This window comes from Oncorhynchus tshawytscha, linkage group LG11 (assembly GCF_018296145.1).
Source record: "Oncorhynchus tshawytscha isolate Ot180627B linkage group LG11, Otsh_v2.0, whole genome shotgun sequence".
Classification (NCBI taxonomy): Eukaryota; Metazoa; Chordata; class Actinopteri; order Salmoniformes; family Salmonidae; genus Oncorhynchus; species Oncorhynchus tshawytscha.
The window spans coordinates 26,275,491-26,347,579 of NC_056439.1; the positions used below are offsets into that span (position 1 = coordinate 26,275,491).

A 72,089-nucleotide genomic window follows, 5' to 3' on the forward strand; every position below is an offset into this window, starting at 1 on the left:
TCTAAAGCAGTCTTATTTACAGGATAAATTCTGTCCTCTGCCCTGCCTTACTACTAAGAAATATTACTAAAATGTACACATTATACTGTAGCAAACACTATCCAGTATCCAGATATCCTGGCATGGAGGACTTGCCTTTGGGGAGTCATTAATGCCCATAAATAAATCAATAAAACAGTGCAGTTTAGCAGCTTTCAAAAGGTATATGAAATATGACCCTGTCGTGCTGCAATTTATTTTAAGTCTCTCTTTTAGGTGTTGGTGCTGCTTGGTGAACATGTACATTAAGACATCGTCATCAAAGGTTAGTGGTTCCACAAAAAAAAATAAAACTTTCAATCCGTCTCTGGCTAAGGTGGTGGCCTAATTTTTAAGTGCCTAGATTCTCTGCATGTGTTCGTTGGAGGTCGATGTTGTCTGTGGCACACAATCTAAAAAGTATTTCTCGCTATTACAATTAATTAGCCCTGCTGCAAAGTCATTCCTAATGCAGCAAAATGTAAATTAAGTCCAGGTGTGTGCTGCAGGCTAAAATGATCAAATGTTCAAGTTTACTAATGTGGTGCTTCCATTTTCCAACTGTCCTTTTGCTGGTGTGGAAACAAAAGCAGTGTGAAGAAGAAGAAGGAGAAAAAGAAATGGCCTGATGCCTGAATATAAAATATTTAAAAAAAACAGGTGAGGGGTCCATGGGGAAATCTAGTGAGAAAAGTAGAGTGAGCCTCAGCCCCCTCATTCCCTTGTCATCAGGTGCCTGAGTACATCCTCTCCTCCCTCCCATACAAACCCATGTAATCTCTGCTGTTTGAGCCAGAGGCTTCGTGATTGAAACCTTGATTTTCTACTGTCTATGTGAGGTTAACAGAGGCCAAAAGCGGATAACCTACTCTCACTGATATCACAGCAGTTTGACATCAGTTACTGCAAGCAGTTACATTTGACACTAACTGCAAAAAGTTGTGATCACACAAGCATTAGATAAAGGTTATTAGATGATTGCATCCTTTTATGAACCTCTATGATTTTGCTGTTTCAGTGGTATTGACAAACTCCTGAAAACTTCAAAAGCAGAGCTACAAGAACACCAGGAAAAGGCCATTTCCTTGAGAAGGGCGCTTCACCGGTCATATCCACCTCCAAGATGCTTGATAGATGTCCTGTGACATTCTGCTTTGCATCTCTCTCCATGCAAAGTCATATCTTAATGTCATGGTGTAAAATTTGCCATGCATTGCACACATTTGTGGCAGTAAGCAGTTATGACCTCTTTTTTAAACTAGGCAAATCAGTTAAGAACAAATTCTTATTTTCAATGACAGCCTAGGAACAGTGGATTAACTGCCTTGTTCAGGGGCAGAACAGATTTTTACCTTGTCAGGTCAGGGATTTGATCTTGCTGTAACGGCTCTCTTCGATCTCCTCCTCTGACGAAGAGGTAGAACAAGGATCGGACCAAAATGCAGCGTGATGATGATTCATGATATATTTTAATGAAGGAAAACCTATACATGCAGAAACTACAAAACTAACAAAATGAAATAATGAAAACCGAAACAGCCTATCTGGTGAAATACAAAACACTAAGACAGGAACAATCACCCACAAACACACAGTGAAACCCAGGCTACCTAAATATGGTTCCCAATCAGAGACAACGAGAATCACCTGACTCTGATTGAGAACCTCAGGCAGCCATAGACTATGCTAGACACCCCTACTCAGCCACAATCCCAATACCTACTAAAACCCCCAATACCACAACACAACACAAAATAACCCCATGTCACACCCTGGCCTGACCAAATAAATATATAAACACAAAATACTAAGACCAGGGTGTGACACTTGCAACCTTTCGGTTACCAGTCCAACGCTCTAACCACTAGGCTACCTGCCACCACGTCCCATCTTGAAGATGGGATGTGGATGCATTTTGGCAGGTACATGTTACAGACAGGCCTGCTTATGCTTCATGGCAGCTACTCCAGCCAAAGTGGTCTCTCATCATGTGGTGTACAGAACATCTATAGCAGGGATAAGCAACTAGATTCAGCCATGGGCCAATTTTTGTTGGAGCGAATGTTTGTGGGGGTGGAAAAAATTATAATAATTTGTACACTGCAAATTCACAACAACTAAAAAAGTTCAAAAATTGTATTTGAAAATAACAATAATTTCATACTGTACCTTGAGACACGATCACCCTTTTATTTGTGGGAATAATTGGGAACAGATTTCCTAAATTGATTGAATTTTTTGCTGAATTCCTGTTGATTTGTCTTTTGGACAGATGAATAGACTTTTTATTTAAACACAGGGGACAAGCTGCTACTCTGGGGATCAGCTCACTGCATCTCGCTAGTGACCATTGCTGTGGATAGATTGAGGTATGATAAAGTGAGGTATTGTGACTTTTAGCAGCTTTCCCAGTGTTTATGGGGACTTTAAGGGATGTTTCAAAGTAACTGTTGCATGCTAAACAAACACAATTAAAGAAATGCAAGTTACCTTGACTAGCCTAAATGTAAACCCCAAGGCATTTCTAACTCAAAAAAATATAGTAAGTTGAACTCAAAGTCAATGAAAAGTCCCTATTACTTCACATGTTTGTGGTACCAACTCAAAACTAAATTAGAAGTCACATCGACTAAAACAATTTAAGTTATGATAACAAATTAACTTTTTACCCAGCATGCTCTACTGCAGGTTAAAACAAATTAGTTGTTTTTAATATCTCTGTTTTTGCATGTAAAATGATTGATTGATTATTTAATATTATGCTACACAAAGATAAATAACATACATTTTTCTAAACAAATCCAATAATTTTGTTAGATTTTATGCACCTGTTACTGAAATGGTTGTTTCAGTTTAAATGGCTTAGGTAATCACCTCACACTGTTCCTAACCCTGGCAGTCATTATAAATACAGGTTACAGGTGAATAAAACATTCAAACTGTTGGATCTCCTCACTCTGTCTGGATTCCAATAGGAATTACATATCACTTTGCAAGCCAGCATAATGACTTTCAGGAAGGGTTGCAAAATTATCATGCCTCATGAGATATGCAATGTATTGTCATAAAGAGCTTAAAATTATATTATAATGATAATAATAATAATCACCAAGGAACTCATTGCTCAATGTCTCCATCACCAACAAATACAGTCATGGGTGGTAACGCTACAATTCACTCAAAGGCAAGGCACACTGGGAAATTATATTGGAGGTGTGGCTTAGTGGGGGCATTACTCAAAACTTTAAAGCTGATACAACTCAAAGCTGGACCACCTACAGGGTCACAGTGACTCCATCGGTTTGAGTAATGACAACAAATTCATTTTAAGTAGCAGTACTTAGATATATTAAGTGCAACGGGTTGTCTGAGGCTGAAACATTGATGACACTTGATGCAATATCAATACAGAACAATATTAGCTGTTCACTCCTAGTCCCCAACAGTGGCCTACATGCTCTGTCTGAAAGGTTTGGTCCCTATATTATGGAAGACTGACAGTATTACAAATGCTCATTCAGATGATTTCATTATAGAAAATTATCCTAAAGCTATTCAATAAACCTTCCAATACATATATATTCAACAAGCTGTACATGAAAAACTATTCTATTTGAAATACATTATTATTTTACATCGAGGAGGAAATGAATATAAACAGGCTTCCATGAAATATTAATCCAATAAGGCATCCCAATTAACCCATAAATTAGTCACGTGAGAGGGTTGGAATGAACTGACTTCATAATGTAAGTGTCGTACTACACTTTACTTGTTCTTTGTGCAAAGACAGGTTGGATCTTCTTATTTTTTTACATGAAAAACGATTATTTTTCTTTCACATACTCATGGATTTGGAGCTTACTTTAGTAAGTGTATTGTCAAACTGATTAAGAGAGTGCAGCTAATCCCTTCAGGTCATTTGAGAGAAAAGAAGAAACAGATAGGTTAGCCCTGACCTGAGGCAACAGCAGTGGTATAACTTAAGATCATTTGTGGCACTTAATGGCGAAACCTAAAGGGCAAATAATGTGTCAAGCTATTACTGTCCCTTGTCAAAACATGAGGGAATACACCATAGCAGATTCTAACCTACTTGTGATGGTAGATCATTTCTATGATAACTTTTAAATATTCATATTTTGTTTTCAATAGGAAATAGTAAAGGATTAGATTGTTCCTCTTACCGGGCCAAACACACTGCAGTGCTATTCTCATTCACACAACTCAAATGGAATATAATTTGTAAAGATGTTTCCTCCCTAAGAGGAAATACATTCGCATGTTGTCATGAAGGGTATAGGGTTGGAAAAGGTTAGACATGCAATTCCAAGGAATGTTGTTACATATGCAATGGCTTGATGGTTCACACGGTAAATTCAAAGACGTGACCAAAAAAAACTCTGAACATCAAATCTTCAACAAGAGCTTGTTTAACCATTTTGGTCTTTGAAAGAATTCAAAGACACTCTTCAGATAATATATCATTTCAAAATGTATTCGCTATGTTAGCGTATACACACAGGGAAGAGTAAACACATATGAAAACGTGTGCATTTCAGCTTGGTAGCCAGGTTGTTGATTCCATAGCCAATGACATGTTCTATATACAGTACTGAGAAAACATTAGATATACTCACACAGATGTACACACATCCGCTATACAAAACAAATAAACACACTCATTATTTATATTTTAAGGTGTGTGTCTTCTTAATGTAAGTGACTCAATATATTGTCTTACAGAGTATGCTATTGTGCTCACTGTTTAACTTCTTAAACTGTCCTTGGACTGTATAGTAGGTGTTGTGGTAAATAATTCAAATAAAGTCCCAAAGGGAGTTGAGGAGTTGCTGAAAATGCTTGTAGTGTTTTATTAAAATGCACATCAATTACTGCAAAACATTTTCAGCAGATCTACTTTGCATTCCAACAAAGTTGATGTACAGTATGATGTGCTTTCATAACTGCTAAGCCGTGTGCCAAAGACAACATCAAAGCTTTTAACAAACCCTATATAGCTTACATGAATTCATAACATGCGTCTTTAGATATTAAGCTTCAATATACAGTAATTTCATACAGTAGACATCATCTGCAGCTTAAACAATTGAAGCCAAACTGTGTTTCTGGGTAAAAAATTACTATATGTGCACTTGAAAGAGGTCTCTTAAATACAAAATGTTATGAATGTTGTGTAGAACTAAATCCCGCTAGGTTTCTCATGGACAAACACATACATGATTAATTTCAATATATTCAGCTGAGCATTAATAATTAATTATGTACCTCTTTGGGTATGCATCAATTGAAATGAAGCAAACAAAGAGAGAGTAGGCACGGGCCAAAAGCAGTGATGTATGTTTTTGTGCACCAGTACGTGTGTCTATGTCTGTGTCTAGGTACTGTGTATCTAGGTTTGTATGCATGTGGCAAGAGGACCATACATTTTCCAATCCCTCCATCTGCTTTGTCAAATACTAAGCCAAGGTGGCTGTGTGTTCCCATAAAACCTCATCTCCCTCATGGTTTTGGTCCAACATTCCTGTCTGGCTGCTTCATATTGCATTTTGATTAATTAGTCTTCAATTTCGATACTAATGCTATTCATATGGTTCCTACCCACAGAGCTACATCAGTCAAATTAAGGCACAACAAATGTCCCCCAAGATCGAGGATGTTTAGTAGTACTCAGAGTGTGACCTCACACTGAGAGAGAGAGACACAGGTATATAAAAACAATGGCTGTGCACTGGATCTCTTATCGCTGCTCTGTGACAGCAATAACAGAATCAGTCAGCCACAGGCAGCAGGCATTCATAAATGTTTATCAGGTGGCATCCCAGCTCATTAAAATGCTCAAGCTGAAACAACATGGGTTGATGCCGTTTGTTAAGTAGTCTAGTCTATCTTACATTATTTTGGTGTTATATATTTCTTTCTTTTTTGAGTTAGGGCAGATTACCACCCATTGTTTTCAGTATTCTACGAGATGCTGACAGTAATAATTTACAGCTTGTCTATAATAACCCCAGCTTTGACCTCTCTTCTGTAAGTCAGATATGAACATCTTCAGTGCAGTACTGCCTGCACAAGAGTGGGTTACTAAAAGTGTTTATCCTCCCTACAACAGGATGTCTGTGGTTCATGTTACGCCTGAAACTCCTGGTGTGGTCATTTTCGCAACCAGCTCTCACAGTCTCGCGTCAGAGTTCATCCATGTTTCTCAAACATCACATTTCAAAGTTGTTCCAAACGTCAAATTTCGAAGTGTTTAAGGTTTAGGGATTAACTCAGCATTTTTAAGGTTTGGGATAGGCTTAAAACAAAAATATGAAAAGCTTTCTATCGCTGGATTCGAACTTGCATCCTTTGGAATCAAAGGCAGATGCTTACCTTCTTGAAGGTAACAGAGCTCACTGCTGCCCCTACTGGCGGATTTCCATGTAATCTCTCGGTGCCCTCAGACATGGATGGACGTCAAATACGGAGTTTTATAACGGGTGACCTGTCTGAATTTTCAAACCAAACTGTACATTCAAAACAACAACTGGGACCAGAACGTATGAGTAAAAAGTCTAATCAACAGCTGGGTCTGAGTTCTACTGTGAGAGCTGAACGGAAGCTAAATCCCACTCACTCACTGAGGGACTGGATGTGTGCTCAGCAAAAAGAGAAACAAAGAGACTGAGAAGGAGCCTAACTGCTGATCCGGTATGTCATCCGGTATGCCTCATCTCCTCCATGGCAAAACTCAACTAAAATGATCAAAAACACAATGTAAGATAGAATCAAGGCCATAAAGGTCCCCAGCAGGTCCATTCCTTCACTTTCATCTCACTCCTTTAACATAATTTATCTTCCTACCTTTAATTTAATGCCTTCAAAAGGTATCCCTCCCTCCTCTCCATTGAAAGTAATAGGCCAAAGAATGCTTGATGTTTCAAAACATTTAGCATTTCGTCAGTGTGACAACCCTCCCACTCTGTCTGCCGTATTCTCTCTTTGTTCTTGTTTCCTTATTAGGATGCTGGTGGGCGGAGTTGGGAGGGTCGTCAGCTAAATACACCACTTCCCCATTCATGAAGGAGACTCTCTCCATGCAGACACCTTTATAGATTTTGTTGTGTATCTTGATGGTTTTTGGTTGTTTGCTTTGGCACCTTTCAACACCCTGCATTATCACAGTCATGCATGCAAAACACTCACTTACACTACTGATTACTGATTACACACACACCATTGTATATTGTACTTAGTTTGCTTTATTTAATAAATATATGTTTTGTTACTCCTTATCTCCACGTTGTCTCCCTTTAGTTACGGGCTTTGAGCCGGTTTGTGACAGTCAGCCATTTGTATAAGGCCATTTTTATGAAATTTACAGCTCTAACTAGCTATATCTGGGTTTTTTATGTATCTCTCCCTACATATTCAACAATAGAACTTGGGTCAAAGGGTGAACTACCTGAGTAGTACCCCTTTGGGGTCATGGTTACAGAAGGTATTACTCTTTTCTGATTATTGTCTGACCAGCTCAAACCTGTAATTTAGTGAACCCAAAGGTACTGTGAAACGTGCCGTATCAAAGCCAGTGGAGATCAGCTATGTAATGTGTGAAAGAGGAAATCATGTGTACACTTAGACTGAGTATGGAACCTAGTCCCAATCCAAGGTACACTAGTTCCATTTATTTTACTCCCAGGTTACCAGGTAGCATTCAAGTGTTCTGATGGATTACACTTGAATTCCATTGAGAGTTATTCTCCAAAACTAAGGAGCCTAATCAATGAGTATTTGAAGACAGTGGTGCTCGGTGCCGTTGAGGGAGGATTATTTTTTTGAGGGAGCATGGCCTTATTTCTATTACAGAATATTGGATGACTGTCATTCAAATTCCATTCACCCAGCTCAATGGAACATCGATAGGTTTAGGCATTTACATCATACTCAAATCATGAGATTGCTACAACCTAGCCTATGAATGAAAGAATTTTGAGTAATCAAGGTAACAGACAGTGACACATTCAATACCGCCTTGCACACTCTTGCCTGCATCTAGCTGATCTAGGTGTAATCATTAGTCCAACAGTTGCAAATGAGAGTTTCTATTGGACAAATTCAGGTATGTCTATGCTGGTTTCGTCCTTTCACCTATTCCCTTCCCTTGTGGATTTATTTCAGTGCAAAACACATCAGCTTTCTGTGACCAGGCGCAAAAACCTTTCAGAGCCAAACCTTCATATCATGACCGCTAACCACTACACACAGCCCACATCATTGTCACTTCATAGTCAAGATACTAGAACTAACACGTTAGTATCCAACTACAATCATGCAGTACAGTGTACAGTCATAAAGCAGTTTAGCAGCTACACCAGTGGGCTCCAGTGGCAATAAATGAATAAAAACCAAAACCGTATCTTGACTTGGAAGAGTTCCAGTGTTGGATAACTATAGCCAGCTAGCTAACATAGCATCCCTCTCTGTTTGAGCCGGGTGTTTGAATAGGGTAAATATTTGTTTTTCAAAACTGTTCAACTTTTGTCTTTCTCTCATTTTGAGTCAACTACTCACCACATTATATGCACTGCAGTTCTAGCTAGCTAGATTATGCTTTCAGTACTAGATTAATTCTCTGATTCTTTGATTGGGTGAACAACATATCAATTCATGCTGCAAGCGCTCTGATAGGTTGGAGGACGTTCTCAGGAAGTTGTCATAATTACTGTGTAAGTCTATGGAAGGGGGTGAAAATCATGAGCCTCCTAGGTTTTGTATTGAAGTCAGTGTACCCATAGGGCGGCGCACAATGGCCCATCATCTCCGGGTTAGAGTTTGCAATTGAAACTGTATTAATAAATAATTTGGTGTCGTGAATATATTTAGTATTGTTTAATCTAAAAAGGATAACTTTTTTAATGTTTCACTTTTTATTAAATTAACTGAGGAGGATGGTCCTCCCCTTCCTCCTCTCAGGAGCCTCCACTGTTTGGAGATACAGGGGAGGCTGTTATGAATATCAATGTGACAGTAACTACTGTCCAAGTTTGTGTGGTCTACATTTGACTCAAGCATGTAGGCAGAGAGTATAGGCCAGGTCTTCTCTGTATCAATGTAATATGAACAGCATGGGAATATTGAAAAATAAAATTCAAATCATACTCCTTGATTACCTGTCCTTATCTTTGGTAGCCTAGTCTGTCACTGTAAAACGTCTGCCAGGACCCACATGGGGAACATACATTTGAGAATTAGGCTATTCCGACATGATTGACAGCTTAACATTATCTTTCAAGCAAGAAGTAGGGTACTCGATTCTAACTGGGTAAAAGTAGGAGTCTAATAGAGAAAGAGAGAGGGATAGAGAGCTTGTTGTTCACCCGCCTCCATCCCTAATGTGACTTCGAGAACACAGTACACAGAGCATCATTCACCGTGTCCCTTCTTCTCTCGTCTCCCACGCTCACATCGCATTCTCCCGCTCTATGCTCGCGCAGATGTGGACCTGAAAACTACTCAACCTCTCGTTACAAAATTGCCGTTTGTATGTAATTGCTCGACATGTTTTTCACATTAAATTAGACTGAACCTGAAGACTGCTTGTCACAAGTAGACCAATGCTGTTTTTGGGAATAAAATAAACTACAATTTTTCTTTTTGGGTGCGTAGGTTGGTTGTCTTGACTAGAGCAACAGTATGGATCTCTCATTTATAGCTGCACAGGTAAGAATATGTGCTGTGTTTGTGTTAGTAAGTGGTTTATTTAGCAAACAAGTGGTTACAAAGCGAACCCTGACTTAACTTTATTTTCTAAAATGTGAGGGCGTGGCATTGTTGTTTTTAGTGGTATGTGGTGGACACTGTAGACATTGACGTGATTTTCTGCAAATTATAGGCTATTTTATTTATCTGTAGAGCTGTTAGGGTAAGATGGATAGATATGTCACTCTTTTTGAGCAAGCTATACAGTATCTCTAAAATACTAAGGTTTTTGGACATTACGCTAGTTCTTCTGACAGATACTCCCCTATTAGAATACATGTTGAAAATCCTTGTTTAAGTCGGTTTCAATTTACCGCATGTTAAATTGACCATTACAAGGGTAGGCTGCCTACGTGTATTTGCATGTTGTCAACTACAGGTAAATGACAAAATGATGGAAAAACTTTAGTCAATGAAGGATACAAAGTATATTGGAAGCAAATGCTTCAACACAGGTGTTGTTCCAGAGTTAATTAAGCAACTAACATTCCATTATGCTTATTGTCATGTATAAAAATGCTGGGCATGCCATTATTTTGGCTACCATCCCAGCTAGCACATAACGTTCTGAGAACCATATGTTTTTTAGAGCTTGGTCAGAGCGTGATTGTCCTATGGTAATTTTGCATACAACCTTCCCAAAACTTTTTGGGAATGGTGTAGGATAGTTGCTTGACTTTGGAACATTCTCAGCACATTTAAGGAACTTGACAAAACATTATTTTCTTGGCATTTCATTACATTAACAGAACGTTTTCAAAAATGTCAAACATGGTTACATTTAAATTTTGGTAGTGTTCTAGAAATCTTCTTCTACTGGTTTGACATTGGGAATAGTTCAAAGAATGTTAAGAAACAATGTTCTTCTCTGGGAATGTCAGTACTTCAGCATAACATTTCCTTCGTGGTTCTATTTAAAGTCATGTTCTCATTGTTCAGAGAATGTCCTCTTGATTCTAGCCATCCCGGATCCGGGATCGTGAATACAGCCTCAAGCTCATTACCATAACGCAACGTTAACTATTCATGAAAATCGCAAGTGAAATGAAATAAATATGCTAGCTCTCAAGCTTAGCCTTTTGTTAACAACACTGTCATCTCAGATTTTCAAAATATGCTTCTCAACCATAGCAAAACAAGCATTTGTGTAAGATTATTGATAGCTAGCGTAGCATTTAGCGTAGCATTCAGCATGCAACATTTTCACAAAAACAAGAAAAGCATTCAAATAAAATCATTTACCTTTGAAGAACTTCAGATGTTTTCAATGAGGAGACTCTCAGTTAGATAGCAAATGTTCAGTTTTTCCAAAAAGATTATTTGTTTAGGACAAATCGCTCTGTTTTGTTCATCACGTTTAGCTACGAAAAAAACCTGTATCCAGGAGTGTAATTATCCCCGCAGCTCATTAGCATAACACAACGTTAACTATTCATGAAAATCGCAAATGAAATGAAATTAATATGCTAGCTCTCAAGCTTAGCCTTTTGTTAACAACACTGTCATCTCAGATTTTCAAAATATGCTTCTCAACCATAGCAAAACAAGCATTTGTGTAACAACTAGCGTAGCATTTAGCGTTAGCATCAGCAGGCAACATTTTCACAAAAACCAGAAAAGCATTCAAATAAATAATTTACCTTTGAAGAACTTCGGATGTTTTCAATGAGGAGACTCTCAGCTAGATAGCAAATGTTCAGTTTTTCCTGAAAGATTATTTGTTTAGGAGAAATCGCTCCGTTTGGTGCGTCACGTTTGGCTACCAAAACAAAATGATAATTCAGTCATCAAAACGCCGAACTTTTTTCCAAATTAACTCCAAAATATCGACTGAAACATGGTAAACGTTGTTTAGAATCAATCCTCAAGGTGTTTTTCACATATCTCTTCGATGATATATCGTTCATGGAAGTGTGCGTTCTCCTCTGAATCTCATGGGAAAATGCCTCCAGTTGAAGATTACACACCAATTTAGACAAAGGACACCGGGTGGACCCCTGGTAAATGTAGTCTCTTATGGCCAATCTTCCAATGATATGCCTACAAATACGTCACAATGCTGCAGACAACTTGGGGAAACGACAGAAATGGCAGGCTCATTCCTGGCGCACTCACAGCCATATAAGGAGACAATGGAAAACAGAGCCTCAAAAATTCTGCTCATTTCCTGTTTGAAGTTTCATCTTGGTTTCGCGAGTTCTGTGGCACTCACAGATAATATCTTTGCAGTTTTGGAAACGTCAGAGTGTTTTCTTTCCAAAGCTGTCAATTATATGCATAGTCGAGCATCTTTTCGTGACAAAATATTGCGCTTAAAACGGGCACGTTTTTTTATCCATAAATTAAAATAGCGCCCCCTATATCCAAGAAGTTAAGAAAACTCCATTAAAAACCACAAACACTTTAGTAACGTTCAGAGAACGTTCTAAGAATGTAATTTGAAAATATACGTTCAGCTTCAACAAAACTTTATCCACTATCTTGTTAAGTGTGTTCAGGTGTGTTGGCTGTGCCCACTAACAGCTTTGTAAGTGTAAAAAAAAAACATGGCATGCTAGCTCCATCCTGTTGGTGCAGTGGACTAATTCCATGGATAAAGAACAGAAGATTATAGGTTTGAATATCACTGATGCCATGTCACTATATATATATATTTGCATGATTAATACCTAAGGAAATTAATTTCCAGGTGTCCTATCTGTGCTTGGAGTTTTATAAAAAGTCAACCCAAAATAAGTTTGCAGTGCTATTGAAAGGAAGTTAAAAAAAAAACTCCAAATAACCTATCATTTTCATCCTCAGTGTTAATAACACCTCCCAGGAAAACTTTAAAGGAAACAGAGTAAAATGTTCTCAGAACCTCGCTGAAAAGTAAAGATTAAAAGTTCCCTGAACAGGCAAAATGTTCACTTCTGTTCTCAGAACGTTTAAAAAAACATTCAGTTTTACCAGTCAGGAAATGTATGGCTTTCTCCCCACAACCAAAGTGAAACCAAAAACAAATTTTCCCACTACTTCCAAGGAACCAAATGTACTAGGTGGGATGGCTTTGCCCCCATAGGATGACAATGCCCCCATCCACAGGGCATGAGTGGTCACTGAATGGTTTGATGATCATGAAAATGATGTAAACCATATGCCATAGCCTTCTCAGTCACTTGATCTCAACTTAACACCATTCTCATTTATGGGAGATTATTGAGCGGTGCCTGAGACAGCGTTTTTCACCACCATCAACAAAACACCAAATGATGGAATTTCTCATGGAAGAATGGTGTCGGATCCCTCCAATAGAGTTCCAGACACTTGTTTAATCTATGGTGTATTCAGTCTGTTCTGGCTCGTGTTGGCCTAACACCCTATTTAAGAAACCTTTTATGTCAGTGTTTCCTTTATTTTGGCAGTTACCTGTATATTGCTACTGACATGTGGGGAGGGTCGGGTGTATTATCTGAAAAATGTAGTCCATTACTGCTTTAGTTACATGAAAAATGAAGTAGTAATTTCAAGTACTTTTGGATTACTTTCACTTCTAACACCTTGGCATATTTCATTTAGTAACATGACTATTTCGTGACTATAAAGCATACAGATCCTGTAACTTACATGTTCTATATTCTATGTGAGACAGTACACACAGGCTCCATACTAACTTTTTCCTAATGTTTTCAGCTGGTGGCACAAGCCTATGATTTGGTTGCACCAAAATGTTGTTGCGGGGTCAGGCAATAGAAATATTTTTGTAGCCTAATGATCTTATATGAACCCATTCAAAGTGCTTCATTCGAAGTGTACTAAACTACTAAAATGGTGTGGGACAGGCTCAGATTGGTCTCCACAACACTTGCTCATTTTCAGATTTAATCAGGGCGGTTTTCATTCATCTGCTCAGGTGGAGCGACATTTGTCTTAGATATAAAAACAACTCCTCCAAGTGGGATAGAATTTAGGTACAATAGTGGTAAAGAAAATCCAAGGACACCGGTGAGCTGAACAAAATTCCTCTGATATGCCCAAACATCTGTTAAGTAATATAAGGTATAATTGTATAATTGTCATTGTCTCAAAGAGCCATTATGAATCATTAGTCAATTAGACATAGCTAGGTGTATTTAACTTTAATTCCCCAATTAAATAAGAGATTTGAATGTATAAAGGATTTTCTTTTTAAAGTAAGATCCTTTCCCTAATGGTGGCGCTCTAACCATGCACAAATTCCCATAAGAACACAGCCATTTTTAAGTGCAGAGTTTGTGCATTGTTTTTGTCTACTAGATAGCAGTAGGAGATCACATGATGTCTCGTAGCCACTTGAAACCAGTTGCCTCTAGTTTGGGTAGTGAGTCACTGTGCCAAAATGGCTGAACGGATTTTCAAGCCTGACATCTTAAAATGACTTCAGCAATCAGGGAGATTCTTATGACATTCCAAGCAGTAAGATTTTATTTCGATTTCCAAAACAACCACTCAGACTTTAACAGGTTATGGGCCATTCCGTTGATGGATCGGATTGACTTAATTAAACTGGTATTGACACTGTTCAATGGAACAGCACAGGCATTTTACTACTGTATGCATAACATGTGAGTTAGTTAAAGCTGCATACAGTAGTACTCTGACTCTGAAAGATTATTCTAATTTTCACAATTCATGAGAATGATGGTGTTTACCACAACAACAGCAAAATGCAGTTGTGAATTTATGGTGACAGTGGAATAAAAAAAAATGTTTGCAGAGACAATATTCAGAATGGGATTCTGATTAAATATGAGTTAGTTTGGAGTATTTTGGAGCATTTTCTAACATGCTTTAGACCACGGAGGCTGCTGAGGGGAGGACAGCTCATAATAATGGCTGGAACGGAGCTAATGGAATGGCATCAAACTACATGTTTGATGTATTTGACACTATTCCACTGATTCAACTCCAGCCATTAGCACAAGCCCATCATCCCAAATTAAGGTGCCACCAACCTCCTGTGCTTTAGACACATTTTTATAATATATTGTCAATGGGAAGTGATGACTCAGCAAAATGTGTCAACCAATTTTCTCTGTAATGAACCCCCCCCCCCAAAAATATATATATTTTTAATTTTATATATATATATATATATATATTGTAACGGATGTCGTCTGGAGATAGAGAGGAGGACCAAGGTGCAGCGTGATAAGTGTTCTTGTCTTTTTAATAAACAAACTGAACACTGGAACAATAAACGATGTGAACAAAACGAAACAGTACCGTGTGGCCCAAACACTCACACGGAAACAAACACCCACAAACCAAAAGTGAAACCCAGGCTACCTAAGTATGATTCTCAATCAGGGACAACAATTGACAGCTGCCTCTGATTGAGAACCATACTAGGCCGAACTCAAAAACACACATAGAAAAACAAACATAGACTGCCCACCCCAACTCACGCCCTGACCATACTAAAACACAGACAAAAACAAAGGAACTAAGGTCAGAACGTGACATATACAATGGGGCAAAAAAGTATTTAGTCAGCCACCAATTGTGCAAGTGCTCCCACTTAAAAAGATGAGAGAGGCCTGTCATTTTCATCATAGGTACACTTCAACTATGACAGACAAAATGAGAAATAGAAATCCAGAAAATCAGAGTCTTGACTTTGCGATGAGAAAACATGGGTGTTTTTTTGTTCGTCCATCTCAGTGTACCAGCACTGCTGAAAACCAATGGACCTTCTACCCTCACTTTGTCTCCAAAAGATGACTGATGTCATCACAAGTCTCTTTTCTACAGAGAATAGAAGTTCCAGAGAAGCTGAGCTTTTCTAATGCAGGCTGCATGGTTAGCTGGGGATTTTGTCCAGCAGTAGATAGTGGCTGATGGTGGCTGGGGAGAGGGTTGTGTAGGCCACATAGATACTGTTAAGTTACTGTAATACTTACTTATGTGGTGTAGTCTACCACAGAGACTATGTAGAGAGAATAGACTAAGCATGGGTCCCTTGAACAGAGATAACATTGTACATAATATATTGGTAAAATTATTCAGTAAAGCTTCAAGCAAAGAATTTATGTTAATTGTCCTTGTAACAGGTATTTTGCATTATGCATTACAGGCAGATCAGTTTTAATGCTGACTATCCAACAAGACTTCCTCAGCCTAAAGGTCTCAGGCATACAGTAAATCAAAGTTTTTCATTTTTTTTCTGTACTGTATTTGTCAGTGCTCAAGTTCAGTGAGGTTAGGTAACTGAAAGTTGCCACTTTCATTGTAAAATAACCTTCGATAGAAGTGCTCAAACAATGCATCCTTTTTGTTTTTTGATACTATTTGAATTACAAATGAAAAAGCCATACTTCATTCGGTCAAAAGTAGAGTCATCCTCAAGCATTACAGAACGTTGATTAATAGGCGACAATCATAACCCCATGGCTCTTGAATGCTAAGTTGAGATCAATAATAATGTATTCTGTCTCGAATAGACACAATTATGAAATTATAAATACCATAACCTACAGAATTTAAGCCAAAGGGACAGTATTTACTCATCGTTGATTTAGTGTAAACTTAGTTGTGACCTCCCATCGATCACTCAGTGATGCAGGGCTAATGTATTATGTGTGGTTCCATGTCGGGATGTAAGTGCTCTAGACTATGTTGGTCCTGTAAAGTCAGCCAAAGCCAAGGTCCCAGTGACAGATGTAACACACCGAGCGATACAGACTCCATCAATCCAGAACCCTATGACTCCATCTATCCAGAGCTCTACAGACTCTCATCAATACAGAACCCTATGACTCCATCTATCCAGAGCTCTACAGACTCTCATCAATCCAGGGAGCACTTTTCAGCCCATTGGGCATCCCCTCACGCTCGTCTGTGCTGACAAACTGGGTAGAGCCATTCTCCTCATCCCCCAGCTTTGGGTCAACTAGGGCTGCACAATTAATCAAATTCACATCGAAATCACAATATTTACATTTGCAATATCCATATCGCAAGAGGTTCATATCGCATGCAGTATTTTATAACACCACTCAGCCGCGTGCAACATAGTTTTTTAGTTTATGTAGCCTTACGAACATAAACCCAGCACATGACAAACATTTATTTGGGATTATTTATTCTGTCGAAGATTAAATTTAAAATAGGAAAATGTATGAGGGAAATCACCACAAGGTGAAGTCACCATTAGGTAAAGTTCAATCTAAATCACAATCAAGTGAAGTAACTCTGTTTAGTAAAGTGCATAAAAACAATCTGAGTACAATAAGTACAAAGTAAAATGCATAAACGGTGGTGGCTCTGCTTTCTATAAAAAAAACAGAAGAAATTACAGACCACAATGTTCACAGTTAGAATAGACTTTCTAACAGTTCAAATGTCTGAGTACAAGATGTCCATTATCAAAATTATATCTTGCATGAAAAATACAAATACATTTTGTCATAGAACAATGTGAATACTTACAAACACACTGTCCACGTGATACGCTAACCCCACATGAAACAATAGATCCTCATCTAACCCATAGAGCTCTGGGGGAAGCGACATATCACAATATAAATTACAATTAAAAAATGAAACAATTTTTTTTTTTAAACTGAAGCTTTACATGAAACAGAACGCCATTCTGAAAATCACTCACCCTTCAAATAATCTTACCAACTCCACAATGTGGTTCTGAGAGCACTAGCATTCAGCTGGCAAGAAGCTAACACTATGTGACAATCTGAAAATATGTCTAACATGAGCATCTGGCATAAATATTACAAAACAAACTCTTACACTTTGTAGATGATGCAAAATATGATATATTTCGGTACGAGTGTAAGATTTTTTAAAAAGTATTATTTACTAGGGTTGGGCAGTATACTATATACAGTGGGGCAAAAAAGTATTTAGTCAGCCACCAATTGTGCAAGTTCTCCCACTTAAAAAGATGAGAGAGGCCTGTAATTTTCATCATAGGTACACTTCAACTATGACAGACAAAATGAGAAAAAAAAATCCAGAAAATCACATTGTAGGATTTTTTATGAATTTATTTGCAAATTATGGTGGAAAATAAGTATTTGGTCACGTACAAACAAGCAAGATTTCTGGCTCTCACAGACCTGTAACTTCTTCTTTAAGAGGCTCCACCAATTTTTCCAAAGAAACACCCTAGGATTGTGGTCAAAATAAATTTTAAAACATTTAATCATGAGTTATTTCTAAATGATTTGGCTGCTGTACCCTGGGAGCTGATTTATCTAGAGGATGATTTAAATCACGCTACAGAATGTTTTATTGATTTGCTCATGGAGGTAATGGACCGTCATGCCCCTATAAGAAAGAGTACAATTGGTGCCCGTCCATCTCCATGGATTGATGATGAACTGGGTGAGGCTTTTTCTCAAAGAAATATGGCAAAAGTCTTAGCAGCCAAGTCAAAATTAGAAATTGATGAACAGAATTATAGAACATTACGTAATTATGCAGTTAAATTGAACCGAAAGAAAAAAAAGTTATTTTACAACAATGCTTTTATTGATTGTAAAAATGATTCTAAAAAAGTATGGAACACAGTTAAGGGCTTACTTGGTACATCTATCTCATCATGCCCATCTAGTGTGGAGTTTGACGGGAATAATAACAGGAATAATAACAAAACCAGTTGATGTTGCCAATCATTTTGCAGATTTTTTTTTACTCAGAAAATTCAATTACTGAGCAACAATGTAGACATACATTCTTCCAAACAAGCTATTGTCCAATGGATTGATGATCATATTATGAGCAATAAGATCTGCTCTTTTAGTCTACAAACGGTATCAGTGGAGGAGGTGTTAAACCTATTGAAGTCATTACCTGACGGTAAATCTACAGGTTATGGACAATTTTTTGCTTCGCTGTGCTGCTCCCCAGATTGCAGTTCCACTGAGATACATATTTAATTGGTCACTGGAAAAGGGGATGTTTGCAAATGTATGGAAGCATGCGAAACTGTGTCCTATTCCGAAAGACTGCAAAGAACCCATTACTCCCGCCAATAGTCGACCAATTAGTCTACTCCCTACACTCAGTAAGATATTGGAGGGTATTGTGAGTAGACAAATGTGGGAGTACATGGAAAAGAATGATCTGATTACAGCCAATCAGCATGCTTATCACAAAAACCATTCCACTACCACTGCATTGGTTGACATGACTGACCGGTGGCTCAATGCTATGGATAATTGCAAATTTGTAGGTGTACTATTTTTAGATTTCAGTGCAGCATTTGATTTAGTGGATCATGGAATAATTTTGACAAAATAATGCATTATGGTTTTAAGGAGGTAGCAGTGAATTGGGTACAGTCATATCTAACTGACAGGAAACAGTCCACCTATATCAATGGTTCATTTTCTTCCCCTAATGTGTTAAACTGTGGAATACCGCAGGGCAGCTGCCTTGGGCCACTTCTTTACACCAACGACCTCCCCTATGCCTTGGTTGAAACTCAAGCTACTATATTTGCAGATGATACTACAACTTATGCAGCAAGACAATTGGTAGCAGGCTTTACAAGGAGATTTTGAGAATATCAGGAAGTGGGTTTGCCAAAACAAACTTGTTTTAAACACCAAGAAAACCAAAGTTATGTTGGTCTGTTCAACTAGGAAAAGGCCAAAACAGCATGGGATACAATTAAGTATGGCAGGAGTACAAATTGAAGAAGTGGCAGAAACCAAACTATTGGGAGTGCAGCTAGACAACTGCTTATCATGGTTGTCTCAAATAATGAATCTATGTAAAAAAATATATATATATATTATATCAGCATGCATAATCAGAAGGATAGCTAAATATTTACCAGGAAAAATTCTTCAGCAAATAACACAAGCATTAATTGAGAGTCAGGTGAACTACTGTTCGGTGGTCTGGGGAAATGCATCATCAAGTGAAGTTAGGAGGCTGCAGAATGCACAGAATAAAGCAGCAAGGATTGTTTTAAGGTGGAGAAATGGTTCTTCTGGTGCAGTCATGCGCAGTGTTCTTGGTTGGTCATCAATCGACAAGATAATTGCAAAAAACATGCTTATTTTATTTTATGATATACATAATTTAAAATGGCCAAGTTCTATTCACAGCGGTATTCAGTTGGTAAGAGACAGACATTCCGTAAATACTAGGAATAGATTGTCCACCATCTATGCGTTATCCAGACAGAAAAGAGAAATAGGCAAAAGAACATTTCGATTTAGAGCAATAAAGAAATGGAATAATATAACTGAGCAAACTAGAAACCTTTCAATATATACATTTAAACATTATTTTAAAACAATTTAAATATAGTATATAGAAATGTTGTGGGACTATAGTAGATGAAGAATCTTTTTTTTTAGATTGAGTATTTATTGGGTCATTAGGCTAGTATATTATGTGTGTTTGTAATAGTGTTAAATGTGAAAGTGTGTTTGTATTATAAATTGTATTTTAATGTTTAAGGACTCTTGGAAGATTAGTCCAAATGGGGACTAAAATAGATCCAAATCAAGTCAAAATCTACCAAGAGAGTTCTCATCTCTATTATTTGTAGCCATCTATTTACCATCACAAACTGATGGTGGCTCTAAGACCGCACTCAATGAGCTGTATAAGCAAAAAAACATGCTCATCCAGAAGCAGTGCTCCTAGTGGCCGGGGACTTTAATGCAGGCAAACTTAAATCCGTTTCACCTCATTTCTACCAGCATGTCACATGTGCAACCAGAGGAAAAAAACTGTAGACCACCTTTACTCCAAACAGAGACGCATACAAAGCTTTCCCTCACCCTCCATTTGGCAAATCTGACCATAATTCTATCCTACTGATTCCTGCTTACAAGCAAAACCCAAAGCAGGAAGCACCAGTGACTCGCTCAGTACAGAAGTGGTCAGATGACGCGGATGCTAAGCTACAGGACTGTTTTGCTAGCACAGACTGGAATATGTTCTGGGATTCATCCAATGGCATTGAGGAGTATACCACCTCAGTCCTCAGCTTCATCAATAAGTGCATCGACAACATCGTCCTCACAGTGACCGTACATACTGTACATATCCCAAACCGGAGGCCTTGGACTACAGACAACATCCGCACCGAGCTAAAGGCAAGAGCTGCCGCTTTCACGGAGCAGGACACTAATCCGGACGCTAATAAGAAATCCCGCCATGCCCTCAGGCGACCCATCAAACAGGCAAAGCGTCAATACAGAACTAAGATTGAATACTACTACACCGGCTCTGGCGCTTGTCGGATGTGACAGGGCTTGAAAACTATTACGGACTTCAAAGGGATACCGAGCCGCCGAAAGCCAGTGACGCAAGCCTACCAGACGAGCTACATTCGTTTTATGCTCGCTTCCAGGCAAGGAACACGGAAGCGTGCATGAGAGCACAAGCTGTTCCGGATGACTGTGTCAACATTCACAAAGCAGCAGGGCCAGACGAATTACCAGGATGTGTACTCAAAGTATGCGCGGACCAACTGGCAAGTGTCTTCACTGAAATGTTCAACCTCTCCCTGACCGAGTCTGTAATACCTACTTGTTTCAGAGTTCAACACCATAGTGCCCACAAAGCTCATCACTAAGCTATCACTAAGCTAGGATCCTGAGACTAAACACCTCCCTCTGTAACTGGATCCTGGACTACAACCAGACGTTGCCCTCTTTGGGTACAGCGAGCACCATCCCCCTCTCTCTGTCTCTTACAACCAGGCTGCTGTGGTCAGAGAGGTCGTAAATTCCTAGGGAAGACCCTGCCTCATGGCCACACAGTATAGAGACAGAGTGAAGTTTCATAGAGAACAAAGGAATTTCTTCCACTTCACAGAACTTGAGGTCCGAACAACATTTATGTTCCGGAGAAGGTATAAATGATCGGTGAAGAATCCAGCTACGAACTGGTCCGTTTGTTACATTTTGGTGAAGCTCATGGGAGACGGTGCGGCCACATTACCATAACGCTGTTTATATAATAGCCTCCGATATGAGGTTTACATCTAATTGTTGTATAAGATGAATGAGTGAGGGTGATACTGTTTGTAAAATTGTGTAATGTGATTTTGGACTGTTTAATGAAGGAAATTCCAATTCCCCTTTGAGTTTAACTAAATCAGAGGACCGCCCATGAGCCCAGTTAGGGTCGGGCATCCTTGGACAGGCCCTTTTCTGCAATTCCGAATAAAACCCCAACTTTGAGAAGTTCTCACTAGACCATGTTTTTCTCTATTACGAGAGGACAAAGGTTACAGACCATTGCTGAATATTTTAACCATACCACGTGGTTAAACTCTTAGACTATCGATACTGACAGAATAAGAACAAGTCTTTGATATTAATTACTAGTCTGCAGCTAGGAATTCGGTATCATTGAACACGAAGAACGACAACCGCCGAAACATCCATTCTACAACATTAATTAATGTCGCTCTGAACTATCCCCTCTAACCATGACAGACAGAGAGAGAGAGAGAGAGAGAGAGAGAGACGGACAATTCTACAAAAGAACCAAACATTTCAACAGCGATCAAGACGACACACTGAGCGTAAATATATATATATATATATATTGATTGTAATTGTTCCCAAATGAGTGAGCGTTCATTTGCAAAGGATTAGTATTTCAATTGTTATAATTATCAACTCTGTAGTGACTTCTCAGTTGACCCCCAATTCCCTTTTGTTGAACAAGCCGCCATGCCAGTTTAGCCCACTAGGGCACATTCCCCTATCATTTCTTGTAACCATATTTACCTTGTTTGTTTGTGTGTGCACTTCTGTGATTGAATTACTTAGTTAGTAAATAAATGATTTAAGACAATTGATGTATGGATGACTCATAGTGAAGACTGGGTTCGTGCAGATAACCAACAATTTACGACGTTTGTAATGAGACTAACATGAGGTAAAGTAAATCATTCATTAATTCGAAGACTAATTGATCAGATATAAAATATCTGAAAGTTATATTAGGAAATTATAACTTTGTAATCTGAATATTTTCCTTGGTGCCCTGACTTCCTAGTTAATTAGTTACATGTTTAATCAGTTTAATCGCGTAATACTAATTACAGAGAATCTTTGATAAAAACGAAGTCTTAATTTAATGATAGTAAAGACACGACAATATCCACATAATTGTCCTTCCTCATGATGTCATCTATTTTGTGAAGTGCACCAGTCCCTCATGCAGCAAAGCACCCCCACAACATGATGCTGCCACCCCCATGCTTCACGGTTGGGATGGTGTTCTTCAGCTTGCAAGCCTCCCCCTTGTTCCTCCAAACATAACAATGGTCAATATGGCCAAACAGTTCTAATTTTGTTTCATCAGACCAGAGGACAATTCTCAAAAAAGTATGATCTTTGTCCCCATGTGCAGTTGCAAACCGTAGTCTGACTTTTTTATGGTGGTTTTGGAGCAGTGGCTTCTTCCTTGCTGAGCGGCCTTTCAGGTTAAGTCGAAATAGGACTTGTTTTACTGTGGATATAGATACTTTTGTACCTGTTTCCTCCAGCATCTTCACAAGGTCCTTTGCGGTTGTTCTGGGATTGATTTGCACTTTTCGCACCAAAGTACATCTCTAGGAGACAGAACACATCTCCTTCCTGAGCGGTACGATGGCTGCGTAATCAAATGGTGTTTATACTTGCGTACTATTGTTTGTACAGATGAATGTGGTATCTTCAGGCATTTGGAAACTGCTCCCAAGGATGAACCAGACAAAATTTTCTCAAGTCTTGGCTGATTTCTTTTGATTTTCCCATGATGTCAAGCAAAGAGGCACTGAGTTTGAAGGTAGGCCTTGAAATACATCCACAGGCACACCTCCAATTGGCTCAAATGATGTCAATTAACCTATCAAAAGCTTCTAAAGCCATGACATCATTTTCTGGAATTTTTCAAGCTGTTGAAAGGCACAGTCAACTTAGTGTATGTAAACTTCTGACCCACTGGAATTGTGATACAGTGAATTCTAAGTTAAATAATCCGTCTGGAAACAATTGTTGGAAAAATTACTTGTGTCATGCACAAAGTAGATGTCCTAACTGACTTGCCAAAACTATAGTTTGTTAACAAGAAATTTGTGGAGTAGTAAAAAACGAGTTTTAATGACTCCAACCTAAGTGTATGTAAACTTCCGACTTCAACTGTATTTATATCATTCAATCTCACTGCTGATACTTTAAAGTCTGAGGAAATGAATTTGTTCAAAATTGTTGAACTATATTATTTTTCTCTCTGAGTCAACTACTAACCACATGTTATGCACTGCAGTGCTAGCTAGCTGTAACCTATGCTTTCAGTACTAAATTAATACTCTGATCCTACGATTGGGTGGACAAGATATTAGTTCATATTGCAAGAGCTCTGATAAGTCTTCTGGAAGTTGTCAAAATTACTGTGTAAGTCTATGGTATGGGTGAGAACCATGAGTCTTCTTGGTCAATGTACCCAGAGGAGGTCGAAAAATATCTGTCCTCCGGGCTACACCATTGTGCTACCCAAGAAAGTACTATGTGAAAATATTTGGCATAGTTTTATCCAAACTTCTTTTCATGTTTCACTATTTAAATTTGTATTCAATTCACTGAGTAGGATGGTACTCCCCTTCCTCCTCTGAGGAGCCTTCACTGTGCCAGAGAGAGCTCCAGCCAAGGATGAAAACAACATTTTCACAAGACCTAGTCCCTCAAACTCCTAAAGGCACGATGAAAAACGTATAAGGTAATGCATTGTTAGCAGAACTACTCTTATAAATAGCTGGAGGGCAGAACAGTGAAACAGATGGAAGCAATACAATATATGAGAAAGATGTGAATTGTAATGAAATCCAACCTAGATAGATAAGATGAGCGAGTTGTGCCAGCTGAGGCTCATAGGACCAGACCCGCTCAGCTAGGGAGAGAAGAAAATGAAAGTAGAGTTTTGGTACAATATTGGGTATTTAGTGGAGGCATATGTCTACAAAGATAAGCTTTGGATAATAACTGTGTCCCTATTAAATCCATATAAATATTTAGGTGGAAATAAAATAGCCTTCTGTCATTTATTGTGATATTTCAGCTGAAGTGAAGAACATCAGCTCACACTGTATACACAGTATGTGGCATTCAAAATGATTTCCATAATAAAGTGTTCTAACTGATAGTATTTACATAGTTTCTGCATCATAGAATGAGTTGTGTTGAAGGCACAACATGTTTTGTGTCAGTTAGCATTACAATAAAAATGACTAAACAAAGGTGGGTCTTATTTATTTGATCAACACAGCGGTGCTATGTGAGAAGTAGATTTATAGACTACGCATGCAGAAAAAAAGGGTTCATAAATGGTTTGTTTAGGGCTGTCTCTTTGGTTCTTCGGTTCTACCTAGGGATCTCCTTCAGGGAAATCCAAAAAAGCCTTTATAGTTCTAGGAGTGTAGGACGGACAAAATGTTCCCTCAGTTTGCCTCAGCCACAGGAAGTGACTTATTTACTCAATGACAGATTGAGTAAAAGAAGGAGATAAGCCACACCACAAGTCTAGACTGTGGCCTAGCTATAGTCAAACTGAGTGGAAATAAAACAGGCTTTCAGATACCAAATACTGCATCCAAATCGCTTTTTAAAAACATGACTTAAAAAACAACATCCTATGCAACATTAACCTGTTAAAAACAGTTCTTTAGCAATGAGGTTTGTGCAGTAGGCTATAGGCGCAATACATTATCGCTGAATATTGGCTATGCTTGAATTTCCCTGAAATTGAGAAATTATATATATTTTTAAATTGTATATGATCACGCTGGCAATAGATCATTTGTTGTGTTACTTGTGAGGCACCGCTGAGTGAGCATAATAATTTGTTATTCTTTTATTTTACTGGACTGATGGGGAGGGAGGAAGCCGAGGTGAGGCTGCCTCTCTTCCAACTGATGGCGAAACTCAAGTCACACGGCATTATTTCTACCTCATGCACCAATTCATTGTTGTTACTTCTATGACCAGAGAAAGTGAAATATACCTTAATATTACAAAAGACACAATCAGCAAGCTTATCAAAACACTTTTCTATACTCATTCATTACAGCTGCAGTGCTGGTTGTAGTGTGTGTGTGGAAGTAGGGAGCACACATGTTATGGCTTATAAAAGTGTTAAACAAAGTGTCGACACTGCTGAATAACAACTTAAACATGAACTTACTTTTAAAAACAGCACCTATTTGCTGTATTCATTGAGTCTCTCTCTAGTCATGGTTTTAAAAGTTTTGAAATCTCACAGTAATAACTTTGTTGTGTACTTGAGGCTTCATTTTACAGCCTATGGCTTGAAGAAACTGTGCAGACACAATGATCTGAGCTTTCTGATTGGCCAGCGTTCGGCCTATAGGTGCACTAGATTTGCTCCCTGGGCCTGCCGGATATGCAGAGTTCTACCTTCAGACACATGAAATGGTTCAAAATGGGAACACTTTGCCTTCCCGGCGCTAGAGCTGCTAAATCAAGTGCACCTACCACCAACAGCGCTAAACCAAAAAACTATTTGGAACAGAAATGTTTGGTGATTGACTACGAATGCCTTGGAAATCGGCCAGTCGATCGCGATCACCGATAGGTGACCACTGCTCTAGAAGAAGCCCTCTGTTTCAATCATAGGCCTGCACCAAAGGGTTTGCTTACAGAACTTCAGTAAAAACAACAATACCAGAACAAAGTATTGACTTCCCACTTCACACTGCAATCATCACCAGTACATTGGGCTGTGAGTGGACTCAGAAGAATGAGAGGCTATGCTGTGCAAACGGTAAACAAGCTTATGTTCCCACCTCATTTGTTCAGATAGAACAGGGTTAGTTAGGAATACCAAACTAACTTTTCTCTCTACAGCTTTAGGCTAAGTGTCTCTGAATAGTTCCAAGGTCGCGTTCAAGGATCTGCTTCACTCTGTAAATCTATGGTGTAGGGAGGAAAGGGGTTTGCTCACTAATTCTGAAATGCTGGTTTTATTGAATCGTCAAGGTTATTGTTGAAATTGGGGATATTTCACGACAAAGAATATAGTTAGCTCAGTTGCCAGGATTTGAGCATTATGTTTCTCTCATACAATACCCACTTCACTTTAGCTATTCAGTGTTTATTGATCAGTATCAAAGTACACTATACCATATACAGTATTTATTGTGCACCGACGTTACAGGGAAAAGCAGGTACAGCAGAGGTCAGTGAAGGCAGAGCTGAAGGAAGCAAAAACATCCTTGAAAGAAGTGGAGAAAACCTCAAAACACTAAGTCTGCTGTGGATTACCTATGTTCCATTACACAGTAAAATGTTTCTCTAAAAAGTATCAATGAAGAGTTGAAGGTGCAGCAGAAAATAAATAAAAACAATAGGTGTGAAGTAGAATATTAATATGAATGCATTATTCATCCATGGGAATGAGCATCCAAATATATAGGAGGATCGATTGACACCATGCAAGGACGATAAAGATTTCGCAGTTTGTCAGGAAATGGGTTAAACCTCAGGCTGTTCGATACTCCCACGTTTTATGACCTGCAGTGGTTGCCCATGGCTACGGCCCATTGACTCGCAAAGACCGATACAATCACCCAGGATCCATTGCGACGGGGATTCAGTCAGCACCCACCTTGATGTGTTCTATGTTATGTTCTGTGTTCTCGCCTCTAAGGGCAGAAACATCAAGCACCAGTAAACATTGAGGAAGCAATGCTGTAAAGAGGTCGGCCTCTTCTCAACCCCTGCAGTGAACATCATCTATTTATGGAGACCTGTCAAATAGGGTTACCTCAATTCCACTGGAACTTTGATATGCCAGTAGAGTATTTGATTTGATTTATAAGGATCCCCATTAGTCAATGTCAAGGGCGACAGCAAGTCTTACTGTGGTCCAGTGTATAACAAAAACTACATTCCAGACAAAATACTTTACAATTGACATCCATTTAAAAACAATAACATGTAGTGTGTGTGTGTGCGCATCTATTAGTTACACATACATGTCAATACATACACACAACAAGTAGGTCACATGGGGAGAAGAGTTGTGACGTGAGGTGTTGCTTTATTATTCTTTTTTAAACCAGGTTTGCTGTTTACTTGCGCTATATAAAAGATGGAAGGGAGTTCCATGCACTCATGGCTCTGTATAATACTGTATGTTTCCTTGAATTTGTTCTGGACCTGGGAACTGTGAAAAGACCCTGGTGGCATGTCTGGTTGGGTAAGTGTGTGTGTCAGTGCTGTGTGTAAGTTGACTATACAAGGAGTCTTTCCTCAACTCTTAGCCAAAAGAGAGATGTGAGAGAAGGCATGTATAGTATTAATATTAGCCCACTGATTACAATGAAGAGCAAGATGTGCCGCTCTGTTCTGGACCAGCTACAGCATAACTAGGTCTTTCTTTGCAGCACTTGACCATATGACTGGAAAATAATAGATAAGATAAAACTAGAGCCTGCAGGACTTGCTTTGTGGAGTCTGGTGTCAAATAATCGGAGCATTTCTTCATTACTGACCGACTTCTCCCCAATTTTACAACTATTGAATCTGTATGTTTTGACAATGACAGCTGGTTCAACTGGTTCAACAGCCACACCATTCATTACCAGATTCAGATGAGGTCTAGAACTTAGTGAATCATTTGTACCAAATACAATGCCCTTAGTTTTAGAAATGTTCAGGACCAGTTTATTGCTGGCCAACCATTCCAAAACAGACTGCAACTCTTTGTTATTAAGGGTTTCTGTGACTTCATTAACTGTGATTGCTGATTTTGTATATGGTTGAATCATCAGCATACATGGACACACATGCTTTGTTTAATGCTAGTGGCAGGTCATTTGTAAAAATAGAAAAGAGTAGAGAGCATAGAGAGCAGCCCTGCGGTACACCACACTTTACATGTTTGACATTAGAGAAGCTTCCATTAAAGAAAACCCTCTGAGTTCTATTAGATATATACAGTGGGCTCCAAAATTACTGCACCCCTGACTGGCAATGCACAAACAATGCTAAACAAATATAAACAATATATTTATAGAGATAAACTCAAAATACCAACATGTGAAAAATACTGTACTTTATTAATGTTTCAATGGAACCAACCAAAATAATTTATTGATTTAATTAAAAATGTATTTCCTCCAAATCAAGGTTTCACAATTAATGGCACCCTTAAAGATTATTGTAAATAACATCTACCAAAATTAAATTCCAGTTATTTAAGTTTATCTAAGTCTTAAGGAACTATATTGAGCCATTACATCACTTCCTGTTTCACTAGGGTATAAAAATGAGGTAACATACATGCAATATCCCGCTGTCATCCAACACCATGAAGAAAACAAAAGAACTGGCATAAATCTGGTAATGGCTACAAGAAGATCCACAAACGATTGAATATACCACTGAGCACTGTCAGGGAAATTATTAGAAAATTGAAAAGATATGGAACAGTTGAAAACCTCACGGGTAGAGGACGCAAATGCATTTTTCCCCCCAGGGTAGGGAGGAGGATAGTGAGAGAAGCAACAATATCACCAAGCATCACTGTGAAAGAATTGCAGGCTTTTGTGGCATCTTGGGGTCACCGGGTTTCAAAAAGCACCATCAGGCCACAGGCCCTTTGGAAGGGTTGCAAGAAGAAAGCCCTTTCTGACCCCAAGACACAGATGCAAGTGCTTGGAATTTGCCAAACATTATTTAAATTATGACTTGGAGAAGGGGTTCTGGTCAGATGAGACCAAAATTTAACATTTTGGTCAGATACAGCATCAGCAAGTTTGGCGTCGAAACAGAGATGCATACTAGGAGAGGCACCTCATACCCATGTTGAAATATGGAGGGGGGTCAGTGATGTTTTTGGGGCTGTTTTAATTCCAGAGGTCCAGGGGCACTGGTTAACCTTTTTGGGATAGGGGGCAGCATTTTCACTTTTGGATGAATTGCGTGCCCAGAGTGAACTGCCTCCTACTCTGTCCCAGATGCTAATATATGCACATTATTATTAGTATTGGATAGAAAACACTGAAGTTTCTAAAATTGTTTGAATGATGTCTGTGAGTATAACATAACTTATATGGCAGGTGAAAACCTGAGAAAAGTCCAACCAGGAAGTGGGACATCTGAGGTTTGTAGTTTTTCAAAGCTTGGCCTACCGAATACACATTGAGATATGGATAAGGTTGCACTTCCTACGGCTTCCACTAGATGTCAACCGTCTTTAGAAACTGGTTTGAGGATTCTACTATAAAGGAGGGGCTCATGAGACCTCTTTGAGTCAGTGGTCTGGCAGAGAGCCTTGGTCTCATGACGCGCGCTCCCGACAGAGTTACTTCTCGTTCCAGTGCTTTTTCTAAAGACAAAGGAATTCTCCGGTTGGAACATTATTGATGTTTTATTTTATTTATTTATTTATTTTTACCCCTTTTTCTCCCCAATTTCGTGGTATCCATTTGTTTTTTTAGTAGCTACTATCTTGTCTCATCGCTACAACTCACGTACGGGCTCGGGAGAGACGAAGGTTGAAAGTCATGCGTCCTCCGATACACAACCCAACCAAGCCGCACTGCTTCTTAACACAGCGCGTATCCAACCCGGAAGCCAGCCAATGTGTCGGAGGAAACATCGTGCACCTAGCAACCTTGGTTAGCGCGCACTGTGCCCGACCCGCCACAGGAGTCGCTGGTGCGCGATGAGACAAGTATATCCCTACCGGCCAAACCCTCCCTAACCCGGATGACGCTAGGCCAATTGTGCGTCGCCCCACGGACCTCCCGGTTCATGGCCGGTTACGACAGATGTTAACTTCGTGGATATAGGGGGCGCTCTTTTAATTTATGGATTAAAAAACGTGCCCGTTTTAAGCGCAATATTTTGTCATGAAAAGATGCTCGACTATGCATATAATTGACAGCTTTGGAAAGAAAACACTCTGACGTTTCCAAAACTGCAAAGATATTATCTGTGAGTGCCACAGAACTCGCGAAACCAAGATGAAACTTCAAACAGGAAATGAGCAGAATTTTTGAGGCTCTGTTTTCCATTGTCTCCTTATATGGCTGTGAGTGCGCCAGGAATGAGCCTGCCATTTCTGTCGTTTCCCCAAGTTGTCTGCAGCATTGTGACGTATTTGTAGGCATATCATTGGAAGATTGGCCATAAGAGACTACATTTACCAGGGGTCCGCCCGGTGTCCTTTGTCAAAATTGGTGTGTAATCTTCAACTGGAGGCATTTTCCCATGAGATTCAGAGGAGAACGCACACTTCCACGAACGATATATCATCGAAGAGATATGTGAAAAACACCTTGAGGATTGATTCTAAACATCGTTTACCATGTTTCAGTCGATATTATGGAGTTAATTTGGAAAAAAGTTCGGCGTTTTGATGACTGAATTTTCTTTTTTTTTTGGTAGCCAAACGTGACGCACCAAACGGAGCGATTTCTCCTAAACAAATCATCTTGCAGGAAAAACTGAACATTTGCTATCTAGCTGAGAGTCTCCTCATTGAAAACATCCGAAGTTCTTCAAAGCTAAATGATTTATTTGAATGATTTTCTGTTTTTTGTGAAAATGTTGCCTGCTGATGCTAACGCTAAATGCTACGCTAGCTGTTACACAAATGCTTGTTTTGCTATGGTTGAGAAGCATATTTTGAAAATCTGAGATGACAGTGTTGTTAACAAAAGGCTAAGCTTGAGAGCTAGCATATTAATTTAATTTCATTTGTGATTTTCATGAATAGTTAACGTTGCGTTATGGTAATGAGCTTGAGGCTGTATTCACGATACCGGATCCGGGATGGCTATAATCAAGAGGTTAAAAACATCCTAACGATTGATTCCATACATCGTTTGACATGTTTCTGAAGGACTGTAATGGAACTTTTCAAGTTTTTGTCTGGATGAAGTGCCTGCGCCTCATGAAGATGGATTACTGGGCTGAACACGCTAACAACAAGTGGCTACTTGGACATAAATTATGGAACTTTATGGAACAAATCAGTCATTTATTGTCAAACTGGGATTCCTGGGAGTGCCTTCTGATAAAGATCATCAAAGGTAAGTGATTATTTATGGTGTTGTTTCTAACTTTGTTGATTCCAAAATGGCGGATATTACTCTGGCTGTTTTGGGTTCTGAGCGCCGTTCTCAGATTATACTTTTTCCGTAAAGTTTTTTAGATTTTTAAAAATCTGACACAGAGGTTGCATTAAGGAGAAGTATATCTTTAATTCTGTGAATAACACTAGTATCTTTTATCAATGTTTATTATGAGTATTTCTGCAAAATCTCCGCTTGGCCTATGTTTTGGAATCAAAACATTACTGCACTTAAGGCGCCAATGTAAATTGAGATTTTTGGATATAAATATGCACATTATCGAACAAAACATACATGTATTGTGTAACATGATGTCCTATGAGTGTCATCCAATGAAGATCATCAAAGGTTAGTGATTAATTTGATCTATATTTCTGCTTTTTGTGACTCCTATATTTGGCTGGGAAAATGGCTGTGTGTTTTTTCGACTTGGCTCTGAACTAACATAATCATATCTTGTGCTTTAGAATTTGAAATTGGACACGATGGGTAGATTAACAAGATGTTTATCGTTCATTTGCTGTATTTAATTTTTTTAATTTTGCGAGCTGCCTTTTCAGCGGAATGTTGTTGAGGGGTTCCGCGCTAGAAAGGTTAACATTGATTTGCAAAATGAATTCCACCAAGTATCAGGCAATTTTGTCTGACAATCTGGTTGTCTCTGCCAGAAGGCTGGAACTTGGCCATAGGTGGACCTTCCAACAAGACAATGACCCAAAACATACCTCAAAATCCACACAGAAATGGTTCTGTGACAACAAAATCAATGTTCTGCCATGGCAATCTCAGTCGCCGGACCTCAATCCAATCAAAAACCTGTGGGCTGAGTGGAAGAGGGCAGTTGGTAAGCGCAAACCCAAGAATGTGAAGAATCGTGAAAGGATCTGCATAGAGGAATGGTCCAAAATCCCTCCAAATGTGTTCCTTAATTAAAACTTCTTAGGGATAGGGGGCAGTATTTTGAAGTTTGGATGACTGAGGTGCCCAAAGTAAACTGCCTGTTACTCAGGCCCAGAAACTAGGATATGCATATAATTGGATAGTATAGGATAGAAAACACTCTAATGTTTCTGAAACTGTTCAAATAATGTCTGTGAGTATAACAGAACTGATATGGCAGGTGAAAACCCGAGGACAATCCATATTTTTTTTTTGAGGTCACCACTCATTGAAATGGCTGTCTATGGGAAAATCCAAGGAATACCTCCCAGATTGCAGTTCCTAGGGCTTCCACTAGATGTCAACAGTCTTTAGAAAGAGATTCAGGCTTGTTCTTTGAAAAATGAGCTAGAATTTGGAGGTTTTTAGGTGGCTCCCATTTCGACTGTAGTATTGTGGCGCGCGTGGATGAGGGCTCGCACTTCATTATTTATCTCCGGTAATGAGCATACTACTCTCCATCTTAAATTGTATCATTTATTTACATATTAGAGTACCTGAGGATTGATTAGAAACGTTGTTTGACTTGTTTGGACAAAGTTTATTGGTAACGTTTGGGAATCCTTTGTATGCATTTTGAACGAGGGAAACCGGTGGATTACTGAATCAAGCTCGCTAACTAAACTGACTTTTTGTGATATAAAGAAGGCCTTTATCGAACAAAACATCCATTTGTTATGTAGCTGGGACCCTTGGGATTGCAAACAGAGGAAGATCTTCACAGGTAAGTGATTTATTTTACCACTATTTCTGACTTTCGTGACGCCTCTGCTTGTTTGGAAAATGTTTGTAATGCTTTTGTATGCGGGGCGCTGTCCTCAGATAATCGCATGGTATGCTTTCGCCGTAAAGCCTTTTTGAAATCTGACAAAGTGGCTGGATTAACAAGAATTTAAGCTTTTAAACTATGTAAGACACTTGTATTTTCATGAATGTTTAATATTACAAATTTTGTAGTTTGAATTTCGCGCTCTGCAATTTCACCGGATGTTGACGAGGTGGGACGCTAGCCCAAAGAGGTTTTAACCTTGTCAAACATTACAGGAAAAGACTCCATGCTGTTATCCTTGCCAGAGGTGGTTGCAAAGTACTAAATGAGGAGTGCCAATAATTATGAAACCTTGATATTGGTTAAATGTATTTTTTATTAAATAATTGTATGATTTTTGTTGGTTCCATTGAAACATTAATAAAGTACAGTATTTCTCACATGTTGGTATTTTGAGTTTCTGTAGAATTATATTGTTTATATTTTTTAAGTATTGTTTGTGCTATGCCAGTCAGGGGTGCCAGTAATTTTGGAGCCCACTGTAGCTCTGAATACACGATATGGCAGAGGTTGAAAAGCCATAACACAGAAGTTCTCAACAACAGGTTATGGTCAATAATATCAAAGGCTGTACTGAAATCTAACACCACAGCTCCCACAATCTTCTCATTATCAATTTCTTTCAACCAATCATCAGTCATTTATGTCATTGCAGTACATGTTGAGTGCCCTTCTCTATAAACCTGCTGAAATTCTGTTGGTCATTTGTTTATGGAGAAGTAGCATTATGTTCGGTCAAACACAATTTTTCCAACAGTTAGCAAAGAACTTTCAGCAAGCTGATAGGTCTGATGTTAGAACAAGTAAAGCTGCTTTACCACTCGTGGGTAGAGGAATGACTTTGGTTTCCCTTCAGGACTAAGGACAAAGCCTTTCCTCCAGGGTCAGATTAAAGATATGACAGATAGGAGTGGCTATAGTCAGCTACCATCCTCAGTAGCTTTCCATTTAAGTTATCAATGGCAGGAGGTTTGTCATTATTAATCGAAAACAAAAATTGTTCCACCTCTCCCACACTAACTTCACAAAATGTAAACGTGCAAAGATTTTCTTTCATTAATTGTTTTGTATTCATGAGTACTATGTCTCACTGTTCATTGTTGGCATTCATTGCCTAAATTTGCCCGCTTTGATAATGAAGTAATCATTAAAATAATTGGCAACATCAAATGGTTTTGTGATGAATAAACCATCAGATTCGATGAAAGATGGAGTTGAATTTGTCTTTCTGCCCATAATTCCATTTAACGTACTCCAGTTTTTTTTATATCATTGATGTTGGCTTCAAAATACAGTTTCTTCTTCTTTTTATTGAGTTTAGTCACATCGTTTCTCAATTTGCAGTTAGCCAATCAGATGTGCAGCCAGACCTATTAGCCACTCCTTTTGCCTCAATCCATGGAGCAATAACAGTTCAACAGTTTCTTAACAGGTGCATGTTTATCAATAATTGCAAGAAGCAATTTAATACATTCATCAAGTGCAGCATCTGGATGCTCCTTATTAATCACATCAGACCAACAAATATTGTTTACATGTACATGATCTTGTTCTTGTTGTGTTTGTAAACACCCTAGTAGGTTGATTAATAACCTGAACCAGTTTACAGGAACTGGTTACAGTGAGAAGCTTCCCCTTGAGTGGACAGTTTGATGAAGACCAGTCAATATTCAGGACCCCAAGGAAGTAGACCTTTCTGTTTACATCACATACTCCTATCAAGCATTTCACACATATTATATACAGTGGGGCAAAAAAAGTATTTAGTCAGTCACCAATTGTGCAAGTTCTCCCACTTAAAAATATGAGAGAGGCCTGTAATTTTCATCATAGGTACACTTCAAGTATGACAGACAAAATGAGAAAAACAAATCCAGAAAATCACATTGTAGGATTTTTTATGAATTTATTTGCAAATTATGGTTGACAATAAGCATTTGGTCACCTACAAACAAGCAAGATTTCTGGCTCTCACAGACCTGTAACTTCTTCTTTAAGAGGCTCCTCTGTCCTCCACTCGTTACCTGTATTAATGGCACCTGTTTGAACTTGTTATCAGTATAAAAGACACCTGTCCACAACCTCAAACAGTCACACTCCAAACTCCACTATGGCCAAGACCAAAGAGCTGTCAAAGGACACCAGAAACAAAATTGTAGACCTGCACCAGGCTGGGAAGACTGAATCTGCAATAGGTAAGCAGCTTGGTTTGAAGAAATCAACTGTGGGAGCAATTATTAGGAAATGGAAGACATACAAGACCACTGATAATCTGCCTCGATCTGGGGCTCCACGCAAGATCTCACCCCGTGGGGTCAAAATGATCACAAGAACGGTGAGCAAAAATCACAGAACCACACGGGGGGACCTAGTGAATGACTTGCAGAGAGCTGGGACCAAAGTAACAAAGCCTACCATCAGTAACACACTACGCCACCAGGGACTCAAATCCTGCTGTGCCAGACGTGTCCCCCTGCTTAAGCCAGTACATGTCCAGGCCCGTCTGAAGTTTGCTAGAGAGCATTTGGATGATCCAGAAGAAGATTGGGAGAATGTCATATGGTCAGATGAAACCAAAATATAACTTTTTGGTAAAAACTCAACTCGTCGTGTTTGGAGGACAAAGAATGCTGAGTTGCATCCAAAGAACACCATACCTACTGTGAAGCATGGGGGTAGAAACATCATGCTTTAGGGCTGTTTTTCTGCAAAGGGACCAGAACGACTGAAAAGTGTAAAGGAAAGAATGAATGGGGCCATGTATTGTGAGATTTTGAGTGAAAACCTCCTTCCATCAGCAAGGGCATTGAAGATGAAACGTGGCTGGGTCTTTCAGCATGACAATGATCCCAAACACACTGCCCGGGCAACGAAGGAGTGGCTTCGTAAGAAGCATTTCAAGGTCCTGGAGTGGCCTAGCCAGTCACCAGATATCAATCCCATAGAAAATCTTTGAAGGGAGTTGAAAGTCCGTGTTGCCCAGCAACAGCCCCAAAACATCACTTCTCTAGAGGAGATCTGCATGGAGTTTGGGTCAAAATACCAGCAACAGTGTGTGAAAACCTTGTGAAGACTTACAGAAAACGTTTGACCTCTGTCATTGCCAACAAAGGGTATATAACAAAGTATTGAGATAAACTTTTGTTATTGACCAAATACTTCCACCATAATTTGCAAATAAATTAATTAAAAATCCTACAATGTGATTTTCTGGATTTTTTTATTTATTTTGTCTGTCATAGTTGAAGTGTTACAAACAAACAGTTGATTGCAAGGAAACCAAACATGACTGGATAAAGTCAGGGAAAGCCTGTCTATTTTACGTTGGATGATACGTCGAAAATTGAATGACACAAAATTCAACGAGATAAGCGTTCACAAAATGTTTCGTGTTAGGCTATAAAAAATGGATTTAACCCGAACAAAAGACCATTCATTGTATAACAATGAGCCTTGGGATTGCAACCAGAGCAAGATCTTCAAAGGTAAACTATTTATTTCAATGCAATCTGTGATTTTGTTATGCAAGTGCTGGTTGAATAATTAGTAGTTCGATATGGGGGATCTGTGCTCAGATAATCGCAGCGTATTCTTTCGCAATAAAGCATTTTTTAAATATGACAATGCAGTTGGATTAGCAAGGTTATAGGCTTTTGAAGCATGTGAGACACTTGTATTTTCAGGAATGTTTTATGACTATTTGTGGCGAACACCGTATGTTGTCGAATTCAAACCCGTATCCGGGATGGGTAGTTTCTACATCTACACGTGCTTCTACACCTGCATTGCTTGCTGTTTGGGGTTTTAGGCTGGGTTTCTGTACAGCACTTTGAGATATCAGCTGATGTACGAAGGGCTATATAAATAAATTTGATTTGATTTGATTTGATTTAGTTCAGAGAGGTTAATAACCTCTTGAAGCTAGGGGACACTATTTTTATGTTTGGAAAAATAACGTTCCCAAAGTAAACGGCCTATTTCTTAGGACCAGTTGCTAGAATATGCATATAATTGAGTAGGATAGAAAACACTCTAAAGTTTCCAAAACTGTCAAAATATTGTCTGTGAGTATAACAGAACTGATATTGCAGGCGAAACCCTGAGGAAAATCCAATCAGGAGTGCCTCTTATTTTGAAACCCTTCTGTTCCTATGCATGCCTATCCTCCATTTAAAGGGATATCAACCAGATTCCTTTTTCTCTGGCTTCCGCTTTGGTGTCACCAGTCTTTAGACATAGTTTCAGGCTTTTATTTTTTTAATGAGCGTGAAAGATCACATTGCGTCAGTGGATAGGTGGGGGCTCTCAGAGTGAGTTTCTGCGCTACAGAGTAAAGCCGCCATTGTTCCTCCCGCTGTTATTGACAAACCTACACACTCAGTTGATATATTATCGAATATACAGTGCCTTGCGAAAGTATTCGGCCCCCTTGAACTTTGCGACCTTTTGCCACATTTCAGGCTTCAAACATAAAGATATAAAACTGTGTTTTTTTGTGAAGAATCAACAACAAGTGGGACACAATCATGAAGTGGAACGACATTTATTGGATATTTCAAACTTTTTTAACAAATCAAAAACTGAAAAATTGGGCGTGCAGATCCTGGTACTCCTCCAGTAAATCCAATTGAGGAGCACAGTCTGGACTTTCCACCGTAGTGGTGTTGACACCGCGAGACACCTCCCCTGACACTCCTGTGGAGTGTCTATAATCAAGAAAGTGATCTGTTCTGAATGAGTGCCATTGGTCAGAAAATAAACAGGAGCATGTGATGAACGGGCCTTGTCTCTATTGGACAATAATCCATGGCTTGAACTGGAATGGGTGACTGTAGGGGAACCAAAGGAATGCATAATGCAGTGGCCAGTGCGCCATTTAAGAGCTTTCCGACAGCTCCGGAATCAATCAGATTTAACGGGAGTGAAGGGCTAGGGTACTCAGGGAATTTAACGGGAAAGCACACTGGTTGATTTGACAGGTCAGGAGAGGAGACCTTGCCTCCTACCTGGGTTGGCGTAGGAGAATTCTCTGGCTTGTCACCTCCGCGGCTCCTTGTGGATAGAGAGCAGGTTGGGGAGAAATGACCCCTTTCTCCACAATAGAAGCAGATGCCCAGATTCCTCCTTCTCCTATGCTCTGCCTCGGCAAACACGCCGAGCCCACCTCCGTGGCAAGAGCAGGGGTAGCCATGGGCTCCGAATTCTGCGCAGGTCTTCTTCGGAGCCACAGGAGATTGTCCAACCGGATTGCAATGCTGATGAGCTGGACGAATAAAAGGTTGGCATCACGGCAGTCTAACTCCAACTGTACCACCTCCCGCAGTCCGCTGCGGAAAACAGTGACGACAGCCAACTCATTCCATCCGGTGGAGGCAGCGATCGTCCGGAACCCCAGGGCGAACTCCGAGGCGGTCCTAGATCCCTGGCAAAGTCGAGTAGACGCTCACCCTCCTCTCGGCCCAGCGAAAGAGGAGGGTGAAGAGCTCGTAGGACTCAACCTCGGGTCCGCCCGTCTCCCAGACCGCGGCACCCCAGTCCAGAGCCCATCCGGTCAGTGCCGAGATGACGGTGGCAACCATGTCTCTTCCGGAAACAGCCCCGTCGTAGCGAGCGAGGTTCAGGTCGCCTTGTAGAAGGAACACCTTGCATCTTGCTGGTGTGCCGTCGAAGCTCTCCAGGATGGACAGGGGTATTCCACGGACCAGCTCCAATGGAACGGAAGTAGGTTGTGGTGTGGGAGCTGGTACCAGAATCGGTGCTGGAGACTGGAGGGACTGCACTCTTCCCTCCAAGCACGGGATTGTTGCCAGCACACTGTCCATGGCAATACCGAGTCTCGAGAGACAGTCATCGTGGTGCTGTACTGTCCCTACAATGCTGTCTCCATTTTGCAGGTTTGTTATTCTGTCACACTGGCATAAAGGATTTTGGAGACAGGCGCAAGAATACACAGGGGTTTTTAATACACCCAAAACAAACACGTATACAAAACACTGGGCTGTATCCAGCCCTGCACAACAGCACAAACAGTAAAAAGACCTATCCGAAGCAGTGTGTGTATCCCATAACCCGCCCCCCCCAAAAAAATATATATAAAGCATTTTGAGGTCCCCTTTAAGGTAACTTACGGTCAATTCATAATTTTATTTTAACCACAGTCCCTTAGAAATCACATGTCACAGAGCACAGCCCAGCCGCACTGCTGAGTCTGATTGTTTCCCTTAACGCCAGGAGTCATTTGACTGTGGCAGAAATATTAGGCTGCATTTTGTGTGTAGGGGGTCTGCTCTATACGGTAGTAATAGCTTATCTGTCAAACCTGCGTACACAGCACGTTGAACATTTAAATACTATAATGCAGGGTGGCAGGTAGCCAAGTGGTAAAAGAGTTGGGCCAGTAACCAAAAGGTTGCTGGTTCGAATCCCAGAGCCTGCAAGGTAGAAAGATCTGCCCTTGAGCAAAGCAGTTAACCCCCAACAACAACTGCTCCCTGGGCGCTGATGACCTGGATGCCGATTAAGGCAGCCCCCCACACCTCTCTTATTCAGAGGAGTTGAGTTAAATCAGAAGAAACATTTCAGTTGAATGCATTGTGGTGCCCCTCCTAATGTTTGTCTTTGGACTATGGCCATGTTGTGGCTCTGCAGTCCAACTGTCTATTAACATGTGGATCATTGCAGCTATACAGTAGTGGCTTAAAAGCTATTTGTCATACTATTCTCTTTGACAGTGATGTGGTTGACGGACTCTAAATCTCGTGCTGCTTTTTGACTGTAACTCCAGTGGTACATTAGTGTATACACCTTTGTGTTAAACTAGGGAAATTGTTAAAGTTCACAGTTAGTCATTGTTATGTAACTGACAGCTGAAAAGTACCGGTGTTCTGGCTTTGACTCGAAATGAGAACAGGTCCACTGGTGAGACACAGGTGCTAGCCTGCGTAGATGGAAACAGAAAAGTCTAAATATTTTGGGTATATTGTCCAGATGGGTGTCCAGATGGGATAGAGCAGTGTGTATTGCGATGGTGATTGCATTGTCTGTGGATCTATTGGGGTGGTATGCCAATTGAAGTGGGTCTAGGGTGTATAGTAAGGTGGAGGTGATGTGATCCTTAACTAGCCTCTCAAAGCACTTCATAATGACAGAAGTGAGTTCTACTGGGCGATAGTGATTTAGTTCAGTTGCCTTTGCTTTCTTGGGTATAGGAACAATGGTGGACATCTTGAAGCAAGTGAAGACAGCAGACTGGGATAGGGCGAGATTGAATGTCCGTAAACACTCTAGTCAGCCGGTCTGCAGCCTTGTGAGAGTTAACACGCTTAAATGTCTTACTCACGCCGGCCACAGAGAAAGAGAGCCAAAAGTCCTTGGGAGTGGGCCGCGTCGGTGGCACTGTGTTATCCTCAAAGGCAAAGAAGGTGTTTAGCTTGTCCGGTAGGAAGACGTCGGTGTTCGCGAAGTGGCTGGTTTTCCCTGCCACATTCATCTTGTGTCTGAGCCGTTGTATTGCGTCTCCACTTTCTCTCTACTGACATGTTGCTTATTTGATTTCCTTATGGAGGGAATAACTACACTGTTTGTATTTGACCATTTTCCCAGTCACCTTGCCGTGGTTAAATGCGATGGTTTGCTCTTTCAGATTTGCGCGAATACTGACATTTTTCCACTGTTTTTGGTTTAGGTAGGTTTTAATAGTTACAGTGGGAACACATCCCCTATACACTTCCTGATTAACTCAGTCACCATGTCTGTGTATGCGTCAAGGCTATTCTCAGATGCAACCCAGAACATATCCGAGTCCACGTAATCAAAACAATCTTGAAGCATGGATTTGGATTGGTCAGACCAGCATTGAATCAACCTATTGGGAAGGAGGAGCAGAAATGGAGTCATGATCTGAATTGCCGAAGGGAGGGCCTGGGAGGGACTTGTAGAAATCCTGGAAGGGAGAGTAACAATGGTCAAGAGTTTTTGAAGCGTGAGTTCTACAGGAAATGAGTTGATACAGTGCATTCGGAATGTATTCAGACCCCTTCACTTTTTCCACATTTTGTTACGTTACAGCCTTATTCTAAAATGTATTAAATCAATTTTTTATCTCATCAATCTACACACAATACCCCATAATGGCAAAGTGAAACAGCAATACCTTATTTACATAATTATTCAAACTCTTTGCTATGAGCCTCGAAATTGAGCTCAGGTGCATCATTTTTCCATGGATCATCCTTAAGATGTTTCTACAACTTGATTGGAGTCCACCTGTGGTAAATTCAATTGATTGGACATGATTTGGAAAGACACACACTTGTCTATATAAAGTCTCACGGTTGACAGTGCATGTCAGAGCAGAAACCAAGTCATGAGGTCGAAGGAATTGTCCGTAGAGCTCTGAGACAGGATTGTGTCTGGGCAGAAATCTGGGGAAGGGTACCAAAAACTTTCTGCAGCATTGAATGTCCCCAAGAACACAGTGGCCTCCATCGTTCTTAAATGGAAGAAGTTTGGAACCACCAAGACTCTTCCTACAGGTGGCCGCCCAGCCAATCTGATTAATCATGGGAGAAGGGCCTTGGTCAGGGAGGTGACGAAGAACCAGCTGGTCACTCTGACAGAGCTCCATAGTTCCTCTGTGGAGATGGGAGAACCTTCCAGAAGGACAACCATCTCTGCAGCACAACACCAATCAGGCTTTTATGGTAGTGGCCAGACAGCTTGAAGTTTGCCAAAAGGCACGTAAAGGACTTTCAGACCATGAGAAACAAGATTCTCTGGTCTGATGAAACCAAGATTAAACTATTTGGCCTGAATGCCAAGCATCACGTCTGGAGAAAAACTGGCACCATGCCTACGGTGAAGAATGGTGGTGGCAGCATCATGCTGTGGAGATGTTTTCAGCAGCAGGTTCTGGGAGACTAGTCAGGATCGAGGGAAAGATGAACGGAGCAAAGTACAGAGATATCCTTGATGAAAACCTGCTCCAGAGAGCTCAGGACCTCAGACTGGGGCGAAGGTTCACCTTCCAATAGGACGACAACTCTAAGCACATAGGTAAGACAACACAGTAGTGGCTTCAGGACAAGTCTCTGAATGTCCTTGAGTGGCGCAGCCAGAGCTGGACTTGTACCCGATCTAACATCTCTGGAGAGACCTGAAAATAGCTGCTCAGCTTTGCTCCCTATCCAAACTGACAGAGCTTGAGAGGATCTGTAACTCTCCAAATACAGGTGTGCCAAGCTTGTAGTGTCATACAGAAGAAGACTCAATGCTTTAATTGCTGCCAAAGGTGCTTCAAATCAAATCAAATCAAATCAAATCAAATTTTATTTGTCACATACACATGGTTAGCAGATGTTAATGCGAGTGTAGCGAAATGCTTGTGCTTCTAGTTCCGACAATGCAGTAATAACGAGCAAGTAATCTAACTAACAATTCAAAAAAAAAAAACTGCTGTCTTATACACAGTGTAAGGGGATAAAGAATATGTACATAAGGATATATGAATGAGTGATGGTACAGAGCAGCATAGGCAAGATACAGTAGATGATATCGAGTACAGTATATACATATGAGATAAGTATGTAAACCAAGTGGCATAGTTAAAGTGGCTAGTGATACATGTATTACATAAGGATGCAGTCGATGATATAGAGTACAGTATCAACGTATGCATATGAGATGAACAATGTAGGGTAAGTAACATTATATAAGGTAGCATTGTTTAAAGTGGCTAGTGATATATTTACATCATTTCCCATCAATTCCCATGATTAAAGTGGCTGGAGTAGAGTCAGTGTCATTGACAGTGTGTTGGCAGTAGCCACTCAATGTTAGTGGTGGCTGTTTAACAGTCTGATGGCCTTGAGATAGAAGCTGTTTCAACAAAGTACTGAGTAAACGGTCTGAATACTTATGTAAATGTGATATTTAAGTTTTTTATTTGAAATACATTTGCAAAAATGTCTAAAAACCTGTTTTTGCTTTGTCATTATGGAGTATTATGTGTAGATGGATGAGAGAAAAACAATTTAATCAATTTTAGAACAAGGCTGTAATGTAACAAAATGTAGAAAAAGTCAAATGGTCTGAATACTTTCTGAATGCACTGTGTATATATATATATATATGTGTATATACATATTTTTCCATTTATTATCAGTTATACTATTTTAATATTGATTACTGCACTGTTGGTTAGAACATGCAATTTAAGCATTTCGCCCTGACAATAAAACTTGAACTAGTTAAACTAGACTCAGACCAGATGTAATTTCACCTCAGTCCACCACGGTTCTGTACTGCCATCTAGATTTACAACTTCAGTCTTATCGATTTTCTTTCTCTCAGCGGCCCAGCAGCGTTTCATAGTAGATCTTTTTCCTCAATAGAACGTGTATAGCAGTGTTTTAGCCCAGCCACCTGCATCATATTCACAGTCAATCTTGTATCTTAATATATAATGTTTATGCAGCTTCATGCACCTGGTTTTCTAAAACTTTACTATGTAATAACTGTATTATACTGTATCTTTCTCTTGTTCCCTAAGCTTTGGTTAGGCTCTGTAATGTGCATAATGTACACATGATTTTCCATTCTAGTCAGCTGAGAGGAAAGCCAATGCCTGACTTAGCACATAAAGAAGATTGTCTTTGATTGACAGTTCACTGTGATTGCAGTGTGTGTGTGTGTGTGCGGTATGTGTGTACAGTGTGTTTGTGTGTGTGACATCTAGCCATCTGACCAGCTCTCCTCATTCTAGTGTCTAACTCTTGACGCGTGTTACTCTGTGTCTGGTGCTCTGGTCCATGACCCCCTCTGCTGCACGACACACTCAGTCAACAGGCAAACCAAATGAAAACCCAAACTTCTGACACCCGAGGAGAGTTTAAGTTTTTACAGGTATAAACAGTGTTTGTGAGTCAGAATTTCATCATTAATCTCCATCTCTTCAAAAATTCAGGATTTAGAGAGAACGGCTCAGACAGTGGATGAGAAAGTGTGTATTTGCTTTTTTTAAATGGTTTCTTTTCTCAGTTGTCTGAAGAAATATGAATTGTTATGAATGTATAAATAACCTTAACAAAGATCTATTTTCATCAGCAGTATACTTGAGCATTATTATGATTAATACTGCATCTTTGTAGGAAAAGGTCTGACACGCTGACTGTTTGACTTTGGGTTGTATTGGGTAATAAGCAGGGCATTCTGAAATATCTGTTTCTGGAGGTCCTTCATAAAATCTCTTCTTGTGGTATTTTACTCTCTTTAAGTGAGCCTCATACATTTAAAAGAATGTCTCTCTGTCTCCAAACTGTTCCAATGGAAATAGCCCTGACTCGGCCTCTCACTGGAGCCTTGTTGGTGTTTGGACAGGGTATAAAAATGTGCTGGCAAGTTATGGATAGCGATAGCTCTGTATTTTGATACAGAACAGTAGAGCTGGTTGATGTCAGAGACAACTTTCTTCTCTCCTCACATTGTTCCTTTGGTTTGAGTGCTGTGATTGACTATTTTCCTGTGCTGTAACACATTGTTGTTGAGTTTACGATAATATTCTCATAAAGCCACTGGATACCGTAGAATAAGTCACACATAACAATGGCCACATACAGTACATGCCTAAGTCATACTGCCAAGTGCAAGTATAGCGTCACAATGCGTAATACTGTCACGCCTTGGTCTTAGTATTTTGTGTTTTCTTTAATTATTTGTTCAGGCCAGGGTGTGACATGGGTTTATTGTGTTGTCGTATTGGGGTTTTTGTAGGCATTGGGATTGTGGCTGATTAGGGGTGTGTCTAGCATAGGCTTGGCTGCCTGAGGCGGTTCTCAATCAGAGTCAGGTGATCCTCGTTGTCTCTGATTGGGAACCATATTTAGGTAGCCTGGGTTTTACTGTGTATTTTGTGGGTGATTGTTCCTGTCTTTGTGTTTGCACCAGATAGGGCTGTTTCGGTTTTCACATTACGTTTATTGTTTTTGTAAGTTCGTGTTTCTTTATTATTTAATAAACATGGATTGCAATAGCCACGCTGCATTTCGGTCCGACTCTCCTTCAACAGACGAACGCCGTTACAAATACTGGTGTTTTTACGATGTTGATGTCATTTTTAGGCTTTCAATAAGAAAAATATAACTATTCACAGTGTCAAAGTCCTCTAAAATTCTGAGCGCCGAAGAAAAAATATGAATGTGTTTTTGTGTCTTTCAATGAGCTTCCTCAGTCTCGTTACAGTAAATAAAATTGCAGCTATGCACAGTTTGAGAACTGATTACATGTTTTGTTCTTAATCATGAGATAGATTTAGACTGCAATCCATTAATGATTTATATAAGCATATATTTTGATTATGTATGAGCCAGATTAAATGTGTAGCATGGTTTTTAAACTATTGTTTACACACCAAAACACATGTGCTTTTCTCCCACACATACTTGGCATTTCTTGCAATGTAGCCCAGTATTCCCATATTTCTATATGTGGATGTTAGTCATGCATTTTTCATATGAGTATTTTCAATTAAGATACACTCATTGGAATCACTTCTCACTGGCCCTGATAAACTGGGTAAAATATACCGTGAACACTACTGAGAATTTCCTATACACCTAGCCATTTGGTGAGAGGGAGTGTTTGGTCATTTCCAGATCATACATACTCTACTTGTGTACATAATAAACACACTTAGGTGCGTACTGAGGGCATTTATTTACTAAGCGTTTGCACATGTTAAAATGACCAGAATATCGTTCCTTCTCTCGACCCTTGACCCTTGTTTGTACTCCTGTCTGAAAACCGCTGCTACAAAATTAACTTCACACCAGTGAAAATCTATAATATACCAGGCTGTTAGTGTGTAGCAAAGACCTGCTGAGATCCTGCACTTCCACTCCAGAATACATGCAAACTATGTGTCCATATCAGCAAACTGAATGCCAGGGAGCTCTGTATCCATGTTCTGCCGGCGGGATGCGTTTCACAACAAATAATGTATTTTCCTGACAACCACAGGCAGCTGACAGAGGTGCAGCTTCATCTCTGAAGCGGAGCGTTTGCTCCTCTCTGATTGGGCCATGCAGGGCATTAGATCATATTGCCATGTCTCTTCCACACGTCTATTTAACTGTCAGTCACATACCCCATCTATCTCTGTTAGGACATGCTATTTTAACAGGACCTAAGGTCTACTTAAAAGGCTTTGAATAATCGTGGGGAAAAGGCAGTTCAGGCAGAAAAATAGAATTTGAACACCAAAAAGATGTGTGGGGGGGGAAACGATGCGCAAAACCAGCCAAGCTAGTAATTTTATATTGTGCTTGCGTCATTTTTATATTGTGCTAGCGTGGCGGGGGGGTGAACCCCTTAATTGAATCTCCACTCAAGTAAGACTTTGCTTTTGAGGGGGAAGCTGTGCTTTGAGCTTATTTGAAATACAAAGAACAGACAAAAACACCTTTGGCCCATTTCCATACAAGATTTACCGCAGTGTTTTACCCAAAAGGCTCAGACTTTCCATCTACGCAGGCCAGCATAAGTGTCTCACCAGTGGACCTGTTCTCACTTGGGGTCAAAGCCAGAACACTGGTACTTTTCTGAAATGGTCCACCCACACAGACAGTGTGGTGAAGAAGGCGCAAACTTTTATAGATGCACAATTGAGAGCATCCTGTCGGGTTGTATCAACGCCTGGTACAGCAGCTGTACCGCCCGCAACCGCAGGGCACTCCAGTGGGTGATGTGGTCTTCCTAACGCATCACCAGGGGCACACTGCCTTCCCTCCAGGACACCTACAGCACCCGATGTCACAGGAAGGCCAAAAAGATCATCAAGGACATCAACCACACGAGTCACGGCCTGTTCACCCTGCTAACATCCAGAAGGCGAGGTCAATATAGCTCCATCAAAGCCGGGACGGAGAGACAGAAAAATAGCTTCTGTCTCAAGGCCATCAGACTGTTAAATAGCCATCAGTAGCCGGCTTTTTTTTTTACATACTGTTTTACTGATTTCATATGTATATAAACTGTATTCTACTGTATTTAGTCAATCCCCCCTACATGATTAATTTATTAAATCCATTATTTTACTCTTACATTTGTGTGTATTGTGCTGAATTGTTCGACAGTACGTATTTACATAAGTATTGTCACCCTTAGCTATGAGACTCGAAATTGAGCTCAGGTGCATTCTGTTTCCGTTGATCATCCTTGAAATGGCTCTACAACTTGTGTGGGAGTCCACCTGTGTTAAATTCAATTGATTGGACAGGCACACGCCTGTCTATATAAGGTCCCACTGTTGACAACGCATGTCAGAGCAGAAACCAAGCCATGAGGTCAAAGAAATTGTCTGTAGAGCTCCAAGACTGGATTGTGTTGAGGCAGAGATCTGGCGATGGGTACTAAAACATTTCAGCAGCATTGAAGGTCCCCAAGAACAGAGTGGCCTCCATTATTCTTAAATGGAAGAAGTTTGGAACCACCAAGAATCTTCCTGCAGCCGGCCACGTGGCCAAACTGAGCAATCGGGGGAGAAGGGCCTTGGTCAGGGAGGTGACCAAGAACATGTTGATCACTCTGACGGAGCTCTAGAGTTCCTCTGTGGAGATAGGAGAACATTCCAGAAGGACAACCACCTCTGCAGCACTGCACCAATCTGGCCTTTATGGTAGAGTGGCCAGACGAAGCCACTCCTCAGTAAAAAGCACATGACAGCCAGCTTGGAGTTTGCTAAAAGGCATATAAAGACTCTCAGACCATGAGAAACAAGATTCTCTGGTCTGATGAAACCAAGATTGAACTCTTTGGCCTGAATGCAAAGCGTCACGTCTGGAGGAAACCTGGCACCATCCCTACAGTGAAGCAAGGTGTTGGCAGCATCATGCTGTGTGGATGTTTTTCAGAAGCAGGGACTGGGAGACTAGTCAGGATCAAGGGAAAGATGAATGGAGCAAAGTACAGAGAGATCCTTGATGAAAATCTGCTCCAGAGCACTCAGGACCTCAGACTGGGGCGATGGTTCACCTTCCAACAGGACACCGACCCTAAGCACACAGCCAAGACAACGCAGGAGTGGCTTCGAGACAAGTCTCTGAAAGTCCTTGAGTGGCCCAGCCAGAGTCCAGACTTGTACCTGATCGAACATCTTTGGAGAGACCTGAAAATAGCTGTGCAGCAACACTCCCCATCCAACCTGACAGAGCTTGAGGATCTGCAGAGAAGAATGGGAGAAACTCCCCAAATACAGGTGTGCCAAGGGTCTAGCATCATACCAAGGAAGCCTCAAGGCTGTAATCGTTGCCAAAGTTGCTTCAACAAAGTACTGAGTAAAGCATCTGAATACTTACAGTATGTACATTTATTTTTCAGTTTTTTTATTTTTAATAAATTTGCAAACATTTTTAAAAAATCTGTTTTTGCTTTGTCATTATTGGGTATTGTGTGTATATTGACAAGGAAAACATATTATTTAATCAATTTTAGAATAAGGCTGCAACCGAACAATATGTGGAAAAGGTCAAGGGGTCTGAATACTTTCTGAAGGCACTGTATATAGAAATTGTGTCAAATTATTGAGCAAGTCCTCAACTCAAATATGCATCAACATATCAAATGCATTTCTAGATCCTTATATAGACCTCAGTCAAGAGCATATGCATTGCATGTGCTGAGAAAATATACTATATAGGCCTACTGTCAGTATTTGTCATCATATAGAGAAAATAAGATCTCAGGATATCTAATGAGTCAATATCCGGCCATACCATGTATGATATCCAGAGGGAATCCAAAAATGATTTGTGCATGAAAGAAAAATATGGATTTCATATTTGTAAAATTATTGAGCATCTGCTGAGAAGTCAGAAATGCATAAGAAATCCCCCTTATTTTCGCTCTTCGTGTTGACAAATTCTGACTGTATACATCACGTATACAGTCAGTATTTGTCAACACGAAGAGCGAAAATACAATGTCACATATCTCAAGATATTGAATGAGTCCATATTCGGCCATAGGATATGTCTTTGTGTGATATTTGGTGTAATCCCAATATCATATATGTCTAAAGGACACATCTAGATTCAGAATTTATCAGGATATGGTGCATAAATCTCAAAAAATGGATTGGAAATGGTCTGTATTCTCTAGAATATCAAAAATGTGTCATGTAAAGACATTGACACGACTTCCACCGAAGGTGGCTCCTCTCCTTGTTCGGGAGGTGCTCGGCGGTTGTCGTCGCCGGCCTGCTAGCTGCCACCGATCCATTTTTCTTTTGTGTCTGTCTGTTTTGTTTACACCTGTGTCCTATTAGTTAATTTTGGTGGGTTTATTGACCTCCGCTGCCTGCTAATTCTTTGTGGGGGATTATTTGCTGTTGCTGCTCTGTTAGGGGTGCTTGTTTGCGCCATAGGGTTTTGTTTTCTCACAGCCGTTGTACCGTTTGGACTGTAATTAGGAGTAGAGGTTTCTCCTCCATGTGTTACGTTATTTCCCTGTGTGTGGCGACTTCGTTGAGTGTGTTTCCCCACCTGTTGTTGTTGTGTTGGGACTTTCAATAAACGATTGTGCTACTGGGACTTCATTGCTCTCCTGTTCCTGACTCCTGCACCTACCTCTTCTTAGGAGGCACCTAACAGACATCCCCTGATATAGACCCTTTTCACCCAGTGTTATTTACATATTGTAACTATCCCAACAGTGGTTTATGCATAGGTTCTTGAGGAACTCATACACTTGTGTAAACATTTCACATTTTAATAATTTAGCAGATGCTCTTATCCAGAGAAACGTACAGTAGTGAGTGCCAACATTTCCCTACTTTTTTTCCTACTGGTCCCCCATGGGAATCAAACACACAACCCTAACATTGCAAGCGCCATGCTCTAGCAACTGAGCCACACGGGACCTACAGTAAGCCTCAATAAAGCTACAAAAGTGTCAGTGTTGATAAACCTTAACATGTGATAACAATAAAACAGAACAGATGAACCGGAATAACATTCACTTTCATTGGTGGCCAAAAATAACTATCTAAAAGCCACGCCCCTACTGAGCCACGCCTCCAGTCTTCTGATCTGACCTGCTGGCTCATATCTCAATAACCCAGCATCAACAACCCAACCTTGCTCTTTTTAAAGAAAACAACCCAACAAGGTAACCAAATGCTTGCAACCCACCAGTTGGGTCATCCAAACAACCCAGCATTTCTTAGAGTGTGCAAACATTGCATGTTCTATCTAATCCAATATAGCACCAATAAACTGCTTGCAATGTTAAGATAGATCTGCCTGTAGCTGTTTAGCCAGCAGATCCGCGAGATCTAAGCCTACCCTGGTCAGTGACCAGATGACTAGCTCTATTACGCAGCCACTCACCCATGCAGGTTTACTGGCATCGGTTTCCTGACATTGATGCATGGGAGATGGCCCTCATTGCCCGCTTAAGTGCAAAGCGGCCTGGGGATGCCCCATACCAGGGTTTCTCTCTTTCCATTCCATTAACCTTTTACTGCAGTGGGCTAAATCAGGGTCACACAGAATGTTTCTTGGTAGTCTTAAACAAATCTACTTTGAAACCAAAGTATACACCTCACACACATTGTTATGGGCTTAAAAAAATAAGACACCTGTACCATGTCCGATATAAAGTTGAAATCTATTCAATTTGGAGTTTGCATCCCAATATTACATTTTATAAACATCACAGAAGACTGAAATATAACAAAACCTTTTGACATGGAAACACCAGATTTTCTGTGGGTTTTTCAAAATAATGTTTATTAATTATTAAATATGAATAACATTCCACCCATGAGGTGGATTTATAATGGTTACAGCTAGCTGTGCTGACCTCATGCCGGTGCACTGGGAAATAAGGGATTCAGACAAGTGATACCAGATTACTAATGTTTTTCCAAAGTTACTACCTTAACAATTATTGCATTTTATGCAAAGCTATGGTGTGGATGTTTTTATGGTGAAATGAGTCATATAGGGGTGTTTATGTTAGATGTGTCTAAATGTAGACTTTTGTCACTCCTCTATAGGCTCTATTCAGCTAAACCTACTACTACTAAAACACCTTTAGCTACAGTACATGTGGAGTGTCCATACATAGCATACACCCCTTCTAATGCGATCAAACCATTCTAGATCAGCAATCCCCTCATCCATCCATCCATTCATCAGTCAACCCTACTCTTTACTTCTGGCTGAGTGATCACTAGCTGAGGGGAACCCCAGGTTACTGTACCCATACATAGATATCTGCTCCCATCATGCCCAATTGGATATGTCATGTCATTACTCAGCACCAGGGGCCAATGTCTGGAGAGCAGCGGAATGCTATAAAAAAATGTTTTATCTCAGTGAGAGGAACGACCTCAAATGAGACTGTGTGCTCTGTGTGTGTTTTTTTCTCTCTCACTGTATTAGTGTGTGTGTGAAAGAGAGCGAGCAGAAAGAGTAAGAGTGTTTTGGTGTATATACTGTGAGTGCTCTACATCCCTCAAGTATTTTTAGCATTGTTTTTTTGACAGCCCTCGGAGGAGAGGAATCTGTTTTCTAATTTGAGAGCTAGCGTTCGCAGCAAGCAAGTGTTCTCTCGTTTTCAGCCACTTCTTAGCTTCCTACAGTACATACAGTACATATGAGAGGATGCACTCTCTCTCTCTCTCTTCTTCTGCTCTGCTGTACAGCCACCTTCTCAGCAGGCTTCTAATTGTCCCAAGCAATAAATCACTCTCACTTCCCACTCGTTAAATATTTATTTCATGTGAATTAAGCCTTAGTTCCAAGGGTGGGAACACACCTGTGTGTGCGTGGGGGGATCCACACCAGAAGTGAGAAACCTTGTTCCCACAAGATGCCGTGATACGTTCACTATTTAATTTAAACTTTTAACTTGCTAATGCAGGACCTATGAACATCTCCCACTCACAGGAAATAAAATGTTCAAATCTTCTGTACCTACTGGCAAAGAGCTCTACACTGCATATTAAATAAAATAACTCCTTTTGGTTTTGTCAATTGATATCTTATCTAATCTTTTCTCTCTCTCTTTCTCTCCCTCTCCCTCCCTCCCATCCTCTATCCTTCCCTGTCCTGCAGATCCCAGTCATGACGGGGGCCTTCATGGACTCCTCACCCAATGACAACTACAGTGCCGACCACTCGCTCTTCAATTCCTCGGCCAGTGTCCACGCTGCCTCTGCGGCGACCTCAGCCCAGACCCAGCAGGACGACCAATCCTCGTCCAGTGATGCCATCTGGCTCTGGATTGCCATCATCGCTACTATCGGCAACATTGTGGTGGTGGGAGTGGTCTACGCATTCACCTTCTGATCCATCTTGCCTTCCTGTCCACCAAGCCAAAAATTAGTGAGCTTCCCCATGGGGGAACGTGATAAAAGGCAAAGGATAAATATCACATAATGAATTACCAAAGGGCTCCTGGATGCAAACGCTGACTGCGGTGTGGGGTTTCTTTAGTTGAAGCTTCAGCAACATTCACTTTCAATAAAAAAAACTCAATGTTTCAGGATAGGAACAATATACCAGTACGCACAAGTTCAACTGAAGTCTAAATGGTATTTTCAACTTTAGTCGCCTAACTTTCAGTAGACATCACGCTCCTGGATGTTGTTGTGTTGCATTGTGGTACTGAGGGCGATAAGATACGGACAGGGTGAACCGGACCATCTTAAATGTTCCCCAGATAGATGAGAGGCAATTACGAGGAGTGCTGCTTAATTATTTGGATGAACAGAGACGTGAATCTTAAAACATTTAAGTGATGCTGGGAATACTTCTGCATTAGCCATGGGCTCAGGTTCTTACAGTCCATTATCTGTTCTGACAAAAGAACGCTTCTCAGTTTCTATAGCAATGCCACACCAGTTTATGGTCCAATAAAGGAAATCACTCCACCATCTAATTTACTCTGCTAAATCTGCATCTAAAACATGATTTATTACACCACAGAACATCTATCATTGACATTTCACTTTTTTATAACAAACCTCTCATAGACACATTAAAGTATATGACCAAGGTAGACCTGAAAGATATAAGCACACTTTACATGAGCAGAAATAATGTACAGCTTTAGGTTGTCATAGCCTAATTGTTATTTAGCTACCCTCTTTGGAGTCTTCATGTGCTGTATAAGCTAAATAAGCTGTGTTCTATCAAGCTGGTCTCTTTAAATGTAGAACTGTTCGGTGAATTTGCTTTTTGCTGCCATGGGGTCCAGGGCCAGTTGAGAATATTAACAGGCTCTTTTCAAGACATTAGCGAGGCCCCTGGTGTCACCACAGTGGGTGTTCTCAAGTCCCCAACTCTCTCTCCAAATCCATGTACATTGATGTCAAGGGGTGATCATTTCTTAAGGTTGTCACAGCGGCTGTGCTATGAGCTTTATTATTGAGCTTAATTATTGACTGCTTTCTGTCTAGAAAGGAACTGAAAAGAACCGCCAAGGTTGGTAAATGTGATGGATTGATAAAAACATGTTTAATCTCAGCCCCAAAGCGTTCTGTTCAGCTGAAAAGAGCTGAAACAGGAAAGAGCCGCTCCCTTTTTGATTTGACTTTGTCTTCTCTCTAGGAGACCGTTGTTCTTGAATGTTGGCTGGCTTGCCCTAACAGCTGCAATTGTATCAGTGATAAATCAATTTGGTCCAAGTTCACCATTACAATAATTAGGTGGGTGCTTACATTTGTCCTACACGTGCAAGTGCAAAATGGAAATGTGTTTTTGCATATCCCTCTCCCCCTCATAGTGGGGCAGAGCCAGAAATCAGACATTATTGACAGCAACTCTGGAGCAATTAGGGTTAAGTGCCTTGCTCAAGGGCACATCAACAGATTTTTAACCAAGTCAGCTTGGTAATTGTACTGGCCCAACACTCCTAACAGCTAGGCTACCTGCCACCAGTGAGTTGCTATATCAGACACATTATATAATGATTTATGAATAGCTTTGCACATGCATTGCTGAAGTCAATAGACATTTTCTTGTGTATACATCCCCCGCTCTTGAGTTGATGCAGAGGGTCAACATTTACTCCATCAACCTTTTTGACATATTTATGCGATATATGATATATGACTTTAAGTTACAGGGCATCATATAGCGATAAGCTAGAAAGAGAGTAGGGGCTGTTTGTATTCAATGACGTTTCTTATGTGACCTTGATAAAAGAAGAATTTGTAGTAAGACTATCTAGAAGGTTGTAGAGGGTTTCTCATATCTTGGTATATGTATACACTGTACATATTGGTATTTACAGTATATAACATACAGTAAATACTTCCTTACATTAACCAATTACGATAGAATTTCCAGCAAATTGTATTATTTAAATCCCCAATAAGAGGTCAAATGTGTAAGTGTTTAGCAATGTAGTAATTAAAATACAAAATATTATTTTTTTTGTATGAAAATGTATTACATTAAAGTTTCAGGATTGCTGTGTTTGTCTCCATAAATACTTATTGTGTGAAAAATGTCCCATTCAATCCAACAGGGAAATGCATCAACAGAGGTTTTACATTAAACTGTACAGTGGGACGCATGTGTACATTGTGAAAGTGTTAAACGTAACACTTTCTGAGCTAAATGTGCACTTGGGGAAAAGTCTGAAATCTCACCATAAGACTTAACCTATGCACAACACAATATATCACATGAGTAGAAATTGACCTTTTCAGTTTGAGAGACAAGCTCCTCGCACTGCTTCCTACTGAAGGTACAGTACCTGTCAAAGGTTTGGACACACCTAGTCATTCAAGGGTTGTTCTTTATATTTAGTGTTTTATACATTGTAGAATAATAGTGAAGACATCAAAACTATGAAATAACACATAAGGAATCATGTAGCAACCAAAAAAGTGTTAAACAAAATAAAAATATATTTGAGATTCTTCAAAGTAGCCACCCTTTAATGATAGCTTGACACACTATTGGCATTCTCTCAACCAGCTTCATGAGGTAGTCACCTGGAATGCATTTCAATTAACAGGTGTGCCTTGTTAAAAGTTCATCTGTGGAATTTATTTCCGTCTTGAGCCAATCAGTTGTGTTGTGACAAGGTAGGGGTGGTACACAGAAGATAGCCCTATTTGGTAAAAGACCAAGTCCATATTATGGCAAGAACAGCTCAAATAAGCAAAGAGAAACGACAGTTCATCGTTATTTTAAGACATGAAGGTCAGTCAATGCGGAATATTTCAAGAACTTTGAAAGTTTCTTCAAGTGCAGTCGCAAAAACCATCAAGCTCTATTATGGAACTGGCTCTCATGGGGGCCGCCATAGGAAAGGAAGACCCAGAGTTACCTCTGCTGCAGAGGATAAGTTCATTAGAGTTAACTGCACTTCGGATTGCAGCCCAAATAAATTCTTCACAGAGTTCAAGTAACAGATACAATTCAACATCAACTGTTCAGATGAGACTGAGTGAATCAAGCCTTCATGGTCGAATTTCTACAAAGAAACCACTACTAAAGGACACCAATGATAAGAAGAGACTTGCTTGGGCCAAGAAACACAAGCAATGGACATTAGACCGGTGGAAATCTGTCCTTTGGTCTGATGAGTCCAAATTTGAGATTTTTGGTTCCAACCGCCGTGCGTTTGTGAGACGCAGAGCAGGTGAACGGATGATCTCCATATGTGTGGTTCTCACCGTGAAGCATGGAGGAGGAGGTGTGATGGTGCTTATGGTGACACTGTCAGTGATTTATTTCGAATTTAAGGCACTCTTAACCAGCAATGCTACCACAGCATTCTGCAGTGATATTTCATCCCATCTGATTTGTGCTTAGTGGGACTATCATTTGATTTTCAACAGGACAATGACCCAACACACCTCCAGGCTGTGTAAGGGCTATTTGACCAAGAAGGATAATGATGGAGTGCTGCATCAAATGACCTGGCCTCCACAATCACCCGACCTCAACCCAATTGAGGTTTGTGATGAGTTGGATGGCAGAATGAAGGAAAAGCAGCCAACAAGTGCTCAGCATATGTGGGAACTCCTTCAAGACTGTTGCAAAACCATTCTAGGTGAAACTGGTTGAGGGAATGTCAAGAGTTTGCAAAGCTGTCATCAAGGCAAAGGGTGGCTACTTTGAAAAATCTAATTTTGATTTGTTTAACACTTTTTTGGTTACTACATGATTCCATATGTGTTATTTCATAGTTTTGATGTCTTCACTATTATTCTACAATGTAGAAAATAGTACATAAAGAAAAACCCTTGAATAAGTAGGTGTGTCCAAACATTTGACTGGTACTGTATATGCACTGGCATTGATTACTAGTGGATGCTGTGCTCCCAGGTGAGACTGATACAAGACAAGCATTGTACCATCACTCACTCTGACACAGGCACAGGTTGTACATATCTCTGTCTGGATGTGAGCCGATGTCATTCCTTCACTGAAACCAGGAGAAGTTGCCTCATTTTACTTTTGAGATTTAAAAAGGCTTCTGAAGTTTGTAATTTCCACTTTGAAATGTCAGACTTGACTTTTCCTTCCGGAAAAAATATGAACCCCTACAAAAAATATCCATTAATTAATGGATCTAATCCACATTAATGGATTAATCCACATAATAATTCACATGTTCTATTGCTGCAGGGTTATTTTCCGGTTGCAGCAAACTGTATCAAATTAACATCCTACACCTGTAGAGTCTACTACCAGTGTTGCTGCTGCCCTGACACACGTGCAACTCCCAACTGAAGAAAGGATTGAGTTGAGTTGGAGGGTCATTGATTCAGCCGCTCCTCAAATCAAATCACGTTTTATTTGTCACATGCATTGTAAACAACAGGTGTAGGTAGACTAACAGTGAAATGTTTACTTACAGGTCGTTTTCCAACAATACAGTTAAAGACAAAGATACTTTTAAAAAATTGAAATTGTGAGGAATAAAGGAAAAAGGAATAAATAAAGGAATAAATAGACAGGGAATAACAAAAAGCAATAATTATTAAAAATAACATCGTAATATACAGGGTGTGCCAGTACCGAGTCTAAGTCCAGGGGTACAAGGTAAATGTGGTAGCTACAGTGCCTTCAGAAATTATTCACAACCCTTGACTTTTTCCACATTTGTTGTGTTACAGGCTGAATTTAAAATGCATTCAATTTCATTTTTTTGTCATGGGCCTACACACAATACCCCATAATGTCAAATTGGAATTATGTTTTTCGAAATTATTGCAAATTAATCAAAAGTGAAAATCTAAAATGTCTTGAGTCAACTTCTTATGGATAGGGGGCAGCATTTTCACGTTTGGATGAAAATCGTGCAAAGGGTAAACTGCCTCCTACTCAGTCCCAGATGCTAATATAGAAAACGCTCTGAAGTTTCTAAAACTGTTTGAATAATGTCTGTGAGTATAACAGAACTCATATGGCTGGCAAAAACCTAAGAAAGAAATCCAACCAGGACGTGGGAAATCTGAGGTTTGTAGGTTTTCAACTCAGTCCCTATTTAATATACAGTGGGATATGGGTCATCTTGCACTTCCTAAGGCTTCCACTAGATGTCAACAGTCTTTAGAACGTTGTTTCAGGCTTCTACTGTGAAGGGGGGCTCAATGAGAGGGGAATGAATCACAGGTCTGCCAGCAGCCTCGGTCTCGTGACACGCGGTCATGAGAAAGTTACCTCTCGTTCCATTGCTTTTCTACAGACATAAATTCTCCGGTTGGGACATTATTGAACATTTATGATAAAAACATCCTAAAGATTAATTCTATACATCGTTTGATTTGTTTCTACGACCAGTAATATAACTTTTTGGAATTTTTGGACATTTTCATCCGTGACATTTCTAAACGCCCTAACAAAAGGAGGAATTTGGACATAAACTTGAACAAATCAAACATTTATTGTGGAACTGGGATTCCTGGGAGTGCATTCTGATGAAGATCATCAAAGAGTGAATATTTATAATGCTATTTCTGACTTATGTTGCCAACATGTAAACCGAGGATTATTGCATTTTGGTAAAGTTTTTTATAAATTAAGGAGAAGTAGATCTTTAAACTTGATCGAACTTTTATTAATGTTTAAAACATGCAAACATGATGTTTTGTTTTTGATATAAATATGTTGATCGAACAAAACATACATGTATTGTGTAGTGTCATCTGATGAAGAATATCAAAGGTTAGTGATACATTTGATCAATATTTCTGCTTTTTGTGACTCCTCTCTTTGCTTGGAAAATCGCTGTATGCTTTCTGTGACTAGTTGCTGACCTAACATAATGATATGTTCTACTTTCGCAGAAAAGCTTTTTTGACACTGTGGTTGGATTAACGAGAATTTTATCTTTAAAATGGTGTCTAATTCTTGTTATGTTTGAGAAAATTGAATTCTGAGATTTCTGTTGATTGAATTTGGCGCCCTGCAATTTCATTGGCTGTTGGCGAGGGGTTCCGCAAGAGGAACAGTGTTCCACATAATAAGTTGCATGTACTCACTCTGTAAGCAATAATAGTGTTTAAAATCCTTAAGAGTCTATTGACGCACCCGCGTGTCGATCTAAGTAACATAATAAAAAATCCCCATCAAAATCCGTCAGATTAAGCTAGAGCAGTGGTCACGATCACTTTCACAGTCAAAAAGCAAGCTGAGATCTACTGCTCAGATTTTTTTATTTATTAACCTCACACAAACAGTTTTGTAGGAATGACGTTTGGCAGCTGGCCTAATATATTATCACAGCATATTGGCTATATGATTGGCCTGCCAATATTGTTAATCAGACCATATTATATTTCAAAACTCGAGCTTTGATAACAAAATAGATCAGTTGGTTTAGCACTTGTGAGGCACTGTGGAGCATGAATTTTAATAATTCGCTTTTTTATTTTACTGGACTGATGGTACCTGCATCTGATGGTCAACAAGGTCAAATCACGACGTCGGTGATCTTCAGGTTGAAAAGTCGGATCTCTAGAAAGATGCCAGAGTTTCCGACTTGGAATTCAGAGTGGATGGCAGTTCAAAACCATTTTTGCTCTCTCATTCCTTTCCTCCGGCGAGACTGACCAGAGAGAGGGGACACCGTCTTCCACCTGATGGCGAAACTCGAGTCGCACCACATCTGCCTCATGCACAAATTCATGCTGCTTCTAATACCAGAGAAAGTTAAATATTCCTTAATATTAAAATCAACACGGCGAGCTGCTAATAATAATAAAATGCAGGGCTATCAATACTTGGCTATTAATTCATTGCAGCTGCAACCCGAGCAGAAGTACGGAGAAACACGTTTTGTAACAGTGTTGAATAAAAACAATAACAGTGCTGAATATAAACTTTAACATAAACTTGGCTGTGGCCAGGGTCATGGAAACTCTGTAGTCACAGTGGTTTGAGCTATCCGATTGGGCAGCGCAGTAGGTGCACTCGATTTAATCACAGATTTGCAGGTCCACCGGGTAGACAGAGTTTGTCTCATGGGACACTTTGCTTACCCGGTGCGCAGGACTTTTGAATCAAGTGCAGGTGCACTACCGGCAACAGCTCAACACGATTTTTAAAAAGGAGCGCAAGCCTTTATCGTTCGTTGGCTTTTCTACAGAAATAATTGGTGATCGACTAGGAATGCCTTGAAAATCGCGATCGACCGGTTGGAGACCACTGAGCTAGAGCTATCAGTTTTTGCATGGGCTGCATCTCAATCCACCACAGCCGCATATGTCGGTTTTACGCATTTGCGTGGAAGGTGGCCGAGCTACACCAGTGTTTGTGAGAGTATCCTTAAAATCGGTCTTCTCACAAAAACGTCTGTAATGTCCAAACGGTTTGGACTACAAACAAATACCACTCTATGGAAAGGGGAGATTCTCAGTTTTGCCCTATGATCCTCACAAGTGTCAAGGGACTCGTCTGAAGGTACTGGTTTATTAAAATTAAGAGAGTCTTATGCCCAAAGAAAGGGCTTAAACGTTTATATTTCCCCAGCTTTCGAATACAGTATCTCCTTGATATAGGAAAGACACTTCAAAAACTTTGTCCTTATGATTTATGTTTTGATTGTCTGTTTTTACATTCATGAATGTGTTATTCAATGTGTTTCTATGGGCTATACTACAGGAGTCCTTCCTAACTCAATTGCCGGTGAGAAAGGAAACTGCTCAGGTATTTCACCATGAGGCCAATGGTGACTTTTAAACAGTTACAGAGTTTAATTGTCACGTTCTGACCTTAGTTCCTTTGTTTTTTGTCTTTGTTTTAGTATGGTCAGGGCGTGAGTTGGGGTGGGCAGTCTGTGTTTGTTTTTCTATGTTGGTTTTTGAGTTCGGCCTAGTATGGGTCTCAATCAGAGGCAGCTGTCAATTGTTGTCCCTGATTGAGAATCATACTTAGGTAGCCTGGGTTTCACTTTTGGTTTGTGGGTGTTTGTTTCCGTGTGAGTGTTTGGGCCACACGGTACTGTTTCGTTTTGTTCACATCATTTATTGTTTTGTTCCAGTGTTCAGTTTGTTTATTAAAAAGACATGAACACTTACCACGTTGCACATTGGTCCTCCTCTCTATCTCCAGACGACATCCGTTACATTAATGGCTGTGACAGGAGAAAACAGAGCATGGCTCAACAACATTGTAGTTACTCCACAATACGAACCTAATTGACTTAGGGAAAATAAGAAAGTCTGTACAGAATAAACATATTCTAAAATATGCATCCTGTTTGCAACATGAGATGAAAATAATTATCCCATAAAATGTGGCAAAGCAATTAACCTTTTGTCCTGAATACAAAGTGGTCATCCTGTCTGGGTTGGTGCCCCCCCTTGGGTTGTGCCATGGCGGAGATCTTTGTGGGCTATACTCAGCCTTGTCTCAGGATGGTAAGTTGGTGGTTGAAGATATCCCTCTAGTGGTGTGGGGGCTGTGCTTTGGCAAAGTGGGTGGGGTTATATCCTTCCTGTTTGGCCCTGTCCGGGGGTGTCCTCGGATGGGGCCACAGTGTCTCCTGACCCCTCCTGTCTCAGCCTCCAGTATTTATGCTGCAGTAGTTTATGTGTCGGGGGGCTAGGGTCAGTTTGTTATATCTGGAGTACTTCTCTTGTCCTATTCGGTGTCCTGTGTGAATCTAAATGTGCGTTCTCTAATTCTCTGCTTCTCTCTTTCTTTCTCTCTCTCGGAGGACCTGAGCCCTAGGACCATGCCCCAGGACTACCTGACATGATGACTCCTTGCTGTCCCCAGTCCACCTGGCCGTGCTGCTGCTCCAGTTTCAACTGTTCTGCCTTATTATTATTCGACCATGCTGGTCATTTATGAACATTTGAACATCTTGGCCATGTTCTGTTATAATCTCCACCCGGCACAGCCAGAAGAGGACTGGCCACCCCACATATGCTCTCTCTAATTCTCTCTTTCTTTCTCTCTCTCGGAGGACCTGAGCCCTAGGACCATGCCCCAGGACTACCTGACATGATGACTCCTTGCTGTCCCCTGTCCACCTGACCGTGCTGCTGCTCCAGTTTCAACTGTTCTGCCTTATTATTATTCCACCATGCTGGTAATTTATGAACATTTGAACATCTTGGCCATGTTCTGTTATAATCTCCACCTGGCACAGCCAGAAGAGGACTGGCCACCCCACATAGCCTGGTTCCTCTCTAGGTTTCTTCCTAGGTTTTGGCCTTTCTAGGGAGTTTTTCCTAGCCACCGTGCTTCTACACCTGCATTGCTTGCTGTTTGGGGTTTTAGGCTGGGTTTCTGTACAGCACTTTGAGATATCAGCTGATGTATGAAGGGCTATATAAATAAATTTGATTTGATTTGAAAGTGTTATGTTGGGGGCAAATCCAATATAACACATTACTGAGTGACACTCCATATTTCCAAGCATAGTGTGGGCTGCATCATGTCATGGGTATGCTTGTAATCGTTAAGGACTGGGGAGTTTTTATGGATAAAAAATGTATGTAATGGAGATAAACACAGGCAAAATCTCAGAGGAAAAACTGGTTCAGTCTGCTTTCCACCAGACACTGGGAGATTAATTCACCTTTCAACAGGAAGGCCAAATCTACACTGGAGTTACTACCAAGAAGACAGTGAATGTTCCTGAGCAGCTGAGTTACAGTTTTGACTTAGATCTATTTGAAAATCCATGGCAATTTTGAAAATAATAATGGGCAAATGTTGCACAATCCAGGTGTGGAAAACTCTTACAGACTCACAGCTGTAATCGCTGCCAAAGGTGCTTCGACAAAGTATTGACTCAGGGGTGTGAATACTTATGTAAATGTTTTTCTCTATTCCATTCTCAATAAATTTGCAAACATTTCTAAAAATTATGTTTTTGTATTATGTGTAGACAATTCAGGCTGAATCAGGCTGTAACACAAAAAAAATGGAATAAGTCAAGGGGTATGAATGGGGCTGTTATGGTGACCCAGTCATGAAGGCAACGGTTTAGTCACTGTAATTAGGCTTCTCCAAGCTCTGCTGCTGCTTATGGTCATTAGTAGCCTACTAAACTTGCTAACTTTTATTTATATTTATTTAACTAGGAAAGTCAGTTAAGAACAAATTCATATTTACAATGATGGCCTACCAAAAGGCAAAATGCCTCCGGCGGGGTCGGGGGCTGGGATAAAAATATATATATATATATATAATAAATATATGACAAAACACACATCACAAGAGAGACAACACAACACTACATAAAGAGAGACCTAAGACAACAACATAGCATGACAGCAACACATGACAACACAGCATGGTAGCAACACAAAATGACAACAACATGGTAGCAACACAACATGGCAGCAGCACAACATGGTACAAACATTTGTACTTTTTTTAACCTTTATTTAACTAGGCAAGTCAGTTAAGAACAAATTCTTATTTTCAATGACGGCCTAGAAACAAGCTACTAGTCCAACACTCTAACCACTAGGCTACCCAGCCGCCCCTGTATTGGGTACAGACAAGGGCAAGAAGGCAGAGACAACAACACATCACGCGAAGTAGTCATAACAATCAGTAAGAGTGTCTGTGATTGAGTCTTGGAATGAAGAGATGGAGATAACTGCCTGGTACCACACACTCTATTGTCCCTCTAATCTCTCTGACATCAATGCAAATGTGATCGAAAATCAAATCAAACACTTCATGAGAGCCCATGAGCTGATTATGGCAACATTTCTATAGGCTATGCAATTGCGTGAGAAAATAGGCTATGCAATTGCGTGAGATGGCCTCTATTAAAAGTGGGGGATCCCATCAGCTTTCAGGCCTACTATATTTATTTCTCAACTTTCCTGATATTAAGCACATTGTTTATATTTACGACAGGAGTATAGACTACCTGGCTGGCATGAAAATTAACCACGGGAAAAGCGTCCTCCATTTGCTACTTAAGTGCATAGATTACATGTATTTTTTTATACTGCCTCTGTTTCCATACAGGTGCATGATAATGATCCATTCTAAATCAAAACTAATTTCACACATATATTATTTAGTATATGTAAAGACAAGGTTAAATCAAGAATGGTGTGATGGGTTATTTAGCCTATCACTTGTGGATGATATATCATCACTTGTGAATGATTCCCAGCTTAAGGGAAACAGCATATGCTTTTTTGTCTCAGACTTTTTCAAATGATAGTCGCACAAATCATGTAGCCTAGCCCATAGGCCTATATGTTTTGATAAGGTTTGTATGACAATTAATGTGTCCAAATAACTTCTTAAAATTCCGCTTTACAATGAGTGTAGATCCTAACTGGCATACATAAGCAGCACATGAGTTTCAAGTTTGGGGAAGATCATTTACACCATAAAAATGCATCTTTATGATACAATCATTACATGCATAATCACATTTGTGGTCATTTTTGAGAATGGTGTTTTCCTGCTGTTGGAACATACTGAACATGCTTATGGCCTACTTCCATGAGCACATTGCTGCGCTTATAATGTGAAGAAATAGCCAAATGGATTATTAACATTTTAGGCTAAATGTTCTGATCTGTTGCGTCAGGCTCATTGCTTAAACCCATTTTTTTTATGCTAGTGGTTGTATTAATTTGGGATCTATCACATCCCACAACTGTCCCAGACTATGTTTGGAATATTTATTTCTCGCACAGAATAAGGTCAACTTTTGCACTTTGGGGAATAGTAGATTGCCATAGGCTATTGTTTTGCTGTTCATTAGGCCTACTCATCTTGTTGGCTGACGAAAAGTAAATGTGGACAGTTCTTCCAATATCTTCAATATGCGCCTCGGAATTGGATAAGGACTCACGCAGTTGCATCCCCGATGTGTTGGTCTTCACTTGTAGCCTGTGGGAAAGATGTTTTGGGATGTCTCCTGGTCTGACAAACAGCGCTGAAGCTCTGACACTTTCCACCACAGATGTGGACTCAAAAAAAAGATATCTCTTGCTTCAACTGATGGATTTTGATGTGGATTTCCTTGTTGGCTTATGGCCTTATACAGCTCTCTGAGTGTGGTCTTAGTGCCAGCATCGGTTTGTGGTGGTAAATAGAGAGCTGCTAAAAATATAGTTGAAAACTCTCTGTAAATAGCATGGTCTGCAGCTTAACATGAGGTATTCTAACTCATGCGAGCAAAAACTAGAGACTTCCTTAACATTAGAGATCACGCACCAGCTGTTGTTGACAAAAAGATACACCACTCCTTCCTTTGCCTCTCTTTCGAGTCCCGGGGATTAGGGCCATGTAAAGAGTAACAGAAAGTCCAGAGCTGCCGACTCCTTGGTTCTAATGTCAAGAAGCTGTTTTCGGTCATAGGAAATGATGGTGGAGACATAATGTAAATAAAATAAAAATTAAAAGCTAAGATCAGAGTAAAAATCACACAGAATTGCAGAATTGGTCAGGAGCCTGTAAGACGGCTACTATCTACTGCAGTGCAATCTTCACCACTGATGCTCCTCTTTATGTCTTTCTGCCTCTGTCTGCTGCGTGTATCAGCCAACCAGACCGAATAGTGATGATGATGTAAATCAAGTGTTATCAAGTGTTAATTAAAAGTTTTGCTGCTATCGCAGTTCTGTTGATATTTAAACTAGGTAGCTACACTCTTAGAAAAAAGGTATCCAAAAGGGTTCTTCCACTGTCCCCATAGCAGAACCTTTTTTGGTTCCAGGTAGAACCCTTTTGGATTCCACATGGCAGACTGGGAAACAGGCATGACTGAGGCACGCGTGAGCCCTGTACAGGGCAGACTGGGAAACAGGCATGACCGAGGCACGTGTGAGCTCTGTACAGGGCAGACCAACAGGCATGACCGAGGCACGTGTGAGCTCTGTACAGGGCAGACCAACAGGCGCAACCAACTGACGGGGTGGAGGGTGACAAACTTGATAATATCACAACAACTTGCAGGCAGTGGTTTCAGAACAACAAAGACAAAAACTGTAGGCTATACAAAAGGAGGGAAAAGGGTTATGTGCTCGGCACAGGCAGAACTCCTATCTGTGCACGAACTCCTATCTGTGCACGTGCCTGTTGTCAGGGAAACTGGGGGAAAAGCAATGTACACACTGCAAATCCACACACTTCCACAGCACAGACAATATACTCCCTCAATTTTAGGTCTCATACGCACATGTATAGTAGATATGTAGACCATAGGAGGCTGCTGAGGGGAGGACGGTTCATAATAATGGCTGGAATGGAGTGAGTGGAACAGTATCAACCACATGGTAACCATGACTTGGATATGTTTGATACCCTTAGATGTATTCCGTTTCAGCCATTACTATGAGGATGTAGACAGTATACTGTACAGGTACAGTATACTGTATGTGCTACTTCTTTAGCAGATATAAGGAGTATAGATTCAAAAACAAACTCGTTAAGTGCAATATTACAGCATTGCCTGAACTGGCTGTTGGTGTGGAGAGCTCTGGCTGGAGAACCTGATTTAATGGCAGCCCCAGGTGAGTAGAAGAGTACAGGAGTTCACCTCAGCCCATGTGCTCTTGGCTGCACCATTAAAACACTGGGGGAATGAGGGAATGAAGTAAATGGTTCTGGTTTAATGGCCTGAGCAAAGTAGCAGAGTTCGCCTGCGTCCCAAATGCCACCCGATTCCCTATATAGTGCACTACGTTTGACCAGTACAAGCCATGATCAAAAGTAGTGCAATAAATAGGGAATAGCGTGCCATTTGGGTCACAACAACCTTCCCCTCTCTCTATCTCTGAACTTTGACCTCCCTGACCTCCCTGACCTGAGCATAGTTGATGAGGAAGTTGAGTGGGGATTGAGAGGAGAGGTTTGGGTGGGTGGATGACAGAGCTGGACTTTTTTTCAGGTGTGGTGCCATAGCAACAGTGAGAGGCACGGTAATAGTTAGACTTGCACCTTGGGACTTTGGCTGTTATTTTCAAACCTCCACATTCTCACCCACACAAATGGCACTTATCATTACCATTACCATGTCAAATCTCATTCATGTGTTATGAAAAAAGAACTGTAGCCTCCGCTGCTGCCTTGAAAATGTTTTATTACCATGGTGATCAACATAATTATTAATGATTAGATTACATACTTTGCAAAGTTGGACATGGAGCAGTCAACTGAAGATGTCACTGAAGATGTCACGCCCTGATCTGTTTCACCTGTCCTTTTGATTGTCTCCACCCCCTCCAGGTGTCGCTTATTTTCCTCTGTGTATTTATCCCTGTCTCTTTGTGCCAGTTCGTCTTGTCAACTCAACGAGCATGTTTTTCCCGTGCTCCTTCTTTTTCTATTCTCTCTTTTGCTAGTCCTCCTGGTTTTGACCCTTGCCTGCCCTGACTCTGAACCCGCCTGCCTGACCATACTGCCTGCCCTGACCTCAAACCTGCCTGCCACTCTGTACCTCCTGGACTCTGACCTTGTTATGATCTTTTTACCTGTCCACGACCATTCCCTTGCCTGCTCCTTGGATACTAATAAATATCAGACTCGAACAATCTGCCTCCCGTGTCTGCATCTGGGTCTCGCCCTGTGCCCTTATAAGGTGTGTTTTCAGTGAGATCCAATTTGGTATTGTATCCCTCTGAGACGTAGCCTACAGTAATTGAAAGATTCTCCCATGATGAATTTGTCTTGGGACAGATTTTGTAAAGTCATTAAAAACACACATTAAGTGCTCCTTCCTTTCTCCCAAACTAACAGGAGTGTAAATAATGTGCCTGGTCTAACTAAGAGACGGAAAAGGAGGGAATGGAATAGGAGTATGTGTCGGGTAGCCCAGGGCCACTGTAGCCATTTCATTCCCCCATGCCCCTTGAGGATGCAGAATGTCTGTCAGCCTGCCATGCCCTGACCTTAGATATCTCTGTTTTTCTATATATTTTGGTTGGGTCAGGGTGTGACTAGGGCGGGTACTCTAGTTTTTATATGTCTAGGGGTTTTGTATGTCTAGGTTGGCCTGATATGGTTCCCAGTCAGAGACAGCTGTTTATCGTTGTTTCTGACTGGGGATCATACTTAGGTAGCCATTTTCCTCATTTGTGTTGTGGGATCTTGTCTATGTGTAGTTGCCTTAGTGCACATCAGTAGCTTCACGGTTCGTTTGGTTGTTTTGTTCAGTGACTGTCGATTTATTACAATTATGTGGAACTCTACTCACACTGTGCCTTGGTCCGATCCTTACAACGAACGTGACACAGTCACTCAAATAGGCAAGGCCATATTCTTAGAATGTAAATATGAATATGAACATGGTTCTGGTGGCTGGCTGCGGCACTCGGCTCTCAGAGTTGAGAAGGTATCTGTCTCTGTCTGCAACCAGAACAGCAAATGTCCTTAGAAAGATAGGTGGATTTATGAGAGGGCTTCCCTTTCAGAGAATATGAATGTGACCAAGGGCTGTTGCGGTGACCATATTACCGCCACCCCGGTGGTCATGAGTCATGAATGCAGTCAAATTCCATGTGACCGTTTAGTCGCGGTAATTAAGCTTCTCCAAGCTCTGATCCTGCTGATCTTCATTAGAAGCCTACCAAACTTGCTAACTGCCTGGTACTCAGCACTCTATTGTCCCTCTAATCACTCTGACATTGATGCAAATGTAATTAAAAATCGAATCAAACACTTCATTGTAGCCCATGATCTCAGGTTGCGCCACATTTCTATAGGCTATGCAATTGAGCGAGAAAACAGAGTTATGGCCTCTATTAAAAAGGAGGTTCCCATTATCTTTCTATAGGCTAGGCCTACTATATTTATTTCTCAACTTTCCTAATATTAAGCACATTGCTTGTATTTACAACATGAGTATAGACTACCAGGCTGACATGAAAATAAACCACAGGGAAAAGCGTCCTCCATTTGCTATTTAAGTGCATAGACGACATGTATTTTTTCCCTGCTGCCCCGTTTCAATACAGGTGCATGATAATGGTCCATTTTAATCAAAACAAATGTCACACATATTATTTAGTATATGTAAAGACAAGATTAAATCAAGAATAGTCTGATGGGTGACAATATTAGCCTATCACTTGTGAATTATACACTATCACTTATATACTATGTGTCACGCTTGTCGAAATAACATTCGGACCAAGGCGCAGCGTGAGATGGGTTCCACATCTTTTTATTTGTGAAAACGCACAAAACATTTTTTTTTAAAGCAAACGATACATGAAGCTATGGAGTGCTCACAGGCAACTACACATAAACAAGATCCCACAAAACACAGTAGGGAATGGCTGCCTAAATATGATCCCCAATAAGAGACAACGATAAACAGCTGCCTCTGATTGGGAACCATACCAGGCCAACATAGAAATACACACACTAGATCACCCAGCCTAGTCACACCCCGACCTAACCAAAATAGAGAATAAAAAGGTTCTCTATGGTCAGAGCGTGACACTATGACATCCAGCATAAGAAAATGCCTTTTTTGCGACTTTTTAGAATCATAGATGCATACCTCATGTAGCCTAGTCCGTAGGCCTATGTGTTTCGATAAGGTTTGTATTACAACTAAAGTGGCCAAATGACTTCTAAAAATTAAGCACATTAATCCCCTTTACAAGGGGTGTAGATCCTAACTGGCATACATAAGCAGCACGTGAGTTTCAAGTTTGGGGAAGACAATATCCACTATAAAAATGCACCTTTATAATAAAAGCATTACATGCATAATCGCATTGGTGGTCACTTTTAATAATGGTGTTTTCCACTAATGGAACATTCTTATAGCTTACTGCCATGTGCGCAATGCTGTGCTTATAATGTGAAAAAATAGCCTAATAGTTAATCATCATTTTAAGCTAAACATTCTGATCTGTTGCGTCAGCCACATTGTGTTAAAACTGATTTTTTGTATTAATTTGGGATTTACTGCACTTCACAACTGTCCCAGACTATGTTTGGAATATTTATTTCTCACAGAGAATAGAATAGGTCAACCTTTGTACTATGGGGGATAGTAAATTGACATAGGCTAGTGATTTTGCTGTTCGTTAGGCCTACTCATCTTGTTGGCTGACGAAAAGTAAATGTGGACAGTTCTTCCAATATCTTCAATATACACCTCAGAATTGGATAAGAACGCGCGCAGTTGCGTAACCAATGTGTCTGTCTTCACTTGTAGCCTGTGAGAAAGACCAGATCAGGTGACAGAGAGCCATGTGAGTGAGAGGCTCTTCAGATTGCACAGCACTCAAGGAGAAGGGCACAATGCAGCATTCCGGGCCACAAAAGGCATGGATATTGGAGTGTGTACAGCCTGCGCAGGAAACAAAGCAGAGCTCATGCCTTTCAAGCAACTTTTTTCAAATCATCATTAGAGTCTCATCATGTATTACAATGTATTAAAAAGCAAAACATAAAGCCCGACGTTTTTAGAACAACTAGGTCTCTAGGTCATCAGGCTGCTGATTATCCAGCACACCTGTCACCATCGTCTCGCGCAGCTGCGCCTCATGACACTCACCTGGACTCCATCACCTCCTTGATTATCTTCCCTATTTCTGTCACTCTCCTTGGTTCTTTCCTCAGGTATAATTGAATCTGTTTTCATGTCGGTGCGTTGTTTGTGTTCATCGTTTCTTTCATTTATTAAAACACTCACTCCCTGAACTTGCTTCCCGACTTTCAGCGCACTTGTTACATAAAGATACATTAATAACTGTAAATGAAGCATATAGGAGTACCTATTTCTTTGTTAACCACTCAACACAGAATAGCCACATGTGCGCACTCCCTCAACTCATTTAGAGCAATATTTATATTTTATTCTGATTTTTTCAATTATATTCTTCATACTATAAAATAATGCCACAGAATTATAAGCAAATATTGCCTGCTAAATGAGCTAGAGTAGCCCACAGCCTTTTGCCATAGCCACATCAAGACCTAACATAAGGAGAACTCAGAGTATGCTATTCTTCTTTTCCGAAATAGACAAACATTTCTTCCTATCATGCTTCTTTAGACCTTTCTAAAATAAATAATCAATTTATTGTGAAGATGTAGGCTATATTATATGGATTTATTAGACTTTATAACATGTAGATGTTCAAAGGTCTGCATCAGTGTGGAAGCCAGGAGATGCTAAATGTTTTTATGTTAATTAACATTCAATTACGGTGAGACCGGCAGTTATTTGCTTGACAATCACCGGCTGACAGAAATTCATGACTGCCACAGCCCTAATATGACCTCTAATCCACCTGAGCCCACAGCTGCATCTCTACGGTAGCATACCAAGCGCACAGAGGGACACAGAAGTGATCAGGATTCAAAAATAGTTGTTCCTGAGATTTTGCCCATCTTCCCAATGAGTCTTGTGACTATATGTACTGTATGTGGAGTGACAACGTCATAGTAAGACACCTGTCCACATGTCAACAGAGCCCTGTTACTACCTACTAGGGATCTGATTGGATATCAGTATGCAGGGCAGGTCTCCTGTCACCATGGCAACTGACGTGTATCAATCTTCTAGCCGGCTCATCCAGCCTTGCAGACAGTCAGCCTCCATGGAGTATCTCTTTCAGGGCTGTTGGCCAAAATCAAAGGAGATGCCGCTCTAGGGCCATGTTTTATGCATGATCTGTTGAACAGAGAAGGAAGGAGAAAGAGAGAGAGAGACAGAGAGAGAGAGACACACACACACACACACACATAGAGCGAGACACAGAGAGAGAGAAAGATAGAAAGAGAGAGAGAGAGAGAGAGAGACAGCGAGAGAGAGAGAGAGAGAGAGACAGAGACAGAGAGAGAGAGAGCGAGGGAGAGAGAGAGAGAGAGAGAGAGACACACAGAGAGAGAGAGAGAGAGATAGAAAGAGAGCTTCAGGACACCACCAGTGGTATTACCAGTGGATGTTCTGTCCCTTTCTGTCCTCTGTGATTAATGTCTGAGCTGATGCTGACACAGACAGCAT

At 40.3% G+C, this 72,089-nt stretch overlaps 1 protein-coding gene across 1 annotated transcript; it reads left to right on the forward strand.

Moving 5' to 3' along the window:
* Positions 1-9,431: 9,431 nt before the first annotated feature.
* Positions 9,432-55,136, forward strand: LOC112262295 (uncharacterized protein C14orf132-like). Its single transcript, XM_024437978.2, has 2 exons — positions 9,432-9,744; positions 52,772-55,136. Exons 1-2 carry the CDS (start codon positions 9,718-9,720, stop codon positions 53,003-53,005), a joined length of 261 nt encoding a protein of 86 aa, XP_024293746.1. The 5' UTR covers positions 9,432-9,717; the 3' UTR covers positions 53,006-55,136.
* Positions 55,137-72,089: the final 16,953 nt, after the last annotated feature.

Bases quoted from the DNA above. Each gene is read 5' to 3' on its own strand.
- LOC112262295 (XM_024437978.2), top strand. From the start codon at position 9,718: ATGGATCTCTCATTTATAGCTGCACAG. The intron at 9,745-52,771 runs GTAAGAATATGT...CCTGTCCTGCAG, and splicing joins TCTCATTTATAGCTGCACAG to ATCCCAGTCATGACGGGGGC.